The sequence below is a fragment of the Hyaena hyaena genome, unplaced genomic scaffold (genome assembly GCF_003009895.1).
Source record: "Hyaena hyaena isolate Hyena2069 unplaced genomic scaffold, ASM300989v1 scaffold_733, whole genome shotgun sequence".
Classification (NCBI taxonomy): domain Eukaryota; kingdom Metazoa; phylum Chordata; class Mammalia; order Carnivora; family Hyaenidae; genus Hyaena; species Hyaena hyaena.
This window is the reverse complement of record NW_024081367.1, coordinates 47,941-115,732: the sequence shown is the minus strand read 5'-3', so window position 1 is coordinate 115,732 and position 67,792 is coordinate 47,941. Positions and strand designations below refer to the sequence as shown.

The 67,792-nt window shown below is 58.6% G+C and overlaps 4 protein-coding genes across 12 annotated transcripts in view; 3 read left to right on the top strand and 1 right to left on the bottom strand.

Annotated features, from left to right (window-relative positions):
* The first annotated feature begins 368 nt into the window (after positions 1–368).
* On the top strand, positions 369–8,023 carry CUNH1orf174 (chromosome unknown C1orf174 homolog). Its single transcript, XM_039218115.1, has 4 exons — positions 369–480; positions 6,037–6,147; positions 6,963–7,451; positions 7,822–8,023. Exons 1-4 carry the CDS (start codon positions 466–468, stop codon positions 7,930–7,932), a joined length of 726 nt encoding a protein of 241 aa, XP_039074046.1. The 5' UTR covers positions 369–465; the 3' UTR covers positions 7,933–8,023.
* A 4,987-nt stretch (positions 8,024–13,010) lies between these two features.
* DFFB (DNA fragmentation factor subunit beta) lies at positions 13,011–27,999 on the bottom strand. The gene is made up of 7 exons (XM_039218114.1): positions 27,722–27,999; positions 26,443–26,569; positions 20,852–21,040; positions 19,974–20,053; positions 18,365–18,535; positions 16,626–16,726; positions 13,011–13,264 (listed from the first exon to the last, which is right to left on the bottom strand). Exons 1-7 carry the CDS (start codon positions 27,842–27,844, stop codon positions 13,030–13,032), a joined length of 1,026 nt encoding a protein of 341 aa, XP_039074045.1. The 5' UTR covers positions 27,845–27,999; the 3' UTR covers positions 13,011–13,029.
* A 131-nt stretch (positions 28,000–28,130) lies between these two features.
* On the top strand, positions 28,131–60,341 carry CEP104 (centrosomal protein 104). Of its 8 annotated transcripts, none has more exons than XM_039218120.1 (22): positions 28,131–28,363; positions 32,667–32,792; positions 35,439–35,612; positions 35,986–36,124; positions 37,855–37,917; positions 38,211–38,287; positions 40,597–40,765; positions 41,144–41,299; positions 42,424–42,612; positions 44,345–44,539; positions 45,491–45,658; positions 46,277–46,450; positions 47,963–48,139; positions 50,667–50,873; positions 51,254–51,370; positions 51,858–51,891; positions 52,284–52,350; positions 52,844–52,952; positions 54,643–54,781; positions 54,937–55,004; positions 56,960–57,050; positions 57,947–60,341. In XM_039218120.1, exons 2-22 carry the CDS (start codon positions 32,680–32,682, stop codon positions 58,060–58,062), a joined length of 2,742 nt encoding a protein of 913 aa, XP_039074051.1. In that variant the 5' UTR covers positions 28,131–28,363; positions 32,667–32,679; the 3' UTR covers positions 58,063–60,341. The 8 variants fall into 8 exon arrangements, with proteins under 8 accessions (XP_039074051.1, XP_039074050.1, XP_039074048.1 ...); XM_039218119.1 differs by having other exon boundaries at positions 42,394–42,612; positions 57,950–60,341; XM_039218117.1 differs by having other exon boundaries at positions 42,394–42,612.
* Positions 60,342–65,278: 4,937 nt separating this feature from the next.
* LRRC47 (leucine rich repeat containing 47) overlaps positions 65,279–67,792 on the top strand; it is a 9,943-nt gene continuing 7,429 nt past the window's right edge. For both annotated transcript variants that reach the window (XM_039218130.1, XM_039218129.1), the window contains exon 1: positions 65,279–65,916. In XM_039218130.1, coding sequence (XP_039074061.1) covers positions 65,296–65,916 — 621 coding nt within the window. In that variant the 5' untranslated portion in view covers positions 65,279–65,295. The remainder of the gene's footprint in view (positions 65,917–67,792) is intronic.

The window sequence follows — 67,792 nt, the reverse complement described above, 5'->3', positions numbered from 1 at the left end:
GCATCGCCAGCCGCCAGGCAGGGCGCACCCTAGCCCTGCCGGGCGCTCACACGCCAGGGGCTGGAGCCCGCCTCCGGGGCCAGGATGAGAGAGACCAGCCTCTTGTGAACGACCACTTCCCGCCATCTCCCCCAGACACGTGGCCGGAGCGTCAGGGACGTGCCCCTCACAAACATGGCCGCCGCCCCTCTTAAACATGGCCGCCGCCCCTCTTAAACGTGGCCGCCACGAGGGCCGCCAGGAAGGTGCCCCTCACAAACATGGCCGCCGCCCCGCCCATTACGCACAGCGCCGACTTTGTTGGGTCACGTGCCAGAGGATGCCGGGCTGTGATTGGCCAAACGTCTGGTGGCGTCAGACGCCGGGCGCGGGCCGCGGGTCTCCGGGTTGCTGCCTCTCTGAGAGGCGTTAGGCCGGGGCGCGGGGGCTGGCGGTGCTGGGGGCGGCAGCGCGCCGCTCACACTCATGAGGAGCCGCGAGGTGAGGCGCCGAGGCCGGGCGGGAGCTGTGGGCTGAGGCTGGGGCTCCGGCCACCTCTTGTTTGGGGAGCTGAGGAGGCCGTGGTATGCCCTGGGCCGGGGGCTGCCCTTCCCTCGGGTCTGGGGTCGGAGAAAACGACCGGGGGGGAGGGGCGGGTCCTGGGTCTCTCTTCTGGATTGGGGAGCTCCTAGACTACGGGCCGGGGGGTGGGTGGCGGGGGAGAGACCTTGGTCACCCTTCTGGGTAGGGGGGCTCCCACATTACAGGCACGGGGATGGAGGGTACTGGGTCGCTCTTCTGGGTGGGGCGCTCCCAGATTACGTTCCGCGGGGCGGGGGGGGGTCCTTTGTCACACTTCTGGGTAGGGGGCCTCTCAGATTGCGGCCTTGAGTGAGGGGGGCGGCCGGCTCCTGTGTTACAGTTCTGGGTAGGGGGGCTCCCAGATTACGGGCAGGGGGATGGGGGGTTCTAGGTTGCTCTTCTGGGTAGAGGGGCTCCCGGATTACGGGCAGGTAGATGGAACTGGGTTGCCCTTCTGGGTAGGGGGCTGCCAGACCACATCCCAGGAAAGGGACTGGTCTGGATCCCTGAGTGCAGCTGCGCCACCCAAGCCCTCTGTTCTTCAGCATGTGACCTCAGCCCGGCCCCAGTCACCTTGGGTGCAGAGGGTGGAGAGGACTAACTGGGAGCCGGTTCCAGCCACTCCGTACCTGGCCATGGCCTGGGACCCAGAGCACCCAGTGCCCAGGGGGGCCCCTCTTTCCTGGACGGGGAGCACCCCCGGCTCTCCCAGTTTGCTGGAGGAGCCCACTCTGGCTCCGTCCTTCTACTGTCCTTACATAGCTTGACCCTGCGGGGTCTTCTGTAGACGTGCACGGGGGCTGGGGGCTGGGGGCTGTCTTACCAGCCTGACCTCTCTTTTGGTGGGATCTTGTGGCCCACGTTTAAAGTTACTGATATGGTTGGATGCACGCATGCCATTCCACTTTTGTTCTGTGTACACACGTCTGTTTTCTCTGTTCCTTGTGTAGATGGATGGAAAGGAACTTTTTCTAGTGTAGCATTTGTGTTTTCTTTCTAGCAGTTGCTCCACGTTTCATCGTATGCATTGTAACTTAGTGGAATCAGCTTTGAGGTGTGTAAGTGGGGTGTCAGGTCGGTGGGAGTCAGCCAGTGGCACTTAACGTGAACCATCACCCGAGGCTGAACCCCGAACACCCGGAGCCCGGGCGCTACGAGTGCGGAGTGCAGGAGGGGCTGCTGGGAGGCGGGGGATGCAGAGGTGTGGCGGCCAATGGGGTTCTCCTTTTTGGGGGACCTGTGCTTGCTTATAAGTAGCCCATTGGTCAGTTGTGACCTATGGCTGTTTGGGGCGGGGTCGCCTCTGGGGCCTGTTTTCAGACTGGTGTGCCCTGGAACCCTTTCTGCATCCCGTTGCTCAAGCCTGTTTGCCTCAAGGCGGCCTCACCAAGCTCCAGATTTGTAGTGAGACGTAAAAATGCACCTTTCTTCCTTTTACCCGCTTTCTTGGTAGAGACTCGTTACATCTGTTCGTGTTAAGAACGCAGCCACCTGCTCTGATCTCTTCTCTGCCCCCAGTCCTCGGGTTGCCCTTTAGTCCCGCCCCCGCCTCGTCCTTTGTGCTGTGACTGGCAAGCAAAGCACATTCCTGCATAACTTTATAATGTTATTTCTACAGCTGCTTATAAATCACTCGGGAAAGGAGGCGCCTGTGCGCGTGCACCCTCTTCCTTAAGCATCCAGTTCCCCTCACCGGCGCGCTCTTTGTGTGAACTTGAATTCCTGTCCCGGGCCACTTGCTGTGGCCTACACAGCGCCCTCCCTCCAGCGTCTTTGGTTAGAAACACTGGCAACGTTCTCCCCGCTTATCTGGAAGTGTCTCTTTTGCCTTCATTTTTGAGGGAAAGCTTTGCTAGGTACCGGGATCTTGGTTGGCACATTTCTTCTTGGAGAACTTTGACTGTCTTTGACCATAACCATCGTCCCTACTAAGTGGTGTGTTTATCAGTAGCTTTGGGAAGTTTCAGCCATTATTTCTCTGAGTATCTTTTCTCCTTCCCTCGCCTTCCTGACACTCCCATTATACGTATGTTGGTACGATGGTGTCCTTGACTGAGCCCCTGTTCTTGATGACTCTTCATTTTTCTTCATTCTTTCTTCTTGCTGTCCTTTGACTAGCGTGGCCTTGGGTTTGCTCGCTGTTTCTTCTGCTTCCCTGCAGCGAAGTGTGTATTTCCGTTCTTGTACTTTTTAACTACAGAATTTCCTTCTGGTTCTTTTTCATAATTTCTTTTTATCATCATCAAGTATTTGATGCAACATGGTCATCACATTTTGTATTCTTGAATTGGGTTCTTTTTAGCCTTCGGACATGGTCATCCCGGCCACCTTCAAGGCTTTTCTGATAAACTCCACTCCAGTCACCGTCACAACAGGCACTTCCATCCCTGACTTTTATTCCTGTGTAGACGTCTGCTTTTCTCTTTCCTTGCTCTTTCCTCGCATGCTTCATAATTTCTTGTTGAAATTAGACATTTTATATAATGTAGCAGTTCTGGGTACCTGCCTCCCACCCCCACGGGATATTGTTATTTATAGGCTTTTTCTTTAGTGACTAGGTAGATTTCTTCTTTTCCCCCCACCTTCTCCCTGGGCTGGCTCACTTCCTCCCCTCCCCTGACCACACCTCTCTGTTAAACTCCCATTGAATGCTAGTTGATTGCTCAATTGTTTTCAGCAATAGCCTGGGGCATAAATTGCTCTGCAGCGTGATCCCCTGAAACTGTGGCTTCTGTTGAAGGCCTAGTTCCTGGGGTCAGGGGTGGACATTTGTGCCGACCCCTCAGAGGGTTCTTCCAGCTCTGTTATCCTGGCGCAGACTTATCTGACCTAGAGTTTATCTTGATGTCTCTTTCTAAGGGCCTTTCTCCACAGCCTCTAGTGTTCTTGAGAGCCCCTTTAGGCATGAACTTTATCCGCACTCCATCCAAAAGAAATCGGTTCCTTACTGAAGAGACTGAGAGCTCTGTTTTAACATTTGTCCCTCCCCAAGCAAAGCAAATCTCGGAATCCGCGCCTTCAACACTGACACCTCTGCCCAGGAGCCGGGTGCTCTCAGGAAGGCTTGCCTCTCCTGGCCTGGGGCCGCCTCCTGCCGAGTTCTCATGAGGCGGTCTGGGGGCTGACCCCCCCCCGTGTTCTTGCGGGGCAGTCTGGGGTCTGGGGGCAGTCTGACGTTCACCTACCAGAGTTTTGTAGGTGCTCTTGAATAACTTTCTTCGTTTACCCCCCGCCCATAAGACTATTTCCAAAAGTCTTTCGTACTTCTTGCTGGTTCTGTGGGGCCGCGGGTGCCTTGTGCTGTCCTGGAAGTCGGTCTTGCCCTGCCCTTTCCGGGAAACTGCGTTTTTGCCTTTGACGTCCCCGTTTTTAACCAGGTGGAAGCAACCTGCTCTCCAGGGCAGAAGAACTTGCTAGGTCCTGCGTGGGTGCTGGCACCAGCAGCTGCTGGATTTGGCCACAGCTCAAGGGCCTGGAGCCACCACAGCTCTTGGGCGTTGTGCCCACCCACAAGCCGCCCCCCCCGCCCCCCCCAGACACTGTCAAGTCCCCGTCGGCCTCAGAGGCGAAGGTAGAAGGCATCTGGGAGCACACTGCTGTGTGAAGGGCTTGAACGGTTCAGCGGCAGAGCCAGGACCTGCTCCCCTCCCTGTTCAGTCCCTTCAGGCGGGGGCTCCTGGAGCTCCGATCGGGGAGAGCCGAGCGTGATGAGGCAGGGCCACAGGGACTTTGAGGCCACACAGCCCTTGTGTCACCTCAAACAGGCCCCCCACCAGAGCCTCCCCATCTTCAGGAGGAGGCTGCTCCTTGGGAAGCTGTGCATGCACCGAGCACAGCACCTGCTAGCTGCATCAGGCCCCCAGCCAGAGCCAGCACCCCGGGGGCGGGTGCTGGGAGTAGGCGAAGAGAGGACAGTTGGTGGCCTGGTGGCCTGGGGCAAGGGTAGCCGTTCCCTCCGTTCCCTCCGGGGAGGTAGTGGTCGTAGGGGCATGCCGGGACAGCTACAGGTTCCGCCCCCCCCCCCCCCCCCAAGTGGCTGTGAACCCAGACCCTGGTGCACCCACCCAGCAGGCCCTTCACCTGGCCCGGAGCGCCTTGTCCCCGCCGTGTGCACAGGCCATGGCCTTTCCTTTTCCTTCCATTCTGAATGGGGACAGTCCGAGGTCTCACTGCCTGGGTGAGCCTCCATCTCCAGGGGCCTCTGGAGACGCAGGTGTGCAGGTGGCTGGGGGGGGGGGGGGCACTGTAGAGATTTCTAAGCTAGCTGTCTCCTTTCCCGTTGGCTTCCCCTTCTGTTGAGCAGGCTGCCCTCCTCCCGAGCCCGTCCCCCTCTGGTCTCCCACCTGCATGCCCACCCACCCTTGCTCACTGAGTGCATTTGGTATCCATTCCAGAACAGAAAAAGGAATTAGTGGAAAAAGGTGAGGGCGCCTGGGTGGCTTCATCGGTGAAGCATTCGACTCTTGATTTCACCTCAGGACATGACCTCGTGGTTCATGAGTTCAGGCCCCACGTTGGGCTCTGCTGATAGCTCAGGGTCTGCTTGGGATTTTCTGTCTCCCTCCTCTGCCTCTCCTCTGTACATGCATGCACTCTCTCAAAAATAATTTATTTACAAAAACAAAAACGGGTGGAAGTAGTTTAGTGGCTGCACCAGTGCTGATTTTGCCAGATGCACCGTGCGTTATAAGTTTTGCTTTCTCATTAATTCCTTTCTTGTTATTAGAAGACTCTTGCATTCAGGGTAAAGCAGACACAGACCAGTGTGATGATGTTAAGATTAGTCAGAAGTGGGGCGCGTGGGGGGCTCAGTCAGTTGAGCGTCCGACTTCGGCTCAGGTCATGATCTCATGTTCGTGGTTTTGAGCCCCGACAGCCAGCTCAGATCCTGGAGCCTGTTTCGAATTCTGTATCTCCCTCTCTCTGACCCTCCCTCTCTCTGACCCTCCCCTGCTCACGCTGTCTCTCTCACTCTCTCAGAAATAAATAAAAACATTTAAAAAAAAAAAGATTAGTCAGAAGTTCGCTGCTTTAAACTAGTAGAACTGGGAATATTTCCACCTATAATTTGAAGGAGGGAGTGATGGGGGTCAGGATGGCTTTTGTTTTCTCATGTTACCTTTAGTCAGGAACTTGGATACCATGTAAAAGTTAGAGAACCTTCTGAGAAGGCTGCTTCTAAACATCTGAAGTTACGTGTGTTAAATGTGTTAACTTACAAACGGGGGCCCCTAGAAATGTAGAAGGTAAAGGTCACAAACTGCCTCCAAGCTTCTGAGAAGGCTGGAAAGACATCTGCATCTTAAATCCAAAACAGTTTAGTTTGAATTTGCACGAGGCCACAGGTGACTTTCCAGAAAAGCGATGAAGATGGCGGTGGGAGGGACTCCCCCGGGTTTTCTTCAGTCGGGAAATGGCAGTGTCCAGGCTCACGTCTCCTAAGAGCATTTCCTGACGCCTCGGGTGCTGCCCTAGCTCGCAGGTGGAGTGCGGTCTTCAGCGCGCCTGAGAGCCTGCCGTCGCTCGGCCAGGTTGGCTTCTGCGCGGGAAGCCGGCGTCGCCACGTCTGCCAGGACACTATGTCAGGTGAGCCCGGGTAGCACCGGTGGGGCCGGTGGGGCCGTGTGTGTACACGCCTTTGCCCTGAGATGCACCGCGCTAGAAAACGGTTGTGGTGCTTCTGTACCAGAGAAGGGAACCGTGTAACTGCTTTCAGAGGAAGGGGCGCTCCCGGGCCCAGGGGCGTGCTTTTGCAGAGTTCACCTCCACGGGCAGGGGTGTCTCTGACCCCATGCCCCCACGCACCTTTGCTAGTCATTCTCTGCAGCATTTGGCGCGGCATTGGCCGCCATGGGCCACGCTGCTTCGCCCCTGACGGCTTTGAGAGGTCTGCCTACACCCGTGCCCAGCGATCCGAGCTCATGGAGTCGCCGGAAGGTCGACCTGCCTCGGGCCACGCTCCGGGGTCTGGCTGGGACTTGGTTTTGCACCAACAGCTGGCACACTTCCACTCGCGGACGCTGCTTTCAAGACCGGAGTCTCTAGCACATCTTGCTGAGCACCTGCTCGGTGCCCCGGTGCTGGGGCAGCAGCTTCATCCCAGCAAATGCGTGCGACCCAGAGTCCTGTGTCACAACGTCACAGTGCGTCAGTACGTGCCTCTGAGGTTGCTCAGGACACAGAAGGCCCCCTGGTTGCGTGTCTAGATTCTTCCCCAGCCACCAGTTTAAATTCTGTCACTTTGGAGGGAGGCGGTGACGTGACCCCATCATGGAAGCTGAGGCAACAGCACCTCTTAAGGTGTGAGGAGGGTGAGCCTCTGGGGCAGAGGCTTTCTCGTTCGCCATCTGCCTCACAGTCCTGCGTGTGTCTGGTTTTCTCTCACGCTTGTCTCTCCACAGACCTCCTCATCACACAAAGTGGCCGACAGGCGAACTTCCAAGAAGTTCAAGTATGACAAAGGCCAGCTTGTGAAATCAGAACTACAGAAACGCATCCCCAAGAGCGATAGTGTTGCTTTGCCCAAAACAGCACCCGAGCGCCCCTGTGACAGTGACCCTCTGGGGTTTGCGGAAGACCCTGCGCTGCCTCCAGGAAAGGGAGCTGGTGCCCCCTCAGAGCCGGAGGCTGTGGGCGCCCCCCTTGGGCACGGCACCTTTGTGGGCGACGCTTGCCCCCCAGAGACTGAAGACGGCCCGTCCCCTCTGGCACGCGGGCCCCTTACGGGAGAGGAGCCGCTCGGCAGCCGCGCCGCGCGGGCCGGTACAACACTACAGACGGAGCAGGCGCCCAGGCCGCCGGTGCCCATGGACGACAGCGCCTTCCTGGACGAGGACAGCAACCAGCCGATGCCCGTGGGCCGGTTCTTCGGGAACGTGGAGCTCATGCAGGTAAGACCCGCGGCCGCCCCCACGCAGGGTGCACACCTGGCCGGCCTCCCCCCACTCCCTGCGTGGGGTGCTGCCTCGGGACAGGCTCCGTCCCTGTGAGAAGAAGACAGAGGCTGCGAGGCGGTGCAGCTGCTCCTGGGAGGCCTCCTTCCAGCTCAGCCTCGGGGTGGGGGCCGGAGCCCCTGACAGGTGACCCTGGGCCTCCCCGCACGGTCGTGGGTGGGGAGCGGCTGCCCACACTTGCGGGGTGTCTTCTGGTGTTTAACCCTGACGTCCCCCAAGTCAGCCGGTGGGGGACGAGCCCTCACCCAGAGCGCTGACCGGTGCGGCGGGCTGGCGGTGGCTCAGGGGAGCGTTTCCTTCCTCCAAGGACCTCCCCCCGGCGTCTTCGTCTTGTCCTTCAATGAGCAGACGAGAATTCAGGAAGATGCATTTCAGAGCCAAAGACGATGAAGATGATGATGACGGTGCAGAAGTGTAGAGAATAAAGCAGGAATCTGATGGGCCGTGCTCCGACAGTTCAGCAGGTTACGGGATGTGGGATTCATATAAACTTTATCTCCCAAGAAAAATGTGTTTGTCACCATGAAAGTACTAGTGCAGAATGCCAGCATGTGCGCGTGTGGCCAAGAACCTTCTCTGCGATTGTGCGGTGTCTGGTGTCTGTGTGCGTTTGATGATGATTTGAGCCCCTGAGGGGGCTGGAGATTCCATGGCAGATCTTTCTAAAGGAAAGTGCTCACTTAAGCTTTTTAGTTTTGATAACACCCGTTTATTTTCCATTATCAAAGTGCGATCATTCTCGTGATTGAGTCAATGCCAGTTCTTAAAGAACTCTCCTTTGTTTCTGTACATGAAGCTAATGTTTATCTTGGGAATTTTGCAAAACGCATACGACTAAGAAATAAAATATATTTTGAAAGTATGTTTTAAAAAGTCTCACATTCCTAAATCTCCATTCTTTTTTACAATATTTGAGAGTCAAGTGGAGAAAGCAAGTCCTTCCCGGCCTGTGTCTGAGGCGGCGTCGGCCTTGGCCCCTGCTTCCTGGGTTGTGGGCAGAGGGGAGGCCGTCCATCGAAGGGAGGGCCCCCCCTGTGTAGAACACGGGGCTCCTGAGATGGCGGCGGCCAGCACCGGCCTTGCCCGGGGCATGTAGTTACAGGGCGGGCGAGGGAGCCCCACGACCGACCAACCAGGAAGCTCCCTGCCACTCAGGACGACGAGATTTTCGTGAGCATCAGTGGGCAGCTGCCCACGCTCACCTGTGGGTGGGAAGCAAATGTCCTCCCTGTGACACAAGGTCAGAAGGTCGGAAGTAGCCCAGCTCCGTGTCGCCCGCCCACAGCATTGACCTCCGAGTACGGAGGCATCGGCATGAGTAGTGCAGGGCGGCACGTTGTCGTGACTGCTCTGTCCTGTTCCTTTCCTGTGCCCGAGGCGTGTCAGCTTTCTCACAGGTGAGAACGGAGAGAACTTGGCAGGTAGACGCTTCAGGACCACCTGTCTTCGGGCATCCACTGGGGTCTTGGAAGGAACCCCTGCTGAGAGGGGCGCTGCTGTAACAGACTTTCTGGCTCAGTTCTTTTTTTTATTATTTCTTTTTCTTTCCTAATGCTTATTTTTGAGAGACAAAGCATGAGCAGGGGAGGGCCAGAGAGAGAGGGAGACACACAATCCGAAGCGGCTCCAGGCTCTGAGCTGTCAGCACAGAGCCCGATGTGGGGCTTGAACCCACAAACCGTGAGATCGTGACCTGAGCCAAAGTTGGACACTTAACCAACTGAGCCCCCAGGCGCCCCAGCTCAGTTAACAGCAGCTACGTTTAACCTATGACCGTGTCCTGTGAGGCACGGAAGGATCTCGCATGAAGGATCGTTCAGGGGCAGGTAGGTGGCTGAGTCGCCCTCCAGGCGCCTCCTCCTCCCCCCCGACACTGCCAATGTGACCGTTTCCCCATGAACAGCCATGACCAACAACTCTGGATAATTTTGTGGTTTCCTGGTCAACAAACGACTCTACCTAGTAACTCAAAACTGTTGCTTGCAAAGGCATTTTGATGGCAGCCGGGGAAACCACTAACCACTCGGGATTACTGCACAATTAACTAGTAACCCTGGCACCTGAGGTCATGGTGAACGGGCCACGTCGGGTGCCAGGAGTCTATCCTATGAACCGGCCTCTGCGAGAAGCATCAGCCTGACATGCAGAAGAGACGTGCCACCGCGTTCCCACCACAATGCAGAACAGAACCGAGCGCGCACCTAGGGCCCCACCCCTGCTCCTGCCGTGGGGCGTCCTGAGTGGCGAGCGCGCGGCCAAGGGCTCCTCTGGGGTGAGGGGTGCTGCGGGAAGAGAGCAGGTGTCCCCGGCAGAGATGGCAGACAGCGCGGAGCTGGGGAAACCGGGTGCCCGCGGGCTGGGGGCCAAGCATTGGGGATGGCCTCGGCAGTAGGGAAAGAATGTAGACTAAGCCCTGGGGACGATAAAGTTTGAGAAGGCAGAGTATAACTAGGTGTTAGAATTACTGTGAGCGCTCCGCCGTCTAGCAGGCCCTGTGACAGGGTTTTTAAGAAGCGTCCCTACTGTTGGTCTTCACAAAATGACGTTCAGGTGGCTGGTCGCCCTGCTGTCTTAAACGCCTGCTGCGCGGGGACCCCCCCCACCGGCCTCAGGCCAGACGATGCCCGCAACGAGGGCTCAGGAAGGAGAGATTCCCGGTCCCCGATTATCGCAGGAAGGACGCGCCGGGGCGAGTGTAGGAGGAACAGCCTCCAGCCTTCTCTCCCGGTGATGGCGGAGACCCAGGAAGCCCACCCAGGCCTCGGGGCCGCCCAGGGTCCTGTTGGGGTCACACAGGCTTGGAACGCCCACCCGCGGACCTGGGACTTGGACCCCAGCCCTGCCCAGGTACTGGCCGGTGCACAGACACCCCAGGGCAGGCCGCTCCTGGGGCCACGGGCAGCCCGGAGACCAGCTCGTCCTGGCAACGGGCAGTCGGGCCGCTTCCAAAATTGCTTCAGGGGCTTCCTAGTGTTTGGGATTGCGACGCCCCCGTTCCCAGGCCTCACCTCACCAGAGCCCCTGTGCCTTGCTCACACCTGTCCGTGGTCTCCAGCGCAGACCCCTCACCTCGTCCCCTCCCCCCGCTCTGCAGGGCCGGCTCCCTCCCTGGGCCCCCCTGCCCTCGCTCTGCAGCCTGCGCCGGCTCCCCTGCCCCGCAGCTGCCTTCAGACCGGCAGAGGCGACAGCCGGCCGCCGCCCTCCTGCAAGCCGCAGGACCTGGACCCGGACCTCTCTCCGCAGCCTTGCTGACCAAAGGGCCGCCCACAGCAAGTGCACATATGAGGGACCTACGGGACCGCCCCGCCTTCCTGCACCCACAGATCACCAGACTCGACACTCCCAGCTGTGGGTTCTAACCCTTTTGTTGGAAACGGACAGCCCATGAACCCATTCTGCATAGAGGCTGAGCTGCTGCTGGGCTGGAGGAGGCGGGTCCCCAGGTCAGCAGGGTGCACCTCCCGCGGGCCCCACTCCCCACGGCCCAGGCGACCCCGCCCGGCCAGGTCAGCGCCACGTGCCGAGGTGGTACTTCTGCGGTCCCACACAGGACTGGCTCACCCTAAGGTCTCTGTTTTAGAAAATGGAATGGTTTCTGTCATTTAAAAAATCACAACCCCTGGCGCACCTGGGTGGCTCAGCTAGCCTCCGACTCTTGATTTTGGCTCAGGTCCAGATCTCACGGTTCGTGAGTTCAAGCCCTCAGTCGGGCTCTGCTGACAGCACTGGAGCCTGCCTGGGATTCTCTCTTTCTCTGCCCCTCCCCCACTCGCGCTCGCTTGCTCATTCTCTCAAAAATAAATAAAACCTTAAAAAAATCACTAACCCATTATTTTTTTTTACAAATAGTTTATTGACAAATTAGTTTCTACATAACACCCAGTGCTCATCCCCACAAGTGCCCTCCCCCATGCCCATCTCCCTCACTCCCCTCCCCCCCACTCCCATCAGTCCTCAGTTTGTTCTCAGCATTCAAGAGTCTCATGGTTTGCCTCTCTCCCTTTCCCCCACCATTTCCCCCCTTCTTCCCCTTGTTCCTCCGTTAAGTTCCTCCTAATCCTCCTATACGTGCAAACATATATTTGTCCTTCTCTGCCTGACTTATTTCGCTCAGCATAACACCCTCAAGGTCCATCCATGTTGCTACACGTGGCCAGATTTCATTGTTTCTCATTGCCATGTAGTATTCCATGGTATAGATAAACCACATCTTCTTGATCCATTCGTCCGTTGATGGACACTTAGGCTCTTTCCATGTTTTAGCTATTGTTGAGAGTGCTACTAACCCATTATTTTTATCCTCGTTTTCATCATTCCCAGTGAGTGCAAACTTTTTAATAAGTCTCTTTCTGAAAAATCTTTATTGGTTTTCATGATTATACAATAATCATAAAAAATTCAGATATAATCTGTGTGACTTTAAAAAGTCAGTTTTTAAAGGATTATGAAGTAAATGATCATTTCAAAAGCTTCAAGTATTATAAAGTACATGATTTAGAAAATTGGCCCCTTACAATCCAGTGCACCCCCACCCTAACCCCCAGGACTACAGCTGTCCACACGGCGTGCTTCCTGTGGGCTCTTAGACACGCCGACACACGCATGTGACATACACTCGCGGGCTCTTATAAGACCACCAGATTGTACTCCATGGTCAAGCCACTGGCTACTCTGGGCCCTCGACGGCTTCCCTTTTCCATGTGGAACACAGAACTGCTACGTAGCTTTGCATCATGTCCGTGTGTAAGACGAATCCAGAAATTAATGACATCTGACGCTTCCTGACCTACAAACCCAGCGGTTCCCTGCGGTTCAACACGACACCACAGCCAGTCATTCCCCAGTGACAGACAGCTGGGGGGCTTCCCGCTTTCTGCCGCCATAAACCCCACAGCAGCGCGTGTCCCTGCGTGTTCTTTACAAACGCTTTTCCCCCGATGGGTTGCTACTCTTTGGAGCATTCAGAAAAGTCCAGAAGATACAGCCTCACGTTTGCCCGGGAGCAGAGACCCAGCAGAGAGCGGACACAGAATGCCCGTCCCTGTGGGCGCCACCCTGTGTGGCCGGTCGGGCAGGGAAGGAAGGGCTCCTGAGCCGAGGGTGGAGCCGCCCTCCCCACTCCACCCCTGCCGACGGTGATTCCCAGGGGCACAGCAAGCTTGTCCTCAGACACTTGGGCCGTCAGATGTGCAAGCACAGATTTGGAAATTTAGGGAGCTCAGAGGGCCCTGAGAAGGTTTTCCAGGAACCAGTGCAGTGACAAAAATGTAGTAACAGCACCCACTGGAAGGACATGCCCGCTGGGGGGGGGCACGTGTGTCACCGGCCCTTGAGGGCAGGCGGGGGAGGGCGGAGAAGAGGCACCACGTGTGTCACAGGGGTGGGGGGAGGCACCACGTGTGTCACTGGCCCTTGAGGGCAGGCGGGGGAGTGCGGAGAGGAGGCACCACGTGTGTCACAGGGGTGGGGGGAGGCACCACGTGTGTCACAGGGGTGGGGGGAGGCACCACGTGTGTCACCGGCCCTTGCGCGCAGGCCGCCGCCGCCTCGGCTTCGTCTGGGGTCTGTAGATCCTGTGCGGGTCACAGCTGAGCCCGTGGGTGGTTTTCTTATGGCAGGCGATGTGGACCAGCTTGAGGTTGTGTGCGGTGAAGAGCAGGCTGTAGAAGTACTCCCAGGACACCTCCCTGCCGGCCCGCTCCGCCACGGCTTCCTCCAGCGTGGGGATGACTGTGCGCTTCTTTTCTATTCTGCAGGGCGAGGTGCCACACGGTCACGCTTGCCGCTGGCCGCCCGCTGCGCCCGCTGGGAGCCCAGGGACACGCAGTAGGGCTTCCGTCCGGTCGCCGTGGCCCCAATAAATGTGAGTGGACGTTCGGGGACTTTATAGCAGGACATGTGGACACCGGTTCAGGTTTCAGAAGGAGCCACGCTTGGAAACATGCCCGAGGAGCGGTGGGGCAGTGACCCCTCCTCTGGCCGCGACGGTCAGGAGCTGGGGGACCGTCCTCACCGCGCGCGGCCCGGGGCCAGCAGCGTGGACGTCTCACGGGGGACGGCTGGCACTGCACGTTTATCAGCGCGGGGAAGCACACGGAAGGAAAGGGGGCTGGACCGAGGCCGTCCGGCCCCAGCGACAGCTGTCCTCGTGGGGACACAGGACCACAGACCCACAAAGTAAAGCTGAGCCCTCGTCCTCCCTGGAGAGAGTTCTGGAAAGGGCCTAACGTCTGTCTTTCCAACCTGACCTTGTGCTTGTGTGTGTGTGTGTGTGAGTGTGTGCGTCCACTGAAGACCATTATGATCCTGCATTGTGGGAGCCTGTCCCACTCACGCACCGTTCAGAGCCCGTGCACTGACAGCTAAAGCTCGGAGGGCGCAGAAGCACAGCCAGTAGGCCCGCTGCGCAGGCCCCGTCCCTGCGGCGGAGAGACACTGAAGAAGAGGGAGAAGGGGTAGGCAGTTGGGCAGTCGAGGGCTCCCCGCTTCCAGACACTGAGGTCCACGCTTGATCCACAGAGGCGAGCCCCCTCCTGCAGCCCGCCGGGGCTCTCGTCCCGACAGAGGCCCAAGGCGAGAGCCGGGGAGGTGGGACTGAGACCCCGTCCAGCCATTAAAGCAGGAAGAGAAGCAGCAGGGGAGCCCGGGGCTCGGGGGGGGGGGGGTGCCGTCCTGTCCTCTCCCTTCTGCTGCCCGCCCAGCCCCAGATCAGCAGGGTGCCCGCTGCCCCCCACCCACCCCTGGGGCTGCGCGACACTGGAGGGCTGGCTGGGGGCCGCCTTGTTCCCCATGATGCCTTTCACCCTCAAGGAGGCCGGGCCAGGGCCGCCCCCCCAGCCCCCGCTGATGGCAGCGCTCAAGGAGAAGCGCCCCAGCGTGCAAGCACGGGTCCCGTCCGCTGGCGTCCTGTCCGCTGGCGTCACGCGGCCGAGCCTCATTCGACGGGAGGGCGGGGAGGACACACAAGGTACAGGCACCAGGAGGTGTGCTTCAGGGCGCACCAACAGCGCGGCTGTTTCCACGGTCACTCGGAAAACCAGGACCCGCGGCGCACGGTTCGCACGGACACACAGCCCAACGGCACACTGCCACGCGGGACGGGAGCCAAGCCACAAGCGGACGCCCCATTGTTTCAGGGCCGCAGGAAGCCCCAAGGGTCTGGCAGGAACAAATGTGAAACCAGCCTGTGGGGACACGACAAGCCAGTGCACGGGTCCACAGTCCCCACTGAGGACAGACTCCGAGTCCGGACAGACGCACAGGCGTCACAAGGAGCACACCACAAAGGACAAGGACCCCCGAGGAGGACCAGGCCAGAGCGCGCTGAGACGGACGGCTGAGGGGCCAGGGAGGGAGGGCTCCCCGACAGCACCCCCGCAGCACAAGGGAGACAGGACGCAGGTCCGACCCGCGGCCGGCAACAGTCCAGAGAAGCCGACGGCGAGAATCCGAGAAGCAGTACCTCATCCATGCTTAGGCGTCTTCCAAAACAAAAGAGAAACTTGTCTTCAGAACAAAGACAAGCCCAGGCAGAATTCAAGGATCTATACCTGCACACACGCCACGTTCAGAGAAGGAGAGAATCTAAAAGGTCCCTAGAGAAGGCAGAACACGGGGCAGGATTCCTGCAGCAGACCCGGGGCGGGGGTGGGGAGGGGGAGACGGTGCCAGCTCGTCTTCAGTTCCGAGGCGGCACGCCAGTGTCACTAAGTAACCCGCACGAGTGAAGCCAGAGGAGCGTTTTCCAAGACCAAAGAGCACTGAGTGCCCACAGACCCTCCTGGAAGAAACGAGTGTGAAACCGGACAGAAAACCGCAAGTCAGACGCGTGCAGAGAAGCAGGCGGATTTGCTGGAAAACGGAAGTGCTGAACTGAGAGGGAGAGAAAACCGAGGTTTCAGAGAGCACCGCTCGGGCCTCTGCCGCTGCGCCGGTGCTCTGCCGCAGGCTGGCCGGCTGCACCCTGCGAACGCTGGCACTGCTCCCCAGATCGACGTCCCCACGCCCCCCCGCAGAGGGACGACCCGCAGAACCCGGCGATCGTCTCTGGGTGCTGGGTGCTCAGTGCACGTGGGAAGGGGTGAGACCCAGCACCCTGCCTAGAGGGGAGCTCAGCTCCTCAGCTCAGGCACCGGGACGGCCTTCCCACCCGGACGGGCACCCCCATCCCCGCACCCGGGCAACGGCGTGTGGAGCCCGGGAATCTGCGTTCCTGACCAGTCCCCACGTGCTGATGATGCCAGTCCACGGACCACAGCCACCTGGCCACGCAGGTCTGTGCCATGTGGGCACTCAGCCCAGGGGCCTCTGTAACAGCAGAAGCACCTACCGGTGTGGAAACGGATATTCAAATGATATTCTATTCAAGGAGCGAGGCACTCGGCACCTGGTGAGATGAGGGTCGCAAACCCACAAACGCACCCCCGTGAGCACAATGCAGAACAGAAGAGCCCAGTGTGGAATCAGCATGTGCGATACCGTTCACGGCCGTTTGCAGATCATACTACAGCGTGAAGGTCTAAACGGCGTCAGAGGGACGCGGCAAACGGCAGAGGGGCAGTTCCGGCTGAGGAGAGGGGCGCGTCCGGCAGGGGTGGGGAGTGAGCCTCAGCTGCCCGTGCCTCCTACATGCGAGCACGGCCCCCCATCCCCGAGGCGGCAGCGCCACTGGACGGCACTGCAAGACCTCTGTCGTCACAAAGCGGAGACGAGGACACCACTGCCTTCCAGGAAAGCAACCCAGTCAAGCTGACACAATCTTACTCGGGCCCTTTTCCTAGAATGAGTTCGTGCACAGGGAAGAACACCGCTGCCGGCCCCCCATGCTCCCGCGAGAGCAGGAAACATCCCGCGATTACTATCCCCCAGAGCCCCTGCCCCGAGCGGCCCGTGCTGGGGCAGGAGACCCCCCCCCAGCGTGGAACGCCGTGACAGCTGCCCACTGGGCCCCACAGACGGGAGCTGGACATGACAGAGGCGCCAGGGTGCAGGGATGTGGACAGGGACCTGGGCCAGCCCGTCGGAGCCCGGACGCCACGGCAGGGCCAGGCCCCGGCAGGTGCTCTGTGGGTCTGTGAGCTTAGTCCTGGCCTCCGCGGACCCCGTACTCACATGTGGTCCAGGTTCCACGTGCTGAAGAGGACGCGGCTCTCCCTGTTACCGTAGGGGTTGATGGAGTGCCTGGATGCACAGCCGTCCGCGTCGAAGGGGCCCTGGGCCAACAGGGAGCAAGCTCAGGCCCACGAAGGGACTCGGTCTCACAGCAAGCTGGGGGGGGGGGGGTGCCTGCGCAGGAGGGGACCCCAGTGGGGGATCTGGTCCTGGTAAACACTGTGCTGCCTGGGGCAATTAGGAATTCTGTCTTGGGAACGGACCTTCCCATGCCCCCCATCCCACACCACCCCCGCCCCCGGCCAGGGAGATACTTGTTAGGAATGCCAGCTTCCCAACCAAGCGCCTCCCAGGTCCCACACCCAGCCCCGCAGCCCCCAGCCCTCCCCACACCCCTGCAATGGCACACCACCACCCCACCCAGTGACACAAAGGCCCACCCACGCACTGGCTACTCCTTTCTATCTGCTTCCCGCACCTTCCCGATACTTCCCTGTAATCCCAGCACTGAGGCCGGGCCATCAGAGGCGTGTGGTCGGTGCTCCTGGCCTCCAGGCACCCCCCCTCCCCGCAGACCTCTGCCGAGCACATGCCACATGCCACGGCACCCCCACCATCCTACACCCCGGTCACCCCCAAGGCTTACAGCCCCCCAGCAGAGCCCGCTGCCCCGACGTCTATGCCAGGGCCATCCCTGTCCTCTCGAAGGGTCCCATGCCTGCTGGCACCACATCACCCAATGGGGCTTCAGAGCGTCACCTGCCCCCTGAAGCCCCTAGCTCACCTGACCCAGGACTGGTGGGTCCCCGGAGGGCCCGCAAGGCCTCCCAGCTCCACGCCCACTACCCTCACTTGTTTACAGGCCTCTGACCTTGGGCCTCCCAATGTCAGGGGGAAGTCTCTCATCTTTGCTGCCCCGTGAAACACCTGGCTCTGGTGACACTCACAGTGAGTACCTGTGGTCATGGAGCCTGAGGTGCGGTGGCTGAGAAGGACCAGCGTCCTGCGTCCTGCGAGTCCAGGCCCATCACCCACGGAAGGAACCGCCCAGACGCACAGGGAGCCCGTCAACGGGAGGGAGGCCACACCCGCCCCCAGGGCCTGCTCTGTACCCTCAGTGGCACTAGAAAAGCCACTAGTAGGGACAGGGGATTTTACTAGAAATGCATGGGGCCCAGGAGGTCGAGAAGGAGGCGTGGGCAGTGCAACAGCCCCCACCCATCCTTGCAAAGGTCATCAGCTCCAAGCCCCCAGACCGTGACCCTGGTCCCCGGAGATGGTAGCACTTGCTGGGAAGTGGTGTTTCCGTCATTCATCCGAGTGTCCAGGAGGAGGCCCAGGACGCTGCTCCCAGCTGCGGCCACCACACCAGGGAGTCAGGCCAAACTAATGCCCGAAAGGTCACATCTGGCCACAAATCCTGAAACCTGAGCTGCCATCTAGATGGCTTCCCAGGGACACACCACGTTTTCAGAGGCTCTGAAACCGCCCTCTCCTCCGCCCTCCACCCTCCTCCCAAGGCGCCCTGCGTACTCCCTGCCACCCAGCGGTTCTGGAAGGAGGGCCCAGCCGCGGCATCAGCGTCCCTGGGAAGCGGTCAGAAAGCCCGTGACAGCAGCTGGGGGCCGGGAGGCGGGAGGTCTTTTCCGGCACCGTCCAGGGGTTCCGGTGCCACTGAAGCCGGAGACCCGCGGGCTGAGCCGACTTGGGGGGCGCCCCCGCCCCGGCCCCCGGCTCACCTGGCAGGAGAACCAGCCTTCGGGTGTGCACAGCCGGCTGCCCGCCTCGGCTCCGCGGTCGAAGTAGCTGCTGTGGTACTGCTCCGCCTTGAGCTTCCGGCACATGATGCCAACTATCCGCACGAACTCCTCCTGAGCCTCCGTGCCCACTGTGCAGACGTAAGAGCTCACCTGGAAGAGACCAAGAGCCATCGCTGAAGGCTGGCGCGGTCGGGGGGCTCCCAGTCCACTCGACGCCACGGCCCTCGGGGGCCCTGCCACCTGGGGTCCCAGCGCGGCTGAGCTCCCACGGTCCTGGCGGGGGACCCGTGAGGTGCAGCTGGGGTCAGTCGGCCACCCAACAAACTCAAGCTCCGGGAGTCCTGGACCCGTCTCCCTGGCACTCGCTGCCGCCACAGGGGAAGAAACTCGAGAGGAGGTGGGCAGGTGGGGAATGTCACCCACCTGCCGCCCCCGCCGCCCACTCAAGCTGGAGGGAGATCACAGCCGTGCAGCGAGATGCTGAGCACCCGGGGGGGGGGGCAGAGAAAGACCCCCACCCCTCCCCGCGGGACTCCTAGTCAAGTGCGAGTGACAGGACAGCAGACACGTTAACTGAGCACAGAGGGCCCAGCGGGGTCTGCGTGGCCATAGCCGGTCCCGCGCCACAGGCCCTGCGATCTGTAGTCCTAGAACCACGGGCAGGCGTGGAGGTGGAGGGGGCAGGGCAGAAATCTGCAAAGTTAGGAGGCAAGACGGCCTCGGGGCCGCCTTCCAGCACGCAGGCAGGGGCGCCACCCCTCCACAGCCCTCTGGGAACGCCCAACCTCACCCCTGCACGCCAGGCCTTGGCCTGGACTCTCGTCTTCTCTGAGGAGCGTGTTTTGATCTTTACGGAGGTCAGCGCCTGGGGAACGCACCCCACCTCTGTCCCAACATACAAGGTCGGACGGCAGCTGCACAGACCCCACCCTCGCGGCAAAAGGCGAGTGCCACGGGACCAAATTATCCTCCGAGCAGGACCGGACACCGCTGCAGCTCCGCCCTCCATCTTCACTGAAAGGGCAGCAGGACAGAGGCCACATCGGGCACGGATTTCTCTGGGGACGGAGCGCCATGTCCCGTGGGAGCACCGGAGCTTTAAATCTACATCGGTGTTCACTTCTCAGTCTCTCAGGGGAGGAAGGATGTCGTCTCCTTCCTGGGCCCATGGAGTCAGAGCTCAGACCCACAACTGCTCAGAGCAGCTCCAAAAGCAGACACAACTTGGCCCTTCCCAGTTCTCGGAGGTCAGACCTCGACCCAGGGCCACGCAGAGAGAAAGGAGTGTCCTCGGGGGGACCTGGGTGTCTGTCACAGCCAGTGCTGGATGAAGACAAGTTCACGTCAAAATCCAACCACCTGATGGGTGACGACACTCACAGGTCGGTTCTGTTCAGAACCCACGTGAGGCTTCAGTACAAAACGAAAGGGGGCCAAGGGCCCGGGTGGGGCCTCGACAGTCCCACAGGGCGTCAGCTCGGGGCAGATGCCAGCACCATGCGGAGTTGGGGAGCCGGCTGCCAGCTGCACCCCAGGGACACCGTGAGGCGGCCCCGGCCAGGCCGTCCATCTGCAGAGGCGCACCCACCTCTCTCAGGTAGCTCCGGATCCGGCTCTCGCAGCTGTACCTCAGGTAGCTGGACTTACTCTTGAATCGAGACTCCAGACCTGCCGTGAGCAAGAGAAGACAAGACCCCTGGACCCCGGTCGTCCTCTCTCAGGTCGCAGGCTGCGAGCACCACCCGCCCCATCCCGGAAACGTGCTGATGGTGTCCTGCTCTGGGGCTCTGGTCCTCTGCCTGGGGATGGTTCTCTGGCCCAACTGCCTGGTGGGCATCTAGACACACAGAGGGGCTTCGGCTCTGGGCACCCGAGCCCCCTCCTGCAGTCCAAGGGTGGTTCTGACAGCTTTGAAGGCGGGGCCCCGAGGTGGATGCACCCAAGTGTCCATGACCGGATGATGGGCAAGCACAATGCGCTCCAGCCACACCACGGATGAGACCCAGCCTGAAGAAGGGAGATCCCGCCACACAGGCAGCACGCGTGCACCCGAGGGCACGGTGCCCAGTGAAGCAGGCCAGGAAGCCAGGTCCTGAGTGACCCCTGGGCAGCCCCTAGGGGAGTCAGATCCAGGCAGAGGGGAAGAGTGGGCGCTGGGGGCTGGGAAGGGATGTGGGGACAGGTTCCACTGAGGAGCATGAGAAAGTTCTGGAGTCGGATGTTGGTGCAGGCTGCACACCACGGGGAACGTGCTCAACCCTATCAACTGTACACTTAGAAAGATTTAAGTGGAACACGTTACATCACATATGCTTTCCCACAGCTGACAGATAAATAAGGGGGCCGGTCCCGGGGCCGCTGGTGCAAAGAGGCCAGGCAGGCCCGGCGCCCGGGAACGGCAGTGGGCCCTGGCCTCCCCAGCACAGCCGGCTCCCGACAAGCCCTCCCGCTCCGGCCCCGCAGTACCTTCGAACCACGGCGGGTCCTCGGCCCTGGTCTCGGCCTCGGTGTTCTCGCTGACCGTGTGCAGGAGGTCGGCCAGCAGCTTCTGCCGCAGTGGGGCCTGCTCGCCGGAGAGCAGCTGCCGGGCAGCCTGGATGAGCCCCGCCTGTGGCTTGTGGAATGCGTGGAGGAAGCGACCAATGTCACTCACATCTGCCACCAGAAGGGGGGACAGAGAAAAACCAGCAGTCCTTTGAGCAGCTCTCCACACACCCAGCACCGCCACGCTTCTGGACCTGCCGGACCTCAAGGGCGTCCGGGGCCCCTGTGTTTGCCCAGATGCCAGCTAGCCCTTGGCCTGGGCGCCCACCCCTCAGCGTGGCACGGGGTCGGATGCAGAGGGGACGGCACCCAGTGAGTCACTGCCCTTCTCTTCCCGGTGAGACCTCCCACGTCTGTGGGCCTCCTTCCAGACCTGCCTCCTGGAGCCATGCCCGACTGCGGCCCAGCAAGCGCTCAGTACCCAGTGGGGCCATGGTCTACGGGACCCTTCGTGACACCTCGGCCAACAGAAGTGGTGCCCCCACGGCCCGGCGGGTCGCTCTGGGGAAGAGAGGCTGTTCAATGCTTGAAAATCGATCCGTATAATCTGCCCTTAACAGGCTAAAGGTAGTCACATGATCATATCCGCTGATGGGAAAGCCGGCAAAGAAACTCTTCTGGGCCCAGGGCTTGGTGAGAAGTTTCCAGACTTCACGTGGAGAGTATGAGCACAGAAGGAAGGCACGGGCAACGTGGGTTTCATCGAAATGGAAAACCTTGCTCCGTGAAGGAGCCTGTTCTGGGGATGCAAAAACCAGCTGAGGAGCAGGAGGAAATCCCTGGAAGCCACGCACCTGCCAAGACTCGCATCCAGGACATATGATGAGAGAGACCCGGAACTCAACCGTCCAAACTCCAATTAGAAAATGGACAAAATAGAAACGGATGAAGACGCACCTTCCGGGTGGGACGGATGGCCGGGCACCAGCCCAGGGAGAGGTGGGAAGGGCACTGACTGATGGGAACGCAAAGCCGTCCACGTGGGTACACCCCGCGCGCCATCAGAATGGCTGACACAGACCGACGCAACCAGAGGCAGGGGAGGCAGCTGTGGCCGCGGGGCAGGTGCTCCTGCTCTGGAAAACTGCCCGTTTCTTTAAAAACAACAACAACGTGGGGCACTGGGAGGTTCAGTCGGTTAAGCTTCCGACTCTTCGTTTCAGCTCAGGTCATGATCTCACAGTTCCTGGGTTCAAGCCCCACGTCGGGCTCTGCACCGGCCGTGTGGAGCCTGCTTGGGATTCTCTCTCCCCTTGCTCTCTGCCTCCCCTCCTTGTGCTTTCTCTCTCTCTCTCAAAATAAATAAATTTAAAAAAAAACTTTATTGTGATGCGATCCAAAACCCTTGCAATTCACACACTTGAAATGTACAAGTGCATGTTTCTTAGTCTATTCACAGAGCTGTGCCATCGCCTGCACATCCAACTCAGGGCATTTTCATCACCTCTGAAATGAACCCGTACGCTTCAGCTGGGATCTCCTCCCTCAGCCGGAAACAACCTCTAGTCCCCTTCTGTCCCTGTGGACTTCTCTGCTCTGGACACTTCAATACGAACAAAATCGCAGGATGCGTGGCCTTCCATGACCGCCTCCTTTCCCTTCACGTGAAGCTTGCAGGGGTCATCCACGCAGTAGTGGGCATCCGTGCCCCATTCCCATCCAAGGTCAGTACACATTCCACTGCATGAATGCACCACACTTCGTTTACCCATTTGTCCGTCAGTGGGCGTCATCTGTCTCTCCACCTCTTGGCCATTATGAGTAAAGCTTCCATAATAATCACATGGGAGGGGTACCTGGGAGGCTCAGTTGGTTAAGCGTTAAGGGTTAAGCTCCCTCTCTTTCTGTCCCTCCCCTGCTCATGCTCTCTCTCTCTTAAAAATAAAACATTAAAAAAAAATTTTTTTTAATAATAATAATCACGTGAGAGACTGTGGACATGCTCTTTCACTCTTCTCGGGTGTGCATAGAGCGAGAAACAGGGCTGCTGGGTCATGTGAGCACTCTGTTGAGTCACTGGAGGGGGCCCTGGCCCACCCCGCTCAGCAGCGTGCATGGTCTCCGGCTCCCTCACACCTTCACCAGCATTGGACACTGGCCCAGCGGCTGCAAGATGGCACTGCACTGCTCATGTGGTTGGCATTTCCCTGATGCCTAACAGTATCGAGCATCTTTTCATGTGCTTATTTGCCATTTAAAGATCTTCCCTGGAGGAGTGTCTATTCAGAACATTTGCCCATTTTTAAGTTGGGTTGACTTTCACTGTTGGGTTGTAAGAGCTCTTTGTTTATTCCAGATACAAGTCCCTTACCGGATACATGACTTGCCAATTTCTTCTCCCATCCTGTGGGTTGTCTTTTCAGCTCCTTGATGGTGTCACAAGCACATTCTGAAGCCAAATGTATCTACGTTTTCCTTTAATCGTTCATGTTTTTGGTGTCCTCAGAATTCTTGGTCAAATTCAAGGTCATGAAGATTTATCCCTGTGTTTTCTTCTAAGGATTTTATATTTTTGGCTCTTACACTCAGTAATGTACCCACTTTGGTTGATTTTTGCATATGGCGCGAGGTGAAGGTGTGACCCATTCTCTGGCATGTGGAAGTCCAGTTGTCCCAGCACTGCTTATTAAAGAGATTATTCTTTCCCCCATTGAATGGCCTTGGCACCCTGTGATCACAGACACCTTTCTGGACTTTTCTGGACTTTCTTCCAGTCTACTGACCTGTATGTCCATCCCTAATGTCTTGAGTACCACTGCTTTGTAATAACTTTTGAAATCAGGAAGTGAGTGCTCCTCCTGTGTTCTTTTTCAAGGTCACTTGGGCTGTTCCGGGTCCCTTGAAATTATATAAGAATTATGGATTAGAATCAGCCTGTCAATTTCTGCAAAGGAACCAGCTGGAATTCTGATAGGGACTGGGTTGATCTGTAGATCAGTTTGAGGAGTGCTGACATCCTGACAATGATAAACCTTCTGACCCACAAACGGTATGTTTTCCAATGTATTTAAGTCCTTCATTTCTTTGAACAATGTCTTACAGTTTTCAGAGCATAAAGTTTGCACTTCTTTTGTTATGTTTATTCCTGAGAATTTTATTCTTTTTGATGCCACTATAAATATGATTGTTCCCTTAATTTCATTTTTGTTATTCATTCCAAGCATATGGAAACAAAGTAGGTTTTGGGTATTGACCCTGTATCCTGCAACCTTGCTGAACTCCTTTATGAGTCCTAATAGTTTGTTTGTTTTTTTATAGTTTATTTATTTCTGAGACAGAGACAGAGCATGAGTGGGGGAGGGACAGAGAGCAAGGGAGACACAGAATCTGAAACAGGCTCCAGGCTCTGAGCTGTCAGCACAGAACCCGATGCGGGGCCCAAACCCACAAACCACAAGATCATGACCTGAGCTGAAGTCGGACGCTTAACTGACTTAGCCACCCAGGTGCCCCTGGTCCTAATAGTTTTTTACTGGATTCCTTAGAACGTTCTACACACAAGATGACAGCATCTGCTGATAATGGTAGCTCTACTTTTTCTTTTCCAATCTGGATGCCTGTATTTTTCTTTTTTTTTTAAATATTTTTATTTATTTCTAGGAGAGAGAGAGAGAGAGACAGGGTGAACAGAGGAGGGTCAGAGAAAGATGGAGATACAGACTCTGAAACAGGCTCCAGGCTCTGAGCTGGCAGTCAGCACAGAGCCCGACGCGGGGCTCGAACCCACGAACCATGAGATCATGACCTAAGCGAAAGTCGGACGCTTAACCGACTAAGCCACCCGGGCGCCCCTGGATGCCTGTATTTTTCTTGACCAACTGCTCTGCACAATGTTAAATAGATGACAAGACTGGACAGCCTTGTCTTTAAAAACTAAACATACACTCATCATCTGGCCCAGCAACTGTACTCCTAGACATTTGTCCCAAAGAAATGCAAACTTACGTCCACACAAAAACCTGTACACAGCTGGCCACGTGGGCTTTATACGTAATAGCTCCAAACTGGGAATGACCAAAACACCTCTCATAGAGGAGTGGATAACGGAACTGTGACCCAGCCACATCACAGGATGCCTCGCAGTGATAAAAAGGGACAGGCTCCCGGTCCACACCCACTTGGATGGATCTCAGGGGCTTGCTGCTGAGTGAGAAAAGCCCATCTCAAAAGATCATGCACTGTGTGATCCATTTCCCTAATGTTCTCGAAATGATTAACATTACAGAGATGAAGAACACATCAGTGGTTGCCAAGGACCAGGGGTGGCGGGGGTGGGAAGGGTGGGCATGATTAGGAAGGGCCAGCACGTGGGAGGACTTTGCGGCGGCGGACGGGGCGGTTCTGAATCTCGCCTGCAGCGGCAAATACATAAACCCACGTGGTGACACAACACAGATCACTACTTCAAAATAAACAATTTAAACTTCTTTTTTTTTTTTTTTAAAGAAGTTCACCAAGAAGAAGGACTAGTGGTCTCGGCGGAGAGGGGACTAAAGTGCCAGAAAGAGATACACAGACAGAAAGAGGGAGGGGGGAGACAGAGAGGAGGAAGGGAAGGAGAGAGACAGAGGGGAGGGACGGAGGGAGACAAGGCGGGGGGCAGGTGGGAGCGGCCAGGACAGCAACCCAACCTGCTCTGCTCCCAACTATACCAGGAAACGGGAAAGAAAAGGGACAGCCAGCAGATCCTCAGCCCTGTCCTGTTCAGTCACCGCCTCCTGCAAGGGGCCATCCCAGGAGCCATCACGGTGACTCTGCTGTCTGTCTGCCTCCTCTAGAAGGACAAGGCTCCACAGAGAAAGGGCGACCTCGGAGGAGACACAAGACAAGACTGCTCACACCGGAGTCCCAACCGCAGGGCAAAGCCACACTGAGGCTACTTTAGGCCCCGTCTGTCCCTTGGGTCGAAGAGGCCGATATCTCCGTCCTCACGGCTCCCACTTCCTTCCCGGAACGCCAGCAGCATCTCTGAAATGTAAGCCACTTTTCACAAGACCCAGGAGCGCACACACGCTCTGCCACCAGCCTACGGCTCCAACGTGCCGCTTGTCATCGAGCTGGTTCTTAAATCCTGACGTCCCTAAAGAATCACCCCCGGGAGCAACTGCTCTGATGAGGCCCCCGACATGCCAGCACCGACAGAGCAGAAGAAGCACATCCTGGGCCACCACCCCTCCCCTCGGAGCACGCACGGTCTGACGGCAGGGAATGGCGTGTGGCTCTGGCTCTGCCTTACCCACAAACCTGTGCAGGCACAACCCCCAGGCCCCTCCCCGCTGCCCTCCGGAGTTACTAGGACATTTCCAATGAACATAAACAAAATCTACATGACTCAGAAAAGAAGAAACCTACAGCACCCAACTGGACGACCGGGCTCCCGACTCAGGGCTCCCCCCTTGGGAGCTCAGAGCGAGAAGACCCTCCCCTTCCCAGGCTGGCGTCCAGGGAAGGCCCTTGGCACCCCCAAAGCCAGGCCAGCTTCCCCGCCACTCTCCCACGTCCCTGCCACTTACAGCCTTGCCAGGTCTGGCCCAAGGTGAGAAGCATGAGCTCCGAGTTGTCAGGGACACTCAAGAAGTAGTCTGCAGTCAGCTCAGTGCCATCTTCGTAGAGGCACAGGCGGGAGCCGGCAATGGGGAGCTGCGGAGGGGGAGGGCAGGGCAGGAGGCTAAAGTCTCGGGTCTCAGGTGGCCCTTCCACCTGGCGTCCTCACAAGCAACCAGAAAACACTGTTTTAAAGCATCACAGCTGGGGGGTGCCTGGGTGGCTCAGTCGGTTAAGCGTACAACTTCGGCTCCGGTCATGATCTTGCGGTTCGTGGGTTCGAGCCCCACGTCGGGCTCTGTGCTGACAGCTCAGAGCCTGGAGCCTGCTTCAGAGTCTGTGTCTCCCTCTCTCTCTGACCCTCCCCTGCTCACGCTGTGTCTGTCTCTCAGAAATAAATAAAACATTAAAAAGTTTTTTTAATAAATAAAGCATCATGCCGGGGCTACGGGTCGTTCTAAAATATGACAAGTCACGTAAAAATATATACATGGTGGTGACGACTCTGCAGGATTCACCACCCAGATCCTTTCAAAACGAGCTCCTAAGGGCACTTAACATCCAAGCCCGTTTCAGAAAACGATGCCCCTAAACACACCCCCACCCATGAGGACACATCACCCGACTGGTGTCAGCACACGGGCACTCAGCACCCTCCGTCTTCCTGGGCGATGAGTAAGTAAGGAGAACATCTTACTGACAAAGACTCATTGCCTCTGTCTGACGACGTGGGACCGGCACCCGCACTGTCAGTTTGCTAACACTGTTGCTCCACACTCGTCAGCTTTAAGGGAGTTCATGGCAACTCCTCACGCCCGGCACCCCACACGCACACACACCGCAACCAACACACACCGCAACCAGCGCGGCTCCAAGGCCAGTCAGGAAAACAAACACAGTGAGAATCCAGTAAGAATGAGGACTGTAGTCCCTGGAGCAGCAGTACTGGAAGGGCCTTTAACGGGCCTGCGAACGCAGCTCCTGCGTTTTACAGAAGAGGAAACTGAGGCTCAGAGAGGCATAGTGACTGTGCCCTGGAGCACACAGCAAGTTAGCAGATGGGCCCCAGAACCGGGGTCCCAGAACCTCGGGCCGGAGCTGCCATGATCTTCATGGTCAGAAGAGGGAGGTGTTGCCCCAGAACCCTCCACAAACTCCCGCCGAATGGGGCTGAGCGACTACAGGAAGAGAAGGACCCCGGACCCGGGCACCTGCGAGTGGCGGCCCGCGAACCCCGTTCCCAGGCACCTGGAAGTGGCAGCACCCCTTCCGCAGCACCTCCTGGTAGGTCCTCCCCGCCACCCCAAACTTCTTCGTCCCGTGCAGAGCCCGCAGCTTGAACGTCTTGGGCTTCTGGAACATAGTAAGCATCCTCAGGACCTCCGGCCCCGCCGACGGCACCTGCTTGGCCGGCCGCTCAGGCTGGTGCTCGCCCAGGACACAGAGATCAGCTGAGCGGCGGGGGTGCGGAGCTGGGTGGGCTCTGCGACCGAGATCCAGGCCGCGCGCGGTCTCCCGGAAACTCCATTACCCAGAAGGCCCGGGGAAGCGGCGGGGGCACCCTGCCTGTGCGCAGGCGCAGTCCTCCCCGAGACTCCATTACCCAGAAGGCCCGGGGAAGCGGACGTGGGGAGACCCGCCTTGTGCGCAGGCGCGGCCCAGCCCGGCCTGTCTGGTTGTCATGAGAGCGGTGGCCGCGGGCCTGGCGCTGGGCGCAGGCGGCCGGGGCTGCTCCTCGGCGGCCACCGCCGCTACGGCTCGGAGGTGCGGGCCGGCCCGGGGCGGTGGAGGAGGTGCCGCCTGAGCTCCGGAAGGCGCTGCTGAGGGGCGGCGGAGGGCCCTCGGGGCCGTGCGGGCGCCGAGGTCCGGGCGGGCCTTGCGTCCTGACAGGTACCCCGAGTCCGGATGACGCCGGGCGGTGTGGGCGCGGCCGGAGGGCGGGGGCCGAGGGGCTGGGGGGCAGGGTCCGGGGGTCCCGGATTGCGTACGGAGCGGGGTGCCCCGGCCGGGGTGGGAGCTGCCCGCAGTCCGCCCGCCACAGCCCGGGGTCCGGCCTGCACGTCCCGACCTCCCTGTTCGGGGCGCACGACTGACGGTGACCCGAGTGAGTGAGGAAGGCGGCTGTGCGGTCCTGCGGGTTCAGTGCCGCTCCCCACCCCCACCCCGCCACCCCGCCACCCCGCCAGGTTCGGGTGTGCTCTGCGGGGAGCAGCCCGTAAGATTACTTGACCAACCATTCTTTACTCGCGTAACAGTTAGGTTTCCATAAAAAGAAAAGTGGAAACAAGATTTCTCTCCCAATCTCGTAGAACTGTTTCGGTTTCATTGATGGATGTCAGTGATCCTGACAAGTGCTGAAAAGTTGCATTTTGATAGATTTGGCGAGGCTGCCCCTGAGCTAGCTTCCAGCTCGCAGCCGCTAGTGCGCAGCGAGGCCGAGGTGGGGAGCCGTTGCTGCCTGGGGTCGCGCAGGCGAGCAGCCAGTATTCCGCAGAGCTTTGATTTTCCCCGAAATATCAGCGTGATGTTGTAGGGTCTAATAGTAGCGTTCTGTAAGAACACCAGGTGTCATGTAACACTTGAAGGTTCCCACAGAGGGGACCCCAGGGTGCAGGGCGGAAGGGCTGTGGAAGAAGGTGGACAGAAAGGAATCCTTTTCAAATAGCAGGGTAATGTTGTCTTCACAGTGGTCGGGCACTTCTCCTGCCTGGTTCCTGAATGCCCGTACTCTGCGGCCATTGAGGGAGCGTAGGATACGGACACACCCCTCATTAGGACTTCAGAAGTCTTGCCTTTAAGTCTTAGCACCTTAGCAGAGAGGACTGGTCCAGATCAGAGACTCCAGAACCCGACCAGCTAAACACAGGTTCTGCCTACACTGGCTTATGAGCCGTGCAGCTTCGAGCAAGAGCCTCCCTGAATCTCGGTTTCGTAATCTCTGAAGCTGGTGTGACCACAAACCTGTGTCAGAGTGTCAGGAAGGTGTAAGTGTGTCTAGGGCTGACAACAGTCCTTGGCACAGTGCTTGAAGGGTGGTGTCCACGTAATCACATTCAGTTGAAGATACTTCGGAGATACCTACTAATTCCGCAGTGGAACAGGAAGTAGCGGGCCCTGCCCTTAAAGATGATTGAGGGATTTAGGGGCGCCTGGAGGGCTCAGGCAGTTAAGTGTTTGACTTTGGTTCAGGTCATGATCTCATGGCTTGTGGGTTAAGCCCCGTGTCGGGCTCTGTGCTGACAGCGAGAAGCCTGCTTCGGATCCTCTGTTTCTCTCTCTCTCTCTCCCCCCCTCTCTCCCTCTCTCCCCCTCCCTCCCCCCCCCCGCCAACTCACACCTGCACGCGCACAGTCTCTGTCTCTCTGTCAAAAATAAACATAAAAAAGTTTTTTTAAAAAAGATGTTAGAGGGATTTGAGGAATTCAGAGCAGAGAAAACAGAGCTTTAGTTCCGTTTAACTGGACTTCAGAATTCATGACAAGAAGTGGGGATTCAGACAGCAGACTGGGTCAGGACACAGGTGACCTTTCAGGCCAGGATAGGGAGTACATCGGGAACTCTTGAGTGAAGACACAGTTACTGAGGACCCCAGCTGGGTGTGAGGAGGAGCACAGGATAGTTGGGGGAGAGAGGAGTGCTCCTGGCCACGGGCCACAGTTCTCCTCTAGAAAAGGCTGTGGGAAGGAGAAGAGGGGAGTCAGTCATACTCAGCCATCTGAAGGCAAGATGGGGCACGGGTGCAGGCTGAGAGCCCCAGCGCAGGGGTGGAGTGGGGCACGGGTGCAGGCTGAGAGCCCCAGCGCAGGGGTGAGGTGGGGCATGGGTACAGGCTGAGAGCCCAGTGCAGGGGAGGGGTGGGGCACGGGTGCAGGCTGAGAGCCCCAGCGCAGGGGTGGTGTGGGGCATGGGTGCAGGCTGAGAGCCCCTGCGCAGGGGTGGAGTGGGGCACGGGTGCAGGCTGAGAGCCCCAGCGCAGGGGTGGAGTGGGGCACGGGTGCAGGCTGAGAGCCCCAGCGCAGGGGTGGAGTGGGGCATGGGTGCAGGCTGAGAGCCCCGGCACAGGGGTGGAGTGGGGCACGGGTGCAGGCTGAGAGCCCCAGCTCAGGGGAGGGGTGGGGCACAGGTGCAGGCTGAGAGCCCCAGCGCAGGGGAGGATTGAGGCATGGGTGCAGGCTAAGAGCCCCAGTGCAGGGGTGGAGTGGGGTATGGGTGCAGGCTGAGAGCCCAGTGCAGGGCAGGGCAGAGCTGCGGGTGTGGAAGACAAATCCCATCCCTGGTGGGGCTGGAGGTGGGGCTCCCTTCAGGCACGCCCCTCAGGCACGCCCCACATATAATCACTGTCCTGTGTTGCCTTCTGGGTGACTTGCCCTCAGCCCTCCTCCGGTGCTGTGACACCTGCAGCGAGCTTGCATCAGAAACAGGCTCCCCAGTGCTGGGTTATTTTTCTATTTGGAATCTTCTGTTCCCACAGCCCAGGAAATGTTAGCAAGTACCAGCCAGTAGCTTATGTATGTGGGCCTTTTCAGGTTCGGAATGAAAGTAAAAGAAAGATCTAGATCATGCATCCAGCACATATTAATTATTTATGTGTCTATATGTTACCTCCCATTCAGAATTTCAACTGACAGTATGTTCTATCCCAGAGAACTTTCTGGAGAATTCTTTATTTTCTATTTTAGGGAAGACTCTTTAGTGAGTACTTCTTGTTGCAGATAATTAAACGTAGTTCAGATTGGCTTACTGGAGAGGAATTTGATTGGCTCAGTGATTCGAAAATAACTGGAAGTTTGTGAGTAGTTTGGGCTTTAAATGTGGTTGAACCTCAGGGTTCCCAAGGTGGCTGTTGCCCCAAGTCCGCCCACTCCCTGGCAGGACCTCCCCACCAGAGGCCTCCAGTAGCCCCCCCAGAAATATTCTGCGGCCATAGCCCCAGCAAGAAGAAGCCTTATCATTCCCAGAGTTCTGGGGTAGAGCCTCCCTGGTCCAGGTTGGGTCCTGTTCTCCTGTTCCCATCTCTGAGCTAGCTGCAGGGGAGGGATGGGGCGAGTGGGGGAAACTGCAGCCAGGTGCTGCTTTCACAGGGGACAGGAGGGCTGCTGGGCAGGCAAAACCAGACGTCGCAACGTCCACCCTCAAGATGATATTCAGCTGTGAGCAGTTCGCCACAAAGTGGCATAAAACATTCATCCCACCAATATTTAAATATCTGCTATGAGTCAGTCACTCGGGCAGCCCCCGGGTGCCATTTCTGCATCCGGCCCGTCTCCCTGGAGCCCTGCCCTCCCTTCTGCGGCTGTGTACCCGCTCTCCGCAGTCACCATGCTGCTACTTTTGTATAACACACTGGTTATATCGCTTTCCCTCTGTTTTTTAATTCTTTTATGTTTATTTATCATTGAGACAGAAAGAAACAGAGCATGAGCAGGGGAGGGGCAGAGAGAGAGGGAGACACAGACTCCGAAGCAGCTCCAGGCTCTGAGCCATCAACACAGAGCCTGACACGGGGCTCAAACCCACAAACTGTGAGATCATGACCTGAGCCAAAGTCAGGCGCTTAACCGACTGAGCCCCCCAGGCGCCCCCACTTTCTTAACTCAGATAGAAAAACTTGGTATTTGTATCTTAGCAAAACTCTGTGTTTTTGCCATAACAAAGTGCCACAAATCAGATGGCTTAGAACAACAAGACTCTGGTGGCTAGGGGCTCGGAATCCAGCTGCCGGCGGGGCCGCGCTCCTTCCGAAGGCTCCAGGGAAGGGCCACCCCTGCCTGTCCCAGCTTCTGTCCCGGAGGGACGCCGCTGCTGCCGTGTCGGGGCCGCCCTGCTCCAGCACGGCCGCATCTGAACCTCGTTACATCTGCAGAGACCCTATTCCCAAGAAAAGTCATACTCGCAGGCACGGGAATTAGGACCTCAACGTGTCTTTGGGGGGGGACACAGTTTAGCCCACAACACGATCACGTTTTGAGAACATATATTTAGAAAAAGTAAAGGTAGATGATACCTTAAGTAGAATTAGAGAGTCATATGAAAAACGCTTAACAAAACACTAGAGTCTTTCTAAGTGACGGGAAGACCCTGCCTGTGCTGTGAATTATGCTGCCTGTTAGCAAGGCACGAACAGACTCTTCCCATGTTCTGAAATGGCGCCAAGTCCTGTCTCTTAAAGAAGTCTTTCCGCCCTTACAAGCAGCCCGGCGCCCAGGATGCCGCACAAGATTGGCTTCGTCGTCGTCAGCTCCTCTGGACACGAGAACGGCTTCAGTGCCCGGGAACTCATGGTCCACGCACCCACCGTCAGCGGGTGGAGGTCACCCAGGTGGGCCGGGCCGGGGACCACGGGTGGGCGGCGGGCTCCCTTCCTGCTGCGCTTCTGCTCTATTCCAACCTGGGCCTCAGAACCACACGGCCAAGTCCATGCCGCGGGGCCGTCCGCGTGGTGACATGGTGGACAGTCTCCTCTTTCTGTTTGTAAAGAAAATCTATTGGACCTTTTCCCCTCAAAGCATTCAGTGCCGTTGGCTTCAGAAACGTACAGGTGGGGGGAGAGGGCAACCTGACCGCCGTGGCTGTAACTGTCTCACCTGACTGTCCGCGGGCCTCGCGCCCTCTCCGCGCCCGGTGCCCTGTGCCGAGCTGTGTGTCTGCAGGTCCCCTGCTGTCACCGCTGAGTGCCTGTGGTTAGGGCTTTGTTAGCCCCCAACTTCAACCAAGAACGTCCCTTGCAAACGATCGTCTCGAACATTCGTACACCTTTTAAACCATCCAGTGCCTGAGTGACAGAGTACGAGTTAGTGTTTTTCTGAAACTAAGCCTTTTCCCCAGAGAGCGTCAGTGTCTACTACAGGTGGAACATAGCTGTCCCAGAGCCCAAGCGCCCGACAGGCCTCCTGCCTGCAGGGCTGGCTCCCCCGTGCGCCCCCCCCCCCCAGTGGTGACGCTTCTCATCTCGCCCTTCAGTCAGGTTGGTCACCTCTTCAGCGTCCTTCAGGGGCAGCTTTGATGCATGCACGAAACAGAAGCTACATTTGAATAACTGGGTCATGGGCCCGGTTTTTGAAGGATTTTAAAAAGTGTAGAACTTCTCATTTTTGTTCGGTTTCTCATTTTTCTTTAAATAATTTTGGAGGATTTTTTTTTTCTTTCTAATATAGGATTTTTCAGAGTGTCCTTATGTCCCGAATGACCTCTCCGCTGGCTGTTATATACGTGCTTACGGTTGAAAACTGTAGCTGTGTCCAGTGTTGAAAGCCGCGCCGTGAAGGGCTGAGGAGGCTCGAGTCGCAAGCTGCTCGGTTTGCTAGCGGCCCTCCTGCCCCAGATGCACCCGTCTCTCACGAGCTTTCCATCTTGGCAAGCTCGGTGCTGGCAGATCCCTGGGGACTGTGCCTGCGGGGCCAGAGTCCATCCTGTCTGTGCTCACCCGCCCCCACCACCCCTGCCCATCCCTCAGACTGGAGTAGAGGCCGAGCAGACTCTCCTGCGCTTGGCCTGGTGTGGTCTTCCTTCCTCTTTTCTGTCGCGCTGCTGCGAGGCGGGCACTCTGTGCAGCAGTGGGGGGAGGAGGGCGGCCCCAGCTGGCAAAGCAGGGGGCCTAGGAGACTGGCTGCGTGGGATGGGGAGGCGGCAGGGGGTCAGGAGCTTTTGTCTGTCACATCTAATGACGCCTGTCAGGTGTCAGGTGGACACCAGGTCACAGCCGGGTCGTAGGCTTGGGCTGGGGGACGCAGAGTTGGGGCTCCTCAACAAGCAGGAGGTCTCTGACTGGTCAGATAGGCCCCCATGGTGAGCGCCCGGAGCAAGGAGCCTGGAGCCCAGCCCAGGGGAGGGCGCCCTAAGGTAGGAGGTCGCCAGGGGCCGCGCCGCAGGCGGCCTTGGTGAGTCAGCTGTGGGAGTGTGGGCCAGGCCCTGGAGGGCTGGGCAGGGCGTGCGGGACACAGCCGGGCTGGTGGCCACAGACGGCTCCTGTGGACGTTGGCAGCCAGGCACTGGCGCGGGAGCTGAGAGGGATGCCTGGTCACAGGAGGGCTTCCTGATGATGGGGGCTTCTAGAGTGTGTGCTGCTGGGAGATACTGGGAGAACTGCTCTAGCGCAGTTCAGGGGGCTGAGTGGGGGGCGGGGCACCAGCAGGACGCCACCCCATTCGGGGAGCGCCACCCCATTCAGGGAGCGGTGCGGACAGCCCCATCTGAGGCTCCCATCTTCTCAGTGGAGATGGAGGCTGCTGGGAGAGGTGGTGGAGAGGGGCCGGGAGCACGGCCAGGGGTCAGGATTGGGGAGCACACCCAGAGGCCGCCGAGTCCTTCCATCCGTGGATGCGCCCCTCCCAGGGCCCCGATGCCCCACTGCTGTGGTGGTCCAGGGCGGGCCAGCTCAGCGGCTGTGGCACCTACTGCCTGAACGCTGTGCTCTGTTGCTCATCGGTATCGGGTCCCGCAGCGCGAGGTCTGTGCGACACTGGTTCTCGGACTCGCTCCCCGTAGGTTTCTAATGCTCTGTGGCGCTCACTGAGCAAAATGACAGGCTCCGCAGTGGTGAGTCGTCGGCGTCTCCCGTGGACCACCGGCAGGCGCAGCGCTGTTTCAGTGTTGATTCCTGCAGAGTGTTCTTCACTCAGGATTTGCGAAGCAGGTGGTTTTCCCAGAGTGTCTCGGCTCCAGTGGAAAAGCCTTTGGCCTGTGTCCTGCCCGCCAGCACGGCTTCTTAGACTGAAGTATTGATCCCGTGGTAAACTTCAGGCTTCATTTTGGACCGTTTTCTAGCTGCAAAGAGTCTGACTCAGGCAGTTCGGGTGGGAACTAGAGCTTCAGCCCCACCTGGTGAAGCTGGAGGCTCGAGGGGGCAGCGGCGCTGCGTGGGGCCCTCACGTCAGCACCCGGTCTGCCTGGCCGCGTGGGGAGCGCCACGCAGGTGGCTGGAAACCGCTGCCATAACCGTGTGGGAAAGACGACCGTTTGCTTTCAGATTCTGTCAGTTTCCACAAGAGATCGTCCTTCAGATGGTGGAGAGGTGCCGGGTACGGAAGCTGCAGCTGCTCGCCCACCAGTACATGATCCCCAGCAAAGTGGAGTTCTACGTCAGCGAGAGCCTGCCCGAGTACTTGGCGCCCTATCAGGCGGAGCGCTTTCGAAGGCTCGGGTGAGGACACCGTGGAAGGTTTGGGGGGTTGGGGGGGGCGGACCGTGAACCTGACTCCCTGCCTCAGCGCGATGCAGACTGATGATCACCCCCTGCGGCCGGTCCCGTGTCACAGGCGTGCGTTTGGTGCTGGGGTTCCCCGTGTCTGAGCAGTGGCCCCACGTACAATGCGCTCCGTAAGCAGGGCTGTCACTTCGTCCGTGGTGCTCGTTTCGCCTTCAGATCTGGAACCTGGTGTGAGAAGACTGGTTAGAGTACAGTTTTGGGGTTTTTCCTAGCATGTCCACTCTAGACTTAGCGTTTCTCTAACCCTGTGGAGTTCAGTGGTCAGGACGGTCCCTGTCAGTGTGACTCTGGCGTGACTCTCTTTCAGCTACGTCTCTCTCTGTGACAACGAGAAGACAGGCTGCAGAGCCCGGGAGCTGAAGTCCGTCTACGTGGATGCGGTGGGACAGTTTCTCAAGCTGACTTTTCACGAAAACCACATCAACAAATACAACATATATAATCAGGTGAGATGCGGACCCGCCCCCTGACCGCCCCCCCGCCCCCCCAGCCTCCTGGCCATGTGGTGTGGGCCCGCACCCTTTCGCAAAGGCTTTCAAGTCTTTCTTTAAGATGGAAACTTCTGTGGAAGGGTGGTAAATCCTTCAGAGCCACGCCATCCCATCAGGACACTGCTACCCGCAGATGGTACACCCTGGGGCCCGGCCGCCCAAGTGCAAGTGGCCACATGGGTTAACTGGACACTCGAGTTCAGAGGCTTCACGTGAGGAAAAGAATCAGTTTCGCAGTGAAATGATACTGTTATGGTTAGGCTAAGTTTAGTGTTATGGCTATGCTAAGAAAACGTCATCAGCTTCTGTTTACATTTTTTTTACTGTGTCCATTAGAAAACCTGGGGCTCCTGGGGGGCTCAGTCAGTTAAGCATCTGACTCTTGGTTTTGGCTCAGGTCATGATCTCACGGTTTGTGTGATTGAGCCCTGTGTGGGACTCCACACTTACAGTGAAGAGCCTGCTTGGGATTCTCTCTCTCTGCCTCGCCCTTGTGTGCTTTCTCTCTCTCACACAAAATAAATAAATAAACTCAAAAAAAAAAGAAAAGAAAATTTAAAATTACCTATGTGACTTGCACTGTTTCTGTTAGATGACACTCTTCTAGATAAACCCAGTAGATTTTGCAAGATAAATCCCCTGGTAGAAATTGGGGGTGTGATTAAATGTTGCATGTAGTCAAGCTCCAAGTAGATACTCATTCTCATCTTCCTCTCTCCCTTCCCATCTTTCTTTTTCTTTTTCTTTTCTCTGCTTTAGTTTCGTTTTGTTTTTTGGCCTGATTAACGTAGTAGAAATCAGTTTTGTCCACGGCAGACTCTTAATTAGTGCAGATACTTTCAATACTCCCTGCCCCCTCCAAGAGGAATGGAAATGTTCCACCAAATCAAAGTTTTATATTCAGCCAGTGACTGGGAGGCGAGCTCTGAGACATTACTTGGTCCATTGCAGCTGTGCTTGACCATAAACTAGAAGATTGATTACTTCCTCCACCCTGTCTTGTGTGCATGAACCAGCTCACTTCATTCTGCTAGTGATTCTCAGCAGATGTGGGAAGGGGACTCCTCCCCTCAGGGAAGCACTGCCCTAGACAAACTGAGCTATGTTAATGTAGACTTTCAGTTCATTGTCTAGTTTACCAAGATCGTATAGATGGGCCCCCGTACTTGACTGAGCGGACAGTTCAACACGAGGCTACATTAAAACTGTGGAGGTTTTTTAGCCTTTATTGTTTTAATATACTTTAGACCTTAAAACAGCCACATGGGGGCGCCTGGGTGGCTCAGTCAGTTGAGCCTCTGACGGGCTCAGTTCATGATCTCACAGTTCGTGAGTTCGAACCCCGCGTCAGGCTCTGTGCTGACAGCTCAGAGCCTGAAGACTGTTTCAGATACTGGGTCTTCCTCTCTCTCTGACCCTCCCCTGCTCATGCTGTCTCTCTCTCTCTCTCAGAAATAAATAAAACATTAAAAAAAAAATAGCCACTCAATTTGGCGTTAGAATATTAACTTACGTAATTTGTAGAAACGATTCATGATGCTTCTATATGGTAGCTTGACATTTTATAGTTAAGGTGTTTCGGTGTCCATCATCCTACTTAATGACGTGTGAGTGGGCAGCTTGTGATGGGGGGGGGGCGTTGCAAGCATCGGATACTTAATTTCTGTTGGTTAACTCTCCCTTAGGTTGCTTTGGTTGCAGTAAACATCATTGGAGACCCTGCAGAGTTTGGTGATGAAAGCAATATTGTAAGTTTGGGAAGTTTCATTCCTGGAGAAGAAAATGTATGTCTAGCAAGAGGGGATTGATCACTTTTGCCACAGAAAGTGCCCTCTTGAAAATCTCTATAAAATTGTTGAATAAGTAGCAGATGATTTTTAGCAGTTGCAGTTCCTCTTACTCAAGAATTTGAACTGTCCTTCCAAAAGACTAGGGCCCTTGAAGCCCACTGACACCTTCCTATCACGTCACCTCTTAGTTAAGGTTTCATGTTGTTCCTGTTTTCCTCTGAGGCGCTAAGCAGAATGTTTTGCTCCCAAAGACCTCCAGAGAGAAGCTGATTGATCATTATCTGGGTCACAACACCGAGGACCCAGCCCTGGAAGGAACTTGTACGGGGTAAGAGTCCCTCCTCCCAAGGCCACCAACTCTTACGACGCTCCACAGAATCACCAAAGCGTGAGTCACCTCCAGAGGATTCTCTCCGGTTCAGTTCTGAGCTAGACCCCTGATGGGATTGACTTACAGACTTAGGTCACTGTTTTCCTAGCACACCTTCATTTACTGCCCTTTCTAGACACCCTCCTTCCTCGTGTGCTCAGGTATTACTGGAAAGCTCCTAAAATGCAAGCAGGTAAAAGAGCTGTCAGCCACCCTTTGATATTTTGTTGGCACAGGCAACTTCCTAGGTAAGAATTAAAGGAATTAGTTGATCCGGATTATCAGTTCTGCAGCCTTCATCTTACGTCTGGTTTAAACACTCCCCACTCACACGCACCCCGTGACGGCCAAGCTGCAGGCCCAGGGGAGGCTCCCCTGGGAGCGAGGCTCACCGTCCACCAGTGTGTGTGCTTGGCTCACAAATGCCTCCTGAGCCACAGAGGGAATCTGTCCGTATGTACACAGGCAGAGGAGTCTGGCTTGGGAACGAGTTACTCTGTGCTGGCAGCCTGGACTGGCTTGCCTCCTGCGGAGCCTCCCGGGCCCGCCGCCTGGCTGTCACAGGGTGGGTGTGAGTAGGGACACTGTCCCTTCATGTGTATAAAATTAGTGAGGAGAGTCACCCCTCACCTCCACAGGCCGCTCGGCCTCCTGCAGACGCTCCCTGCGCCCACAGAGTGACAACGGGGCCCTCCTTACCATTCTCGGTGAGGACGGACACAGCGACCCCTCCGCGTCTGTCAGCTCCCCCCCCCCCCGGACAGCTCCGCGGCTCTGCCCTCAGTGAAGCGCCAGGTGTAGAACAGGGGCAGCCATACCCACCCAGGGGCATTAGTGTCTCCCACAGAAGTTCTTCGGGTTATGTGGACTCTGTTACATCAGTTCTTTATCAAGTTAGCCAGCTGGAGCGGCAGACTGCAGTGTGCCCATCCTGACTCACCCTCAGGGCTTTGCTGAAGGTGCAGAGGGGTCCGTGGGAAGCTTGTGTGCTGTGCCGAGCGGCGGCGCCAGATGTGAAGGTGGCCAGGTCACCACCAGGGACGCTGTGGGCCATGGGGAGACCTGTGCTCCTGAAGCTGCCCAGCGCCCTGGAATTGTGACCACAGACCCAAAGGACAGGTGCCACGCTTCTCTTTGTGGCATTTTCATAGTGAGATGAAGTCTTTGCTTTCATCTCTAGGACTTCGGGGCAAAGCAACTTTGAAGAGTATATAATACGTTTAGGTGGAAGTAGTTAATTTTGTACTAGTAGCAAAGCATGTTACTGCCTGGTCGTCACTGACTTTTTTTTTTTTGAGAGGGAGGTTAAGAGTGAGCAAGGAGCAGAGAGAGAAAGAGAGAGAGAGTGTCCCATAGAGGCTCCGTACTGTGCAGAGCTCAAAGTGGGGCTTAAGTTCACCCAACACAGGGCTTGAATTCATGAACCATAAGACCAAGACATGAGGCAAAGTTGGGTGCTTAACTGACTGAGCCACCCAGGTGCCCCTGGCTGTCCTCTCTCCCTGCACATCATTGAGATTAACGGACATTGTTCTAAGCTGCTAAAGCTGACCCCGCCCACCAGGTCTGGTGGTGTGCTGAATTCCAGGGCGTGGGGAAGGGCTAGGGGGCTGTGAACGACAGTGTTGTCCTGTGACCTATTTGAGGCTATCAGACAACCAGGTTTTTATGACAAATAATATTTTCATCAAAATGTACTTATATATAAATTTTTTTTTTAATGTTTATTTACTTTTGAAGGAGAGAGAGACAGAATGTGAGCAGGGGAGGGTCAGAGAGAGAGGGAGACACAGAATCTGAAGCAGGCTCCAGGCTCTGAGCTGTCAGCCTGGACTCCTGGCCCCACCAGGTCAGACACCTTAAGGATGGGGACTGGCAGTCTGTTTGTTGTGGTACAGGTTTTCCCCATTCTTCAGATGATTCACATGCATTCATGTCCGCAGTCCCCGGAACAGAGCTGGACACAGAGTCTGCACTAGAAATATCTGTTGAAGAATGACTACAGTAAGGGCTCAGATGCCCCAAAAGTACAGTCTAATTAATGGTCAAGAGCATAAGCTGTGGAGTCAGAAATGCTTGCTCACGCTGAGAGCTGGGTGACCTGAAGCCCGTTCAGGTTTTCTGAGCCTCCGCTGTCTGAGGCAGGAACGCTCCAGGAGCAGATGTGGTGGGAGCCCGCGTGTGTGCATGTGCCTCCGGCCCTGGGCCCACAGGGCTCCCTCTGCCACTGCCAAGTCCGCTCTGAAATACCTGTTTCTTTCCTTCAGGAAATCCGACTATATTTCTCCACTAGATGACTTAGCTTTCGATATGTACCAAGATCCCGAAGTTGCCCAGATTATACGCAAACTAGATGAAAGAAAACGCGAAGCTGTCCAAAAGGAACGTTACGACTATGCCAAGAAGCTAAAACAAGCTATTGCTGATTTGCAAAAGGTACTGCTCCTGGAGAGAGCGGTCCCCTCCGTTCTGTGAGAGGGCCCTCCGTGACCCCGACGAGGCACCACAGAGGCCCGCGGACGTTAGGGTGGGTCCAAATACATAAGCAAAATGAAGTTAGGGACATTCCAGCCCCTAGATAAAGCGAAAGTGAAGGCACGGGGGACTCTCCAGACCTGGTCCTGGAGGCCACGGGCCGTCCTGAAGTGCTAGGGAGCCTCAGAGGTTCTTAAGACGCTGGCGCAGGGACAAGCAGCGCCCCCACCCCGAGGCCCGCGTGGCCGCTGCCCCCTGCGAGCGGTGCCCCGTCACCTGAGCCTTGCCCCCAAGCCGGCTGCAGGCCCGCGTGACTCAGGGGGACCCCGTGTGCTTCAGGTGGGCGAGCGCCTGGGGCGCTACGAGGTGGAGAAGCGCTGCGCGGTGGAGAAGGAGGACTACGACCGCGCCAAGGAGAAGAAGCAGCAGATGGAGCGCTTCCGCGGCCAGGTGTACGAGCAGCTGCGGCTGCACAGCCTGGTGGACGCCGAGCTGGTGGGTGCGCGGGGCAGCCCCGCCCTGGGGTCCGCTCACCGGCAGGGTGCGCTCATGAGACGCCGCCGGCCCTCCGTGTCGGCTCCGTGCCAGTCGCTGCGCCTGCTGGGGATTCCCTCGCTCCCTTTGCCTCCCTCCCCGGCTTGTGCATGTGCGCGCACCTGCTCTTTTCTAAAATTTAAAAAAAAAAAAAAAACTTTTTTAATTAAAAAATCAAAACAAGATAGGTGACTTGAGCTCCTGCAGCCTATGGTGGGAGGTGGGAGGTGGGAGGTGCTGGACGCACGGGAAGACTCGGGGTAGAGGCGGTGGGAATGCGCAGGCCCAACATCTCGCTGCGTCTCCCCGGCTCGGTTTCCTGGTTTGTATAATGAACCGATGACAGCCCTCCCCATGTTGTCTTGTGGCCCGGGAGTGTCGAGCGTGCACAGTCCTGACAGCCTTGGCTTGTCCAGCCTGTTTCCTGGGAGACGCGGTGCCATGGATCTTTAGAGCCCCTGTGGGCGGGTGGTGCTCATCCCATAGTACCGGGAAGGAAACTGAGGTCCCGAGCCTCACGGTGGAGCCGTGGGTCAGAGTGCAGACCCTGCCACGGCCGAGCGGGGCTCGGATCCGGCCCCGTTGCTGGCAGTGTGATTTCAGGGCAATTCCTTGGCCACCCTGGGCCTCAGTTTCTTGATCCTGTTTAAGTGGCGCACATTAGAGGAGGTTGTCCGGCACACTTCCCTCCGTGCCAGGCGCGTGCTGATGTCGTGGTGACACAGATGAGCTTTCGCAGCTGCAGAGCACACGCCAGCGCCGGGTTCGGGTCTCACCAGGTGCTTCCTGCCGCACGCACCTCTCTTCCCTGGCCGGTGTGCATGCGCCCTTCCGCACTGGAGTGACCCGGCCACTGTCCCCCCAGGCACACTGGTGCTCCGGCGTGCCACCACTTCCGTGGTGCACAGCCATCGAGAGACGGGTAAGGGGTGTGACAGACTGGGGGCCACCGTCCGGGCAGACGGTCGCTCTGCCTTCCTCAACTGTCGCGCCCTCCCCCCCACAAGAATGGTGTGGCAGCAGCCCTGGGAATGAAGGGTCCCGTTTCTCCCCAGATGCGAAGGCCTCCCGCCCCGCCCCTGCAGCCCCTGGCGCGCTCCGGCAGTCCCCGCCACCAGCAGCCAGTGCTCCCTGAACCGCAAGAGGACAGAGCGCCGGAAAGCCGGCGGGCAGAGCCCTTCCTCCAGGAAAAGCCTCCGGCACAACCCCTGGGCCCCCAGCCCGCTGCAGTGGACCAGCCACCACCCGCCGCGAACCCTCACCTCAGGACCCACGTAGGTAACTCGGCTTCACGCTGTGTGCAGCACGCTCACCTGACACGTCATAAGGACCCGCGTGGTGCTGGGGCTCCCCCAGCATGGGGATCGGGATATGGGGATCAGCGCACAGCGCCCCCCCCCCAAGCCCGTCACTCAGTCCGAAGCCTAAGCAGCCAGCAGGCCATCACCCCTCCTGGGGAGGCCCTGTCTGCACTCGGACTGGCCAGGCCTCCCACCTGCCGGGGCCTGGGACACGCAGCCTCCTCAGCCTCTGCTTCACCTGTGAGGAGGCGCAAGCAGCGGCTGGCAGGATTGCTTCCAGGAATGAATGAGATGGTGTTTGCACAGACCTAACTTCAGCTGCTTTCAGTAGAACCACAGTACGAGTCATGTGCTTGTCACAAGTGCAAGGTTACTGTACTTCCAAAAGCTTCTGTGTCATAGGTACCAGAAAACCCGGCTCAGCCTGGGGGCCTGCTGGCTTCCATAATGAGGGGCTTGAGGGGTCGTGTGGATTTGGGGTTGGTTTGATTCAGCAGCTCGGCAGGGTCCTCAATGTCCACTGCCTTCCTGTCTCAACCCTGCTTCCTGTGGGTCCCAGGTGCCCTGTGGCTGGAGCCGTCATGTGGCTTCAGGTGCGCCCAGCACCCCATCCAAGGGGAGAGTATGCACCTGAACATATCTGTCACGTCCTAGCCCAGAAGCGGATGAGAGGGGGCCTCGCCAGGGCTCCTGCCAGTGCGCTGGGTGGTGTGGCCGGTGGCCTCCGGAAGGGGAGGCAGGGAGTGTCTGCTGCAGCCCGAGGCCCAGGAAAGCTCGAGAGGACAGCACTCGTGTGGCTTGCCTCCCCATGCAGGACTTTGAGGGTCCCTGTCACCCCTCCCCAGGAGCATCTTGTCTGTAACTTTATCACCACTTTAAGTCATACCTATGCTTCAGTGCATGATGCTCTAACGTCCCCTTGTTGGCGCATCAGCGTGCTTTACAGCGGAGTCCATCTTAGACGAGGACCTGCCTCGCACACGGTGTACCCCCAGTTCACGTCTCAGCGGGTGTGAGGTGTGAGTGAAGAGTCCCCTGTCCAGTCGGTGTCGCAGTGACACCTGCCTCAGGAAGTGAGTGCGGAATCTCTGTTCTCACTTAATTTCCCAAAAGTCTGCCACATACAACTTGTTGCGTGTGTGTCTGTCTCCGCATGGGGATGGACGCCCTGGGAGGCGGGAGTCCATCTGGCCCACTGCTTGGGCTGGCAGCCCAGGGGCATCTGTGAGGCCGGGCACCCGCCTGGAGCGCCAGGAGGCAGAACCGAAGGCTGTCACAGCCGTGGGCCCGGCTGCCTGTCTTTCGTAGAAGTTTGCCAGGTGATGAACACGTTTACCGTGAGGCATGATCACTATTTCTATGTCATAAAGTGCAGAAAAAACAAGGCTTGCCAAGAAAGCATGACTTGTACCCTAGTCAGCTGCATGTCTGTTGAACTGTAATTACTAGCGGAAAATAGCAGTTGACGCAGAACATGTGTCACTTTCTTGTTAGGTCTACAGTGAGCTTAGAAAGGAATCAAGACCCTGTCTAGTGTTTGTATTGAATTGTCACATAAAGTATTCTAATCTGATGAAACTGATACTTAGCGACATACCGTCATTTGGACCAGGTTAAGTGCAGGGCAGGGAGCCTGCAGTGTAGACCCGGTGTTGGCAGTAGGGGAGGCCCCGGAAGCACCACAGCCGCCCTTCCTCTCCCGCAGCCACAGGCCGTGCCCTATGATGAGCGGCCCCTTCCTGCTGCCCGGAAGCAGCCTGCGGCAGCCCTGGAGCCAGAGAAGGGTGACTCGGATGGCAACGAGCCTCCCGGAGGAGGTGCTCCCGGGGAGCCGGAGCCCTTGACAGAGAAGGCGTTGAGAGAGGCCGGCCCTGCCGTGGACGTGCTCGGAGAAGCCCTGGTAACAAGGGGACACGCGGGCGGGTGCGTGTCACGGGGAGGGACGAGGGCGGGGAAGTGCCCGGGGCTCCGCGTCTGAGACGTCCTTGGCTCTCTGTCGTCCTCATGGTTCAGTCGAAGTCTTCCGAAAGTTGTTAATTGTACGAAACAGCAGAAAGTAAGCTAGAATCAAGATTTTGTCAATGAGTGTTGAAGACTGGGTGTTTCTGTCTAGTACTGCCCCAGCCGGTGTTGAAACTCTGCCCCTTCCGGAACACCTGCTGATTCTGGGGGGGATGACAGCCAAGCGAAACAGAAGGTGGCAGAGTCTCCTTACTGAAATGAGCCCAGTGGGTGTCCCCCCAGCCCCCCTGGTCCCCCTGACCTCCCAGCCTCCTGGCCCCCCTGGTCCCCTAACCCCCTGGTCCCCCGACCCCCCAGCCTCCTGGCCCCCCTGGCCCTCTAACCCCCTGGCCCCCTGGCCCCTGACCCCCCAGCCTCCTGGCCCCCCTGGTCCCCGGGCCCCCCAGCCTCCTGGCCCCCCTGGCTCCCTAACCCCCTGGTCCCCTGGCCCCCTGGTCCCCAGGCCCCCCAGCCTCCTGGCCCCCCCTGGCTCCCTAACCCCCTGGTCCCCTGGCCCCCTGGTCCCCAGGCCCCCCAGCCTCCTGGCCCCCCTGGCTCCCTAACCCCCTGGTCCCCTAACCCCCCAGCCTCCTGGTCCCCTAACCCCCTGGTCCCCAGGCCCCCCAGCCTCACGGTATTTCTCCTGGTAGAACTTGACACTGTCGGTATTTCATCAGGGCCTTTGGGTTCCACGTTAGGGAAATTGTTTCTTTAAGCGCACATGTTTATTCTGTTCTTACAAGAGATTTTTCTCCGTCGAAACAAACAGAGGCTCGGGTCGCAGGGCCTGGGGTGGCGGGGCCGTCCCTGAAGCGTCTGCTCCAAGTAAGGCAGGCCTCGGTCGTGGCAGGTCGCCGGGGCCTATTCCAAGACGTGGTCGTGCCGGGAGGATGCGCTGCTCGCGCTGTGTAAGCAGCTGACGCAGATGCCTGCCGGGACCCCCAGGGAGGAGCTGAAGAGCGTCCTGCGAGCATCCATCTTCCTCGTCAGGAGAGCCATCAGAGACCTCGTGACCCCGGTGAGGCCCCTCCGCCCCTCGACGGCCCCGGCTCTGCGAGTGGGGTGCCCCAGGGCTGGGGGTAGCCCGGGAGGGGGTGCCGCGCGTCGCTGGGAATCTGGGTCTCCAGCACGAGGCAAGCTCAGGGAAGGGCCTGCGGCGCCTGCCTCCGCCTGGCCGCACTCCAGCTCGCGGACCACATCAGCTCCGCCACGCTCTTTAAAGCCAGCGCTCGCCGAGGCCACTTCCCCGTGCCTGCCACTCGGTTGGTGTTTTTATGTGTCACCACCTGTTTTTACTTGGCTGCTCCTGAACCCACTGAGCCTGCCGGGGCCGCGGGCGTGAGCTCGCGCGGCTGCACTGCCTTCTGCACTTCCCCAGCCGGACAGGAAGGTCAGGCGTCTGGGCCCGGGCAAAGCGGGGTGCTTCCTGACCCGCAAGGTGCGAGCACACATCTTCCCTGACCGAGGCGCCGTGTTGAGGAAGCAATTTGCAGTTTGCCCTCTCCAGCCCCTCCGTCTGCGCGCAGTCTTCTACATAACGTTCATGTTCTCTGTTCACGGGGAGCGCCGTTCCCGGGGAGCACCGTTCCCGGGGCGTGTCACAGCCGCTGCTCCACTCTTCTCACTTTTCTTTTAGGTCTTCCAGGCTTCTCTGAGGTTGTTGAAAATGATAATTACGCAGTATATTCCCAAACACAAACTGAGTAAGCTTGAAACTGCCCACTGTGTGGAGCGAACGCTTCCCGTTCTGCTCACCAGGACGGGAGACTCCTCTGCTCGCCTGCGGGTCACGGCTTCCAATTTCATTCAGGTACGACTCCACCCTGACACTTGAAGGGTAGGTGACGGCGTGTCGGTACAGCCGTTGGCCCTCCCTGATGCCTGCGTTACCAACTCTCCTCCGTGACTCCCTGCCTTCTGCTCCTTGTGCTCCGAATGCTGAGTTTTCCCGCAGACGGAAGCCTTGGGAAGTGCGGTCGGTGGTCTCCTGACACACGCTAGTAACTTCTGGTAGAAATAGATGGGAAACGAAAACAGAATAGGAAGTTGGGGGCAAGGAGGTAATAGATGTGTCATGACCTTGATCTAAGTAGCTGTGTTCTTTCCACAAACGCGCCTCCCCTGGGCCAGGCATTGTGGGAAATACCCAGGAGCTCTCACCCCGAGGCCCACGTTCGGGCTTCAGCAGGTCTACAAATCGCATGAATATTCTGTCGGGAAGGAGTCCAGAGCGGTCGTAGTTTCTCAGAGGATCGTTTTTGTAGCATGAAGAACCGCTTCTGTCGTTTTGTTTAACAAACACGAGTTTGTTGTTGAGAACGAAAGAGGAGGGAGTTACACTATGAGGTAAAAGTGACGCTCAGTCCAACAGACACTGCCTTTATTTGTGACTCGGTTCAGGGGAGATGGCAGCCTCCAAAAGGTCTGTTGAAAATGAGAGTGGATGGCGGGCCGGCCGTGAACGTGTCGTGGGCAGGGGTCCGCCGCCCACACGGCTCTTAGGTCACTCCCACTTTTCTTCTCTCTCCTGTTTGCGTGCGGAGTCCCTCCGGGGCCCAGACATGAAGGGAACTGCTGGCAAAACGGGAGGCTGGGGTCACGTGGCCGCAGACTGCTGAAAACAGATCTCTTTCTATGTTGCAGCCCACATGCTCCGCTATCTTATCACCTTTCCTCCTGCCGCTAAGTGATAAATAGGCTAATTACAGGAAGACTTGTTAATTGCCGGCAGACACACACGCTGGGGGCCACATCCGCCAGCGGCCTGCACCCTGTGCTCTCTGTTGGCATTCCTTAAATCTAATATGGCACCCGTTTCTTTTAGAATTTTAGAAATTAGGAAGCCTTTTACTTAAAGTTGGGAAATCCTGAGAAGAGAAATCTTAAGGTTTAGAACATGTTTTGTATAAATCTTTCATTTATCTCCGGGTGATCATGGCTTTATTTCTTATGCTTTAGGGTTTTTTGTTTCTGAGAGAGAGTGTGAGTGGGGAGAGAGCGGCTGAGACAGAATCTGAAGCAGGCTCCGTGCTCAGCACAGAGCCCGACACAGGGCTTAATCCCATGACCCTGGGCTCGTGACCTGAGCTGAAATCAAGAGCCGGACGCTGAACCGACAGCCCCCCAGGCTCCTTTAGGGTTTTAGTTTTCATCAGTACCCCTTAAATAGAAATGTGAGCTTATTATCGGTAAATGATATTACTACCATTTTTGATTCCCTATTTTTTTCCTTCAGTGCTTACTTTGAGGATCATGCTAAATTATACTAAGTTGTCTCTAACATTTTCCAGTAAAAATTAACAAGTTATGTTGGTTTTTACAGGAAATGGCCTTGTTTAAGGAGGTTAGGTGTCTGCAGATTATCCCCCATTACTTGGTCCAGCCATTAAAAGCCAACTCTTCGGCTCACCTGGCAGTGAGTCAGATGGACCTCCTGGCCCGGCTCCTGAAGGACCTGGGCACCGGGAGCACGGGTTTCACCATCGATAACGTGATGGAGGTAAGTGCGCACCGGGCCCGTGCTGCCGTGGCCTCCGCACCAGAGGTGGGCCTGGAGTGTGCTGCGTCCAGTCAGTGTTTGGTGAATGAATGAATGAATGACTTCACAAAAACAGTCACTGCTTGATCTAACAAATGCACGCACCGAAAATCTCCCCGCTGTTCGCTGCGCCCCGAGTTGGTGAGTGATCTGTGCATATCTTGGCCAGCGGTGCACAGATCATAGAGAGGGGAACGCCGTGTCCTCGAGAACATCGGGCTTACGGAAGTGCAGGGATTCTGTGCGCCTGGACGGCCCCTGGAGAGAACCAGCAGAGCCCCTCCCCCTGCCGTCACGTGGGCTGCACGGAAGCATGTGCACGCCGCCAGCACGGTGGCCAGACGCGGAGACAACGGCGCCTGGGCAGCCCGGGCAGCCGCTCCATACTTGCTCTTGTCGCGCAGGAGGGGCATCTGCATTATGATTTCAGTGCCGTCTCCCTCCTCCGTGGACCCCACGTGTCTGGCTCCCATGGGAGCTCCACCTTGCCCTGCAGCCTGTCAGCCGTCAGCAGTCGCCCCTGAGCCCCTGTCTCTTCTTCTAAAACTGCCAGAGGCAGTCGGTGGTTGCCCTCGAACACTGTGCCCGGCCGCCTCTACCACCTCTGGCGGCAGCAGCCCGGCGGCGCCCACGGGGACCACCACGTTTATCGTCCCCAAGTTCATGCTCCTCATTCCCCAGCACGGAGCCCGGAGCCGGGCCCACTTCACGATGCCAACCCCAGCATCAGTTCTGGAAGCTGTGTGGCAGCAGCGGGTGCCAACATCTCAGCAGCGTGAGGGGGAAACGCCCCGGCTCTCCCGTGCGCTTCTAGTTCTGGGGGAGAGACAGCGCTCCAGCCTGTGCAGGCCTTCAGGGCCGCCGCTTCCTCCTGGACAACACCCAGCTTTCACACACGACCTCGGAGGCCACCGAATGAAGAAACAACTGGAGGGTGGTGAGGGGCTCCTTACGGGCCAGGCCACCCCTGCCACACTCCCCGTGACCGAGATGGCCCGTCCCGCGCACACGGGGCCTGGGAAGGTGCCGTGGCTGTGTGCACTGAGGAAGGAAGCTGGCCCGTCGAGCACATCGCCACATCCAGCTCCATCGGGATGCTGGAAGAAGTGATCCTGATGGAGGGAAAAGGAGAAAGAGAAAGGAACAGAAGTGGGAAGGAGGGGTCAGTTACCGCAGGAGCAAAGTCCCGAGCAGGCTCTGGCGCAGACGCAGCGGGCTGGCTGTGCCTGGCGTAGGGAACGCATCTGCGTCGCGGAGGAAGTCTGCTCACAGCTAGAGCAGTAACGGAGGTTCAGGAGACAAGAAGGAATATGAAATGCCCCCTTGAGCTCTGAGAAGGTGAAGTGACTGGAAAGCCACGGGTCAGCGTGCCGTGCACTGGGGTCTCCTGACGCCTGCGGTGGCCAGTCAGCACGCCCCTCAGTCTGCAGGCACGGTCCCCGCGGCCCGCGACTACGCAGGAGGAGACGGGGTCCCAGGCTCTGAGGGTGTGCGTGAGTGCTGGAAGTGACCTGGCGATGGACCGCACTGTCCAGCCTGGACGTGCAGGGTGGGGAAGGCTGGAGGGAGGGGATGGGGAGATGGTAGTGGGTGCAGGGACCGACTGGAGCCCCGGTGGGGTTGAGGAGCTGTCAGGGGAGGGAGCGTGGCCGTCAGGGTGGGGAAGGCCAGGAGACCTGGGGCCGAGCTGCCTCGGGGGCCGGGCTCGGGGTAAAGCCGAAGAGCCTGTGGCCAGGCTGACGTGTGGGAAGTGAGCAGCCCGGCGCCCAGAGCACCCCGGGAGACGTTGGTCCACTGTCTCGGCGACGCCGTTCTGTAGTGGGGTGAACGTGTCGCCGTGGGTCCTCAGGATGGAGGGCCGCGGCGCAGCCGAAGCAGAGGAGTGTCCCTGACAGCGGAGTGTCGAGCCGGAAGAGATAAAGCTTCAGAAGGAAGAGCGCGGGATGCTACGTAGAACGTTAAGCACATTGTGGTGCGCGCGCACAGACACGCTGGTGGACTAGTGCACGTGGGCTGCAGGAGCCGCAGGGGAGCCACGCCTCCCAGGAGCGCGGGAGGACGGTGGGCCGAGAAGCTTCCACAGGGGACCCACGCCGTCACCACGCTGCCTTGTTTCTGAAAGACGAAGGTCCGACGCAGACACGACAAAATCACGGCTTTGGTGACTAGATGGTAGATGCGTGAAGTGTATCACGTTTCTTTGCTCTGCTTTGTGGTTGGAATATTTTGTAATATTTAATACGAAGTTTATGGATGGTTGTAACATAAAAAATGCCTGTTAGCGGGTTAAATGGGAAAAAGCAAAACACGAAGTTATGTACACATAACTGTGCCAGACACGTGGGGAGCACTGTGTCATGATGGGGTTCTGCGGGCGGCGGTCTCTCGTTCAAATTTTTATAATGTGCCATATTTCTTTTATGTGGAAAAATGCTCTGTTATTGTAAGAATCAGTAACCACAAGAACCCCTCCCAACTTTATTTTTAGTTTTCAGTGAGTGCCCTGGAGCACAGAGTGTATGAGGTTCGAGAAACAGCGGTTAGAGTAATTTTGGACATGTATAAACAGCACCGGGCTTTCGTTCTAGAATACCTCCCTCCAGACGACAACACCACGCGCAAGAACGTTCTCTATAAAACAATTTTTGAGGGATTTGCTAAAATAGACGGCAGACCTACAGATGCCGAAGTGAAGGTAAGTTAGCGTGTGTGAAACTGGGACCTGACTCTGTGCTGAGGGAGCTACTTGGTCCCCGAATAAAGCAACAGCGGAGCCTCACGGAGAGGAAGCTGGCGCGCTGAGTTCAGGTCCAGGCTCCTGCAATTTCTGCCTGTGAGACCCTGAGTTTCCCCGTCTGCAAACCGGGGTGATGAAAGCCCAGAGCACGGTGGTGATTTTATCTACCAGTAAACATTTTTGGGCTAATCTGGCGAATTTACTTTGAATGAACCCTCGTTATAGTGTTAGTGACCCTTACAACATACAAGAGATGTAATTCATGTGCCGTAGTTCTCTCCCCGTCTCTGAGACTATCCTAAAAAGCTGTTTTGACAGAAAACTAATTTTCACATCAGGCACAGAGAAAAGCGGCTACAGAAGAAGCAGAGAAACAAAAGAAAGAAGAAATTAAAGTTTTACAAGGGCAGTTGGCGGCGCTCACCGAAATCCAGGCCGGAGCGCAGCCAAGCAAGGTCAGTAGGCCCGACCCCCGTGTGCGTCCCCGGCCCCCACCCTCAGCCCCAGCGGGCAGGCGCACGGCCAGCTCCCTTACTGTTCGCGGCCTCAGGCAGGCGGATGTCTGTTGCCAAGAGTACTTGGAAATCGAGTCTGGGGGTAAATAAAGGGATCTCCCGCTAGGTGGTCTGTGTCAGGCTCAGGGGCCCCCCTCGCCTCCCAGGCAGCGGCATGTGCCGCTCGCAGCGTCTACAGGGACAGATTTCCTCTCCGGAGCTCCCAGCTCCTTCAGGGGCAAAGGAGGAAACTAAGGCTGCATATGGCAATGTGATTCCCGTGTCTCCTTCTCTCTGCCCCTCCCCTGCTCAAGCTCTGTCTCTCAAAAATAAATAAATGTTAAAAAAATAAAGTCTGAAAACAGAAGAATTTACTTTTGGGGCCAAAACACCCTGGACGGACTGTGTGCAGCCGTTTGTCCCTGACCTTTCTGCTCCTGTGTCCTAGGAGACGGCGGGCCCCACGCTGGAGGACAGTCAGGGTAGGTACTCGGCCAGTGCTGAGGGCGTGACGTTGTACGGCCTTGGTTAACTCGTGCGCTTTGAAGTGTATTTCATTCCAAACTGGTTACTAAAAATTTGAAAATAATTTCTACAAAAAGTTATTTTAAAAAATAATCTTTTCAGGGGGCCTGGATGGCTCAGTTAGTTAAACGTCTAACTTAGGCTCAGGTTGTGATCTCGCGGTTCGTGGGTTCGAGCCCCGCGTCGGGCTCTGTGCTGACAGCTCAGAGCCTGGAGCTGCTTCGGATCCTGTGTCTCCCTCTCTCTCTGCCCCTGCCCTGCGTATGTCTGTCTGTCTCTGTCAAAAACAAGTAGACATTAAAATACATAAGAACCTTTTCTTTTTTTCATTTTTTGTTTTTCATTTCAGACACACGAGAAGGGAAAGCAGTGGCATGTCCTGCCCCGGAAATTCCCGCCGCTCACTACCTGGATAAGTGAGTTGGGGTCATCCTCAGAGGGAAGGGACCAGCCACATAGAACGTGACTCGGTAGACATTTTCACCCCAGCGCACCGTGAGCCTGTAGAATGATTAGGCTCGCGTCGGTCATTCGTAACAGTTGGAAAATTGCCCTTTAAACTGACGGGCGTTAAGTGTGGGGGAGCCGCTTTCCCATGCCGTCCCCAGCACCGCCTGGCGCCAGGTTGTCAGAAGCGATGTTAAAGGTGCCAAGCGCCTCCGTGCGCAGCCGCCACAGCAGATGCGCTAGGAATTTCAGTGAAACGTCTTTGTCTCCTTTCTTCTGACTCAGATACCGTTTCCGCCTGACTGTGCCGGCCGGTGAGGGCGGGCAGGGGCCCGAAGCGAACTGCTCTCGAGCACCCACTCTCCCTGCGGCGCTGGCGGCCCTCCCCCGACGGAGCCTCCGGGGGTGACAGCCGGGACGTCTCGGCCCCGCGCCTCACCTCCCGCCTCTGTCTCGTTTCAGTTTATGCATCTTCTGTGGGGAGCGGAGCGAGTCCTTCACGGAGGAGGGCCTCGACCTGCACTACTGGAAGCAGTGCCTCATGCTGACCCGATGCACCTGCTGCAGGCAGGTCAGCTGCTCAGCCGCCCTCCCGCCCTCGGGAGCCCGACTCAGCCCCCGACGGTTAGCGCCCCCGTGGAAAAGTTGTGGGAAAAGTAGCTGAATGGCTCTTACCCGCCTTCCTACTCTTCCCTGCTGACTTAGCTGAGCCGTGTCACAGGCAGCCGTCAGTGACAGGGTCCTGTCCAGGCCGCCCCGGGAACACGGATGCCGCGAGCAAGCGAGTCACATGACTTTTGTGGCTTCCCGGGGCGCACAGAGGTCACATGAGCCATGGTCCCTTCGGTGCATGATGGCGCCACAGCTAGAAAACAGCGTGCGTACGTCAGAAGTGCGTAAAACTAAACACGCTAAGTCCTGCTCACTGATCACAGGTCAGCGCCATGCCCACCCCGATGAAAGTTTCACGTGTTCCAAGAATTCCCAAAACGGGTGCACAAAGTGAGCCAGTGCCGGCGGGAAAACGGTGCCGCCAGACCCCGTCAGTGCAGGGTCTCCGCAGCCCCTCCGTCTGCAGGGAGCACGGCACCTGCGAAGCACCTAACAGGATGCGCGCCTGTCCATAAAGCCATGAGTGAGAGAGCCCGCGGAGTCCCCACAGAGTAACAGCCGCGTCCCCAGCACCCGGCCCGAGTCACCACTGTCCTGATTTCTGACACTGCAAGTTAGGGCGTCTTGCTTGGGGTTTGTCAGTGGAATCCTACAAAACGTAACTAATTCGTGTCGCGTGCTGTATACTGTGCTGTTTGAGCAGTCCACAGTTCGTGCCTCCATCTTGCCTCCGCTCTGAGGCTGCCTTGAATAATGTTGCCACAGACGTTCCCGTAGCCGTCTTCCGGTGCACCCCCAGGGCAGGTGGCTGGGCTGCGGGGCTGACGCAGGCCGTGCTCCGGAGGGGGCTCCGGGGCGTGGGGGGCAGCTCCGGGGTTTGAGCCCGCGGTGAGGTGCAGCCCCTGCCGTCGTCTGTCAGCCACTCGAGCGCCCTCTTGTAAACTTCCTCCTAGCGCCTCAGCCCCGTCCCCCGCTGCGCTGCGGGTCCCGCCGAGCTGACGCGTAGCCGCCCGCGCCCCCAGGGTCTGGCCTGTCTGCGGTCCCAGCGCCGCCCACCTTGTTGGTCTCGCTTGGGGCCTGCGCGTTCGTGTCCTGCTCAAGAACCTCCTGCCCCCCGAGTCGAACTCCTTCTCTGGTGCGGGAAAGCCTTCCTCTTCGTACACGAGGAGAGCGGACTTCTGGCCTCTACCTTGGGGCTCATGCCGGCTACACAGAAGCCCCCGAGTAGGCAGGGCCCACCCCCCTCAGCCTGGCAGGGCAGGCCCCTCCCCCACCCCACCCCCGCGTTGGTGGCTGCATTCTCCAGCAGGTGTGTGGTCACTCCTGCCGACCACGCCAGGCTGGCGAGAGTGACCCCATCTCTGCACACTTAGGAGCGTCAGGGAGCCGGGATTTGCACCCAGAGGCCGCACAGCTAAGCTGTTCTGCAGCTTTGTGGGCGCCCCGCCGCGGTTAGCCATCGCCCCTGCATCCACGCCCTCGGCTGTGGCCTCTGTGTGCTACCACGGCGCCTCCAGGAGGAGGACGCGGGGGACACGGGTCTTCAGCGGTCTGGAGACGCCCGAGGGAGCCCCGTGGGGCCGGGGGGTCAGGACCGAGGGAGGCCCCAGGCCTCAGCAGCCTGCTTGCTCCCGCGTTTCCTCCCGCAGGTGGTCGAGGTCTCCAGCCTGACGGAGCACTTGCTGACCGAGTGCGACAAGAAGGGCGGGTTCCGCAGGTGCTACCGCTGCAGCGAGGCCGTCTTAAAGGAAGAGTTGCCCAGACACATAAAAACAAAGGACTGTAATCGTGCGTGCCGCTCGGCCCCGGCCCCTCGGAGCCCTCTGTGCCCCTCGTGCCCGGCCTGGGGAGGCCCCGTGGGAGGGGGTCCGCTCACGAGTCTGCGGCTCCTCGTACGGGTCTCTCAGGAGGCGCTGAGCCTTGTTTTGTTGATACCGTTTCAGCCGCCAAACCGGAGAAGCTGGCCAACCGGTGTCCTCTGTGCCATGAGAACTTCTCACCCGGAGAGGAGGTGAGGGGCAGCCAGCGGGGCGACGAGGAGGGCGGGGCGGGGCCGCGGGCGTTCGGGGAGCACCGCGTCTGTCTGAGGTCCGCTGACAGTTACCGGTACCTGCCTGCTCCTGTCCTTTCTTCCTTCTCTGGCGCCGTGGCCTCTGTGGGACCTTGGCTCTGGGCGGGGGAGCCCGAGGGGCTCTCGTCTCTGTCCAGGCGCCGCGCCCCTCAGCGTGCGGGGGCCCCGAATGGCGTCCGGACACGCGGGTCCCTTCTCCTTACTGCAGTCCACAGCCCCACGCAGTTTGGAAATTCTACCTCGCTGGCGACTGCAAGCTCTGCTCCCTTCCCCGTGTCAGTGACAGTGCACCCCCCCCCCACCCCGGGCCCCGCTGCCCTGACCAGAGCGGGTCTGAGGCTCCTGTCGGTGGCTCAGCTGACATGACAGTGGCGATGCGCTCCACGTGCCGGGCAGGGCAGTTTTGGGGACCTGCCTCTGGCTCCGCCACTTCTCCAGCCCGCTCGGCCGCTGCACCTGCGGTCCACCACGTGCCCGCCGCGGGCTCTCGCTGCCCCAGCCGTCTGGGATGTGCCCACGAGGCGGCTCAGACCCCGCTGTGCTCTATGCTCACCCTCGACCGCCGAGAGCCCACACCATACGGCCCCGCACCCACCCACTTGTCCGAGGCACATCCTCCCTCTCGCAGAAAATGTCGGGCACCTGACACAGTCCGCAGCCAAGAGGAGGGGCCTGGGGGTACCCCTGCGCCCCGTCGCCCACCCACACCCCTACTCCATCTGCACCCAGCCGCGGCTCCCTCCCAGGCTACGCTGAGGCGCAGGCAGACAGCCTGTCTCTCCCTCTGTAAGTGCCCTGGCACAGAGCTCCGCAAACAGTGCTCTCAAGAGCCTTCCTCAGCCTCCCCGCGGGGGCTGTGCTGCGGCCACGTCAGAGCGTCTGGGCCCCACGTGAGGCCCCACACGGAGACTCCCAGACGTGTTTCTAAGCAGCCTCCTTCGTGTGCTCAGAGCCTCGGGAGAAGCCGCTGCCCGGCCGGTTCCCCGTAAGCTGTATTTGCTGATCGCGTCCCTCCCGGCGCCGTTAGAGGTCGTTCTTGCCGGTTCCTGTGATTGCAGGTTGGCTCTGGAGGCTTAAACCTTAGATCTCCCCGCGGTTGCTTCTTAGAGGGTGGTGCGCCCTTGGTGACCGCGCACGTCCCAGGGCCGTCTGTGGACGGGGGCGCACTGCTCCCCCCTCCTTCCCAACCCGGCTCTGCTCTAACGGTCGTGTGAGTAGCCCCCCCCACCCCCGGGCGCACGCATTCTCTCCGTTTCCGTGTGTAACTCAGGAGGCTTTGTGTTCGTGTTCTGATTACTACCGTGACCCTAACGCTGTCACCAGACACCCGGTCCCCCATGTGGCCGCTGTCACTTCCTGCCCCGCGCGGTGCAGACCTCAGCCCTGTCGCCCCGGCGCCCGACGGCTCTCGGCTCCAAGCCGTCATCGGGCCTCTTCTACGCCTCTGCCTCTCAGTCGTCCGTGCCGTGCAGCTAGTCACCACACGTGGCGGCTTCAGCATCCTTTCGTTCTCTCCGTTGCTGTGGGGCAGGGGCCGTGGGCACAACGGAACGGGCCCTCCGCCCCGGGATCCGCAGGCTGCAGGGCCGCGCGCTCACCTGCGGGCGGGGCTGGGGCGGGTCTTCTGCGCTCCCCCGGCTCTGCCAGAGCCCTCTCATCGCTCCAGGACCCGGCAGCCAGGGGCCGCCGCCGGCCCCGCCCCTGCGCTCCCCGAGTCCACACGCGCTTACGTGACAGCCCTCCTGGCCGCTGCGCTCGGAGGGGACGAGAACCCAGGGCTGTGTGTGCCACACGCCGGGGCTGCGGCCACCGCTGGTTTCAGCTCTAGCGGGCTCGTCTCGCCGCCCCCCCTCGGCCGCCTGGCTGACCAGCGTGCACGTCCTCTCTGGTTTCAGGCGTGGAAGGCTCACCTCATGGGCCCCGCCGGCTGCACGATGAACCTGCGCAAGACGCACGTGCTGCACAAGGCGCCAGCTGTGCCGCCGGGTGAGGTCTGGGGCCCGCTCGTGGGTGCCGCGTGGCGGGGTCCCCGCGCCTCTCCCTCAGAGGCGCCTCCCTCCAGCCTTCGTGCGCGTCCTCTGGCTCCTGGCGAGCGGGCCGGTGTGTGAGCAGACTCGCCCTCGTCAGCGCCGCACTCTTGCCTGACGGCCGCGTCGAGTCCGCAGACCCGGCTCCCGGGCGCCCTCGGGGTCACGCCCTGCTTCTCCCACAAACCAGGGAGCTGGGTAGTAGGCTCACAGATGATGCCACTGCTGCTGGATGGATTATAACTTTAGCTTATTTTATGCTGGGTTTAGAATGCCTACAAGAAAACACGATATTTTTCATTAGAAAACTATTGCTGACAAAAATCTGTTGGACGGACATTTTTACTTCAGGGGCATGTGGTCCGCGAGAGAGCGGTAGACACGAGCGTGACAGACGTGGCTCCGTCAGGTGCCCGGCCGAGGGCTGAGCGTGGCTCACGGCGCCCCCTCCCTGCAGCCTCTTTCCTCACTGAGGAGATGTGGGCGCTGGGGTCGAGGGGATGGGGGGGCTGCCCAGGGCGACTCAGCCCGGAAAAGAAGCTCCAGTCACAGGGCTGCTCGTTGTCTTCATTTCTGAGCTGAGGCTGAACCAGCCCGGGGTGAATGGCTCAGTTCTCTCCCTTCCGACCCTCGGGCCAGGTTTCTCCTCTGAGCCCGTTGAGGACACACGTGCCCTGCTCGGCCTGGCCGCCTGCGGACTGAGTGGCCGCCGTGCTGCTCCTCCCCAGGGCCACACCACCCCTAGCCGCCCCCCTGCCACCCCGGCCGCCCCGCCGTCAACGTGCTTTTGTGCTCTGTTCACGTGTTAGCCCCCTGCCGACCCGGGGCCTGTGTCTTACGTGTCTCTGTGTCCAGCAGGTAAAAGCGCAGCCGTGACCAAATCAGGGACCTCTGTATCGAAGGTCGGAAGCAAGATCCCTACTCCAAAGGGACTGAACAAAAGCTCTGGCAGGACGTACGCAAAGCGGTGACGTGACCCACGCTCTGTCTCCTGTGTCCCCACGAGGGACTGAGCAAGTTTCCTGATTGTGAACCGTTTCTCCTAAGACCCGTCTTTGGACGTGGCGACCCTGTGCCCCGCCCCAGCTGTCCCTCAGCTCGACGCCCTGCCGCCGTCACCTGTCACGCCCTGTGCGGGGCTGACGCTCCACCTGCGTCCCGAGTGCAGACCAAAGTCCCTGCAGCTTGAAGCAGCCGGGCTCCGGGCCTCCCAGGCCGGCGTCCCCAGGAGAGCAGCCGTCTGTTCGAAGGGAACTGAGCCCCTGGTCCGGGTCGGCGAGCCCGTTCCGCTGTCGCGCGAGCAGAGCGCCCCCCTCGGTGCTTGGAGTCGCCCCGTAAAGGCTTCCCTGCAGACCCCGTGCCTGTGGGCCTCTCACACGTGACGCGCCGGACAGCGGGACCGAGCAGGGAGAGACGGCGGGCGGGCGCGGCTCTCGGGCGCCAGCCCCCCCCAGGCGCCATCCGGCCTGCGGCACCCCCCCGGGTGCCTCCCCTGTGTGCGGAGCCCTCCCCTCCCGCTGTCGTGAGAAGGAAAGATGGGCCTGCAGTCACCGAGCGTGGGTCCCCCCGTGGCCCTTGCCCCGCTAGTGCCCGTGCTGGGCCCCGCCCGCCCCAGGGAGCCCAGCAGCCACCCCCACGTGGCTCTCCTCCCGGTGCTTCCCGCTCCTTCCACCTGCGGTTCTAGAACAGTTAGGGCCTGACTCTCCACTGGTTGTCCTGCGCCCGCCTGACCCCGCGTCGCTCACAACGGCCGTGTCCTAAAGCCTTGAGCACACATGGCGGTGCCCTTGGCTCTGGTGGGAAGCGGCCCTGCTGGACTCGCTTGACCTTCAGCGTCGGCCAGCAGGCCCGGGCGGCTGCTTTGTGCTGTCCTGCCCCTCACGGGTCTGCAGAGTGGAGGGGAGCCTGAGGTTCATTTTTCTCAAAGACGTCCCATGACGCTTAAAACCCCAACGTCACTTAAAATGAAGAGACCAGCCCCCCAAATCCGGTCTCCTGACCAGCTGCTGACCAGCCCGCCCGTCCCGTGAACCGGCTCCCGTGCTTCATGTCCAGGCAGCCACGGGGCGCAGCCAGGCCGTGTTTGGAATCTGCTGCGGCCCCCGTGCCCCTGTGCGGGCCTGCGTTCCTGCCGCCGGACCCCCCCAGAGACCCAGGGAGACCCTGACCTCCCGAGTGGTAGACATGCAGGCCTTCAGGAGCCACTGAGAAATGCGTGGCGTTGCTACCACGTAATTAGCAGACACGTACGTTAATTCCCCGCCACGTGAAACACATAGGTTTCAGAAAACCCCTAATCGCTGTTTGAACAGCGCCCCCTGAGTACGTCAGTGACCAGGAATTTGCACTAACCACTCTCCATTCTGGGTAAACTAATTCTTTCTCGTATGGTTGACTCAAAATACAGCAAGAATGAGACTAAGAATTACCTTTACAAAAAATAACTCAATTAAAAAAATAAAAAGTGATGGGGAGAAATAACATAAACCTTCACTAGGCGGAGCAGAGCGCAGACGCCGAGGGAATTGTAACGTGACCCCTCCTGGCTTCACAGACCGTGGTCACGACCTGGTCCCTCGCACAGGTGACCACCCGTCACCCGGGCCGTGATGAGAAACGCTAATCAAGGAGTCCTTGTCTTCCCTCTAATCAACACTTTCAAGAAATGTATCTGTCATATTTTCCAGATATTGTAACTGTAAAAAGATTTGTAAAAATATTTCACTTTAGTGATTGACAAAATCAGGTGCATTTAAGACTGGTTAGTCTCCTGGTTACAGAAGGAGCGTGCGTTTCTGCCGAAGTGATTCCCGGCGGGGATTGGCGGCCGTGAGCAGCTTTACAGAGTCATATGCTCTTGAGGAACCGAAGATACAGGACAAGCAATTCTGAAAGAACTATAGGATCCCTTGGCCATTTATAAATAAATCTGTAAATTTGGAACACGAATTAATAATTGAATTTTCACTCATAAATATGTTGTGGATATTTAACTATTTATTTCTCTTATTTTCATATTTCAAAATACTTTATCTAATTTAAAAGAAATGTGTCTATAAATTTGGCGTCAGAATACACATGTAAATACCTTTAATGAAAATTTGCAACTTTTTAATGTTTTAATGTAGTTTTCTATTTGTCTTTATTTCAGATACCAGAATTGTATCTAACCAATATATTTTTCTTGTTATTTCAGGGCCTAGGGGTCAATTCACTCTGAGCATATTAACATAATAAAAAGATCACTAAATGTCCTGTCACTTTTATTTCAAGATTACAATTAAAAGGTGAACTATCTGCCACCATCGGCCAACACAGGGTGTGGCCTGGTCCGGTTGAGGGGGCTCCACCCCCCAGGACAGAGCCCGGCCCCACATATGATGTGTCCAAAGGAGTTTCCCGGATGAAGAAGCTAAAGAATTTTAAGTGACATGTAAATTGGAGAAAATCGTTGACCGGCTTTATCCTGAGTGGGATAAAGTCACAGGTGGTGTGATTGTGCCCACTGCCAGGCTGCGCTTTACAGTCTCCGTGCAGGCTCTTCCTTTTTTAAAAAAAAATTTAATGTTTTATTTCTGAGAGAGAGAGAGAGAGACAGCGTGAGCAGGGGAGGGTCAGAGAGAGAGGGAGACACAGAATCTGAAATAGGCTCCAGGCTCTGAGCTGTCAGCACAGAGCCCGACGTGGGGCTCGAACCCATGAACCACGAGATCACGACCTGAGCTGAAGTCGGACACTTAACTGACTGAGCCACCCAGGCGCCCCGGGTTCTTCCCTTTTGATGGAGAACTTTTACCAGCCAACGAGGCTATTTTGCTTTCAAATTAGTAAAACGGCAGTTTTTTCTCTGTCCGTTTGAGAAGTGACTTTAAGCTTCCATTAGTTTTCGTAAAGGTGTAATTGCTTCCACTCTGAAGTGCTGAGGTACAGGGGCCCGGTGTGTGCACTGCACGAGTGCAGGATGAAAGAGCGGTCTCCAAAGAAGCCAAGGACAAGCAGGGGCGTGCGCCGCGGTCACACCTGCAGATGTGCAAGAAGGAAAAGACCCCTCGGTGGTCCACCCACCTCATCCGGGAAGTCCCCACCCACGGGCTGAGCCCCCTGGCTCTGAGATGCAGGCCACCGGAGAGAGTGGTCAGCGACGGGGGCGCCCCTCTCTGCTGCTCTGGCAGAGCGCGTCCCCTTGGGGTCTTCCAGAACCTTTCAAGGACCACACAACGCAGGCAAGGTTATTGCCAGTGGTAGGCAGGGACGCCAGCTTCCTGGAAGGCAGTGGGCCCAGATGTGAACCCGGGTCCTGGTGGGACAGCCCAGGGAGGCCTGTGGACAACAGCTCATCCCTGCCTCAGTTTCCCCTTTGTGGAGTGGAGCCGAATAGGGAAGGAGTCTGCAAGTTCGGGGAGGGACCCACCCCTAGGCTGAGGGGTGCCCCCCACCCCTTCATCTCTCATCAAGCTGTACCAGCAAGGGGCTGGGGAACAGGGAGACTGAGGCATGGACCACCACCTGCCCGGAAGGCCTCGGAACCCCACCGAGCTTCCCAGACCCCAGACCTGCCCTCCTGAGTCACGGTGCTGGGATTCCAGGGGAGGGGCAGGGAGATGGGTAGATTTCCTTGTGTGCAGGAGGAGGAGCTCATCCCTAAGCAAAGCCCCCTGGTCCCGCAGGTTGAGGACCCCCCAGGAGAGGTCCTGTCCCTCGGTGTCCCGGGACCAGACCCGGAAAGGGACGGGTGCAGTGTCCTGCCCGAAGGTGGGGGGCATTGTGGGAAGCACTGCCAGGGGTCTGGATGGAGAGCTCCCTCCCCCTGGGGTAGGGAGCACCTTGGGAACACTATTTACCGAATTCCGGGTCCCGGACTGGAGCGGGGGGGGCGATGTCCCTGGTAGTTGGGGGAGGCCAGAGGGCGAGCCTGCGGGCGTCCGGACCTGGCTCCAAGCCTCAGCCTGGGCGGGGCTGGGACGGAACAGGGCCAGGAGCAGAAAAATAATCACGTACCTTCTTCCTATTCAGTTTTAAGTTTGCTTTTTCACACTGACATCTGTAATCTACCTGGAGCTGATGTTTTGTATTTCCTGTCCCTGAACGAGGTAGAGATTTGTGAAACAAGACAAAACACGACAACGGAGCAACCCGTCATTGGAGACACCTTACAGAGATGGGAACACAAGCAACCACAAAAGATTAGTGCCCAAAAGGCCCAGAATCCCTACGTATCGTTAGGAAAGGGACAAGCAAGCCTCTAGCCAGGCTTCCGTGTGAGTGAAAAGGGTAAGTAACCCAAGGAATCCCAAGAGCTCTGCTGCTGCTGTGACCACGGATCACCAGCGCACGCCCACCCCCTCGTAGCTCGCAAGTCTGCCAGGGTCTCGGGGGACTAGGACGGGGGCTCAGCCGGGTGCACTCTTTGGTGGGGGCCCAGGGCAGAATCCCTTCCTCGCCCTTCCCGGCCTCCAGAGCCACCCCTTTCCCCGAACTCAGGGCCCCGCCCCCACGTTCAAGGCCAGCAGCTCCCCCAGCCTTCTCTGCCACCTCTCTGGTTCTCCATCTCTGCCTTCCGCTTCTACTTTAAGGACCCTGTGATCACACTGGGCCCATGAGCCGCTCTCCCAACTCAAGGTCACCGATTATCCATCTTCCTGACGTTTGCAGCCTGGCTTCCCCTGTGCGGTAAAACCTAACACGTTCCCACTTCCGGGGTGAGGATGGGGACTGCGTAGGGGCCATTACTCTCTGCCACACACCTAATGTCTGCAACATGTTTCAAAAAGGCCCTCGCAACCTGGAGGGTATTCAGAAAAAGTTTAACAAAGATTCGTGATGGCAAAATAGCAGCAGGCTCTGAGCTGTCAGCCCAGGGCTTGAACTGACGGACCAGATTGCGAGGTCATGACCTAAGCCAAAGTAGACGCTGAACCGACTGAGCCACCCAGGCGCCCCGCCCCTTCCCTCTTTAAAAGCCGGCCCACACAAGCGTCCGACTTTCACTTAGGTCATGATCTCGCGGTTCGTGGGTTCGAGCCCCGCGTCGGGCTCTGTGCTGACTGCCAGCTCAGAGCCTGGAGCCTGTTTCAGTCTGTGACTCCCTCTCTCTCTGACCCTCCCCTGCTCACGCTGTCTCTCTCTCTCCTAGAAATAAATAAAACATTAAAAAAAAAATTAAAAAAAAAAAAAGCCGGCCCACACAGTGTCACAAAGTTGGCTTGGAGGCATTAGCAGGGCTCCAGAAAAACAAATCACTCGCGAACCACCTGCAAACTCTGCTGGAGGCCTGTGTGCACCGTTCGGGGGACTAAACTCGGCCTCGCTTCCCAGGAACAAGTCTCAACATCTGGCGGCCTACATAGACTTGCCACACACGAGCGTACCCCTCAATAATACAATCTTGAGCTTGACATGTGTGTAAGCCTTGCAAAGGGAACCACACGGGACATCTGTGCTTTGCCTTGTTCCCCAAACAGCGAAACAGCGATCTTGATAGTCACCGCGCTGTCGTGTGCAGCCGGGCACTCGCTCCCAACGTGCCATCCACTTCAGGAGATGCGTCCGCCTGTGCTGATCCACTCTGCTGTTGATGGGCACTGGGGCTGTTCCCAGCGTCGGCCACTATGAAACTGTTAATGTCCTCACAGGCCGCCAGGAGAGCAGCTGTAGGATCCATCCCCGGCGATCTGCTCCAGAGCCAACAGACAAGCAAGGAGACGCATAGATTCCAGGAACTAAAAGCTACCGATGAGGCTGTGTCCGTGTGTGCGATTGTCCAAGAACTGTCTGGGGAAGCCAGAAGCTTGCTAGCATTTGGGGGTGCGGGCTGCAGCCGCTGCAGGCAGCTCAGGAAAGAGGCCCAGACGCGAGCTCAAAGCTCTGCTTCCGCTGGCGCCCGTCCTTCACACATGGGGTCGGTCACAACAATAACCAAGACAAAAGTCCGTCTTCTCTCTGGGTGGTGCTCAGCGAGGCCGGGGCGGCGACGCCGGGGCGGCTCCCAGCAGCCCGAGGACCCCGCTGGGGAAAAATACTGTGTGTTCACAATTTGTTTACAATGCTGGACACCAGCCGGTCCACCGCTGCTTGTCTGGGGGATGAACCCCACAGGCACCATGTGGAAGGAGAGCAGCCAGGCACCGGGGAACACCCCGCACATCACAGAGGAAGTGCAGCACCCGCAAAACTTCGAGGTGTTGGCCGCGCCTCTGGGGGCTCCGGGGGCTCTGAGAAGACTGGTAATAAACTGTTTCTTGCGCATGACGGCTACACGGATGTGCTCAACTGGGGCAAAGTCCACTTATGCTGTGCGCACACTTCTCTGGGTGTAGATCACACTCCAATACAAAGTTCAGAAATTCCAAAACAAAATGAAGCAACGGAAAAGCCCACTGGGGTGGGGCGGTCAAGAAAACAGGTGCGGAGCAGGGGGGCAGCGGCCCTGGGCACCCCCTCCCCTTCCTCCAACGCCCGGCTGGCGTGGTGCCTGGCCGGGAAAACTGACCCATCCCAGGCACCTTCTCAGCCCTGCCCACCCGCTCAGCACCTGGGAAGTGGGGGCAATCCCGGGCCGACCGCCGCCCAGGCCGTTAATTAGGCCAGGGTCTCTCCCTAACCGGGGGTCAGGTCTCGGTCACCGGTTATCTCCCGTTTCCGATGCGAGAGCCGCTCATCCGTGGACGACGCAGCTGCCCGGGGTGCGGGCGCAAACCCGGAGATTCGATTCCAGACCCCTGTGCGAGGGCGGATCCAGGGCTGCGCGGGGCGGGCCCCGGGGTGGAGGCGGGGGCGCTCAGGGCGCTCAGGGCGCCGCGCCGGACCCGGGGTGGGGTGGGGGGAGCGAGCGAGGCGTGGTGCCGGACCGCGGAGCTGGATGGGGGGGCGCGGGGCGGGCCCACCGAGCGATCCGGGCGCGGGGCTGGACCCGAGGGGTGGTCAGGGCGATCCGGGCAAGGGACCCGACCCGGGGCTGGCGGGGCGAGGCGCTGGACTCGGGGGACGGGTCTCCGCCCAGGACGCGCCGCTCCGCTGCGGCGACTCTGAGAGGCGACGACTCCCGGGCGCCGGCAGAGGCCCTCAGCCGCCAGGGGGCACCTCTGCGCCTCTCTTCTCCAGTAGACGCCCCGCCCCGCCCCCACGCGCCCTCTCCTTCCGGCCCGAGCCGGAAGTGACGCGGCGTGCCCCGGAAGCGCCCCGGGAGCGGCGGCGGCGGCGGCGCGATGGCGGCGGCGGCGGCTCCCGTGCCCGAGGCCTGGCCCGAGCTGGAGCTGGCGGAGCGCGAGCGGCGGCGCGAGCTGCTGCTGACGGGGCCCGGCCTGGAGCAGCGGGTGCGCGCGGCGGGCGGGCGGCTGCCGCCGCGGCTCTTCACGCTGCCGCTGCTGCACTACCTGGAGGTGAGCGGCTGCGGGAGCCTGCGCGAGCCGGGCCCGGGCCTGGCGCAGGGCCTCCCGCAGCTGCACAGCCTCGTGCTGCGGCGCAACGCGCTCGGGCCCGGCCTCAGCCCCGAGCTCGGCCCGCTGCCCGCGCTGCGCGTGCTCGACCTGTCCGGCAACGCGCTGGAGGCGCTGCCGCCGGGCCAGGGCCTGGGCCCCGCCGAGCCGCCGGGCCTCCCGCAGCTGCAGAGCCTCAACCTCAGCGGCAACCGGCTGCGCGAGCTGCCCGCCGACCTGGCGCTCTGCGCCCCGCGCCTGCAGACCCTCAACCTCACGGGCAACCGCCTGGACTCCTTCCCCGCCGCGCTCTTCCGCCCCGGCGCGCTGCCCCTGCTCAGCGAACTGGCGGCCGCCGACAACTGCCTCCGAGAGCTCAGCCCCGACATCGCCCACCTGGCCTCACTCAAGGTCAGCGGGGGCCGCGGGCCGGCGCGGGGCCCCGGGGGGAGCAGCGGGCAGGGAGCCGCCCCGGGGACGCCCCAGCCGCCCCCACTCGCATGACGGGGTCCCTATCCCGCGTGGTTGGCTCAGCCGGCCCCACGCTCCGGAATTGTTAGCAAGCTCGGCCGGGAGCGGCTCGACAGCAGGGCCCCAGGCCAGAATTTCTCTGTCTTCACACATTTATGAAACGGTTCAGTGACCTTGGGGGGCGGGGGGTGGGCCCCCAGGCAAGGCCCGGAGATGTGACAACGGGAATTCGCATAACGCCAAGCGATGTGATTCCGCCTATGCTGTTCCCCTTCACCCTGACCACCGCCTTCTAAGATCAGAGTTCTCGCCGGAAGGGGTTGCCGAGTCCACAACAAATCATTTGGGCTTTCCTCTAGCCCATGTTGTCCAGGGGCTGCTAACTCACTCCTTTAGGTCCCCAGGCCCTGGGTAATGTGTGGCTGGGACAGGTGTGCAGGAAGTCAGGCACTTAACTGAGGGAGCCACGGGGTGGGGGCACATGCAGAGATTTAAAACAGTAAAATGTGTATGCAGTTTAGCAGCTGATCTGTTTCTGGCCGAAGTTACTCTTAAGATGTTGCCAACTGATTTTACAAAAGTGCACGTCTGTGTAAAGGTGTCTCTGTGCCAGTGTGTATACATGTGTGTGCATGGGTGTGTGTGTGTCTGTGTATATGTGTGTGCATGGGCCTGTGTGTCTGTGTGTATGCCTGTGTGTTCAGGGGCATGTTGTCTCTGTGTATGCTTGTGTTCGTGAGTGAGTGTGAGTGATCAAGAGAAATGGAGGAGGCCACTCAGCAGAGCATTTGCTGGCGTTTCCAGAAAGAGGCTGTGGCGGGCGCTCCTGGGACACGGTGACCCAGGGCTGTAGGCGTCCCTTTATGGCAGAGGCGTGGCAGGTGACGCACAACATTGCTCGCTCCCATCTTTTGGTCTTTTGGTTTTCCGGGAGGTTGGCGGACCAGACACGTAGCCGAGTGCCGTCACCCGAGTGCACGGTCAGGTGTTGTACTTCAGACGCAGGGTGGCTTGCCAGCGTGTGCATCTGCTTCGTTGTAAACGTTCTGTACCGCGTCTGCGGGGCCCATCAGCGACGCGTGTGGCCTAATTGTGTGCAGACAGCCTCGTTCGGGTCAGGGAGCCCCCGCGCCTGCTCCGCTCTGGCCACTGCTGAGCCCCCATCGGATCTCTTCCCCACGAAGACGCCTGTTTCTGGGGGAGGGTCATGCCAGAGCCGCTTGGAGTCCCTCTTGGATTCAGGTGTCCTTCGGGGCCGCTCTAACACGATGCCCCCGTGAGCGGTGCTGTGCGCGTGCTGGGTTCCTGAGTACAGATGTGTCCTTGTCTTTGGTCCTCACAGGAAGGTGGCTGCGTGGAGAACTGAGCTCAGGCAGAGGTGGCAGTCCCCTCACTGTGTGCCGGCAGCGCTGCCGGGTCCGGCGGGTGAGAGAGACGGGACGGCCACAGTGCCATGGACAGAGGGCCGGTGTCGCTGCGGTCCCCGTGACCGAGGACCGTGCCAGAACCCTGTGGCCGAAAACACCACCAGTCGAGTCACATGCTGACTGGTTTCCATCCCGGGCTGTGACCCCGCTGAGCAGTCCCCTCGCTTGCCGTTGTTACCTGTGCTTGGGGCTGGGCTCTGCGGCGATGCCGTCACAGCTCCCCTGTCCCCATGTCGTCTCAGCACCCCTCCCCCTAACACGACTGCAGGACTCCCTGGGGAACGGGCTCGGAACCAGCACCCCTGGCTCCTGCCAAACCCCACCCAGACCGTGGGGAGACGCCCCACGGGATGTAAATGCCCGGAGGCACGGTTCCGTAGGGGCCGCCT

Excerpts from the sequence above, each read along its gene's own strand:
- CEP104 (XM_039218117.1), top strand. The coding sequence starts at position 32,680 with ATGCCGCACAAGATTGGCTTCGTCGTCGTCAGCTCCTCTGGACACGAG. Across the intron at positions 32,793-35,438 it reads AGCGGGTGGAGGTCACCCAG|ATTCTGTCAGTTTCCACAAG; the intron begins GTGGGCCGGGCC and ends GTTTGCTTTCAG. Across the intron at positions 54,782-54,936 it reads AAAAACAAAGGACTGTAATC|CCGCCAAACCGGAGAAGCTG; the intron begins GTGCGTGCCGCT and ends ATACCGTTTCAG.
- CUNH1orf174 (XM_039218115.1), top strand. Across the intron at positions 6,148-6,962 it reads CTGCCAGGACACTATGTCAG|ACCTCCTCATCACACAAAGT; the intron begins GTGAGCCCGGGT and ends GTCTCTCCACAG. Across the intron at positions 7,452-7,821 it reads GGAACGTGGAGCTCATGCAG|GACCTCCCCCCGGCGTCTTC; the intron begins GTAAGACCCGCG and ends CCTTCCTCCAAG.
- DFFB (XM_039218114.1), bottom strand. The coding sequence starts at position 27,844 with ATGCTTACTATGTTCCAGAAGCCCAAGACGTTCAAGCTGCGGGCTCTG. Across the intron at positions 21,041-26,442 it reads GGGCCAGACCTGGCAAGGCT|ATGTGAGTGACATTGGTCGC; the intron begins GTAAGTGGCAGG and ends TTCTGGTGGCAG. Across the intron at positions 16,727-18,364 it reads AAGGCTGGTTCTCCTGCCAG|GGCCCCTTCGACGCGGACGG; the intron begins GTGAGCCGGGGG and ends CTGTTGGCCCAG.